Below are 72,089 nucleotides of genomic sequence, written 5' to 3' on the forward strand. Positions count from 1 at the left end.
TTTCTAGTGCGAGGCTCCACCAGATGAACTACAGGACTAATTCAAGGAATGTTGTAAATAATAGTTACAATGACATCGACTGTCAAGCTCCAAAAAGGAATACAAACAAATAAATCATAGTATATATTGTTCATGGTCAGTATACTTTATTTCATTTCTAGGGGAATATTGTCTTTTGGTAATTGGCTGGAATGTGTTAGTGTAACACTTTCCTAGAGCTAAAAGACCAGATAAATTGCTGTACATGTGTTGTGTGAAGTTGCATTGTCTTCTTTATGTGATGTTACTGTGTTCCAGTGAACCCCTTTATGTCAAGAACTGGCAGAAGAACCCAAACGCAGGCAACGGCAGTGAAGGGGTTAACAAATGACTTTATTAAATGAACAAAACAAAGGAAAAACCCACGAGGGGGTATCAAACAGGAACTAAACTAAGAAACAAACAGAAAACAAAGACTTCCCACGAGGGGGCAAAACAAAAGCAAGAACAGTAAACAAACAAAACTAAAGAACACTAAAACAACTTAACAAAACAGGATCACGGACAGGACAAGGCAAGGCTGAGACGCTGAGAAACACCAAACATGGTACACGCACAGAACGCAATACACGAGCACAAGACAAAGAAACAAGAGGGTATATATAGGGAAGACAAACGAGGGATAATTACACGGGGCAGGTGTGGGACATTAAACACTCAGGGAAAGATCACAAGGAAACGAGAGGAGCGGGGCCAATGACGAGACACGAGAAAACACATGAGAGGAATAAACAAACAACTCATGGTCTTCTCACATACAACCTAAGGACTCTGCCCCGATCCCACCACACGACTAGAATTTCATAAACAAGACGGTGGGACCGTGACAGAGCCCCCCCCTTAATGAACACCCCCAGGTGTTCACCAAGGGGTTGACAAACAAGACATGACAGACTGGGACAAGGACAGGAACCAAATGCACACAGACAACATGACCAAAGGCAAAACAGACAAAACAATTACTGGGTTGGGGTGAGACAACAAAAACAACAAACATGGGAGGGGGGTGGGGCCAAACAAGGGCCCATAGGGGGCAGTCCAAAAGGGAGGTGGGGAGAAATCCCAGTCCCCGGCTGCGCTCGAGGGCGCGGAGTCCTGGGGACTTAGGGGGAGTCCTGGGGGGACAGTCTTTGCCCTGGGAGTTTCCCGGGACGGCTTGGCTGCCGGCGGAGACCGGCTGGAAGGCCGGCTGGACAGGGCTTGACGCCGGCTGGAAGGCCGGCTGGACAGGGCTTGAGCCGGCTGGAAGGCCGGCTGGACAGGGCTTGACGCCGGCTGGATCCCGGCTGGAGGCCGGCTGGATCCCGGACTGGACGCCGGCTGGATCACCGGACTGGACGCCGGCTGGATCCCGGACTGGACGCCGGCTGGATCCCGGACTGGACGCCGGCTGGACACCGGACTGGACGCGGCTGGACCACCGGACTGGACGCCGGCTGGACCACCGGACTGGACCGGCTGCACCGGACTGGCACCGGGCTGGACACGCGAGCTGCACCGGACTGGACGCCGGCTGCACCGGACTGACGCCGGCTGCACCGGACTGGAGCCGGCTGCACGGCCGGGTAGGAGTCCACGCTGCCCGCCGTTGCCTCTTCTTCTTCCGCCTAGCCACCCGGCTGGTGGTCGGGTGATGGAAGGAGGTATACGGAACGGCTGGCTCCGGCTGGGACTCCTTGGAGGTGGTTCCCCAGGACTCACGTCTCCCCCGCTTGCCACCTAGGCTTACTGGTGGCGAGGCTGCAGGGGTTGAGGAGAGCGGTGTGGCAATGCCTAAAACCCCGATCTGCAGGGTCTGACCCTCCTGTATGGCGGCCAGCGGAGATGGGTGGTAGTGTCGTGTTGAGACCCTGGACTCCGGTCGGTTCATGACGTACCGCCACACGACATCGAAGTCCAGCGGTCTCAACGACCGCATCTCCGCCCGCGACAGGGGATCCCTGAGACCGGCGTTAAAAAGCACCGCCACCTCCTCCTCCCCGAAGACATCCTCCTCTGCGGCATCCAGGAACCTATACAGATAGTCCTCGATGTCATCGTTCCCCTGACGAATGCCGCAGAGGAGGCGAGCCTGGTGGGACCGTCTCGTGCCCATGCTGCCTACTGGGTTCGTAGTGGCTCGTGTATTCTGTCAAGAACTGGCAGAAGAACCCAAGCACAGGCAACGGCAGTGAAGGGGTTAACAAATGACTTTATTAAATGAACAAAACAAAGGAAAAACCCACGAGGGGGTATCAAACAGGAACTAAACTAAGAAACAAACAGAAAACAAAGACTTCCCACGAGGGGGCAAAACAAAAGCAAGAACAGTAAACAAAGAAAACTAAAGAACACTAAAACAACTTACTTAACAAAACAGGAGACACGAGAAAACACATGAGAGGAATAAACAAACAACTCATGGTCTTCTCACATACAACCTAAGGACTCTGCCCCGATCCCACCACACGACTAGAATTTCATAAACAAGACGGTGGGACCGTGACACTTTATGTCATGGGTGAAATACTGAATAATAAGTGCACCAAAAACACAGGAGAATATCAGTAACAGTTTACACAGCACTGTAAATAATTAAACAGAAGTAATCCATGATTTATAAAACATGACAAGAGTCGGTAACACTTTTACGGTGCCCTTGTTACACATGTTACATGTATTTACTACAGTATTTACTATAAATGATGCATAATTACATGTAACTACACCTAAACCAAACCCTAATCCTATTAGTTAAGTTTTATCACTCCTTAAAGTCACCATGCAATCATACAGGAAAATTGTGTTTTACACAGTGTTGCAGTGATTATTATAAATTATTTATCCGTACACGTCACGATATGGAAAAGAAGTCAATCGCAACTTCCGTTTCATGGTGACTTTAAATGTATTATTACACTGTAACACGGGTACTGTAAAATAAAGTGTAACCCAAGAGTCTCATTGACAAGCACGATGTGCTTAACATTACTTCAACGCTATTACAGGACAGGAGCAAAGGTTTCTCAGGCGGCCAAAAGAATGCACACTGATATATTAAGCCGGGAGTGGAGAAGAATGCACATTGATATATTTAGCCGGGAGTGGAGTGTTTAATTATTTCTGAAGCGAGTGCTGTAAGCATTCTTTGTTGTAGTGAGTGTCTTGGCATCCCCACAATGAAGCATGCAGGAGACGGTGAATTCCTGCTGATGTATGAACACATACTGAGAGAAACACAGCTCATCAGGACAATGGAAAAAGACAAGGCCCAGTTTTTTATTAAGTGAATACCTGCAAGTTGTGTAAAGGTTAAAAGAAATTATATAAATTGTGTGGTAGAGGTTGAATTAACAAAATTGAGGGCATGAGCGATTGTGACCCCAGCTTTGGTGATTCAGATGCACCATTCAGATTTTTCTACCTCTTTTAAATGAAGTTAAAGCTATAAAACAATTGTGGATATAGTTAGCTTAATCTTGGAAAAGTTTGAAATATTTTAGTTTATAATGAAATATCTAGCAGAGTTTGGTTTTCTGGCCAATCTGAGAAGAGTTGACATTATTGAGCTCTTTTCTGAAACTCCAGAGGAGTCAGGTTGAAGATTAATAGATTCTTTTTCTCTGGAGAAACATCAGAGAGGCAGGAGACCTAACCAAAAGTCTCCATTTGTGGTCCATTTATTCTCATTGGTGCACTGTAAAAAATGTCCCCGTAAATTTACAGTAAAGTACTGGCAGCAGTGGTTCCAGCCATTTACTGTAATTTTACAGGTTTGTAACCGTTTTTTCATTTTACAGTTGTGCTGTAATTCCACAGTAAAGTACTGGCAGCTATTTACCGCAATTTTACAGTTTAAGTACAGTTTTCTGTTTTACGGCTGTACTGTAATTTCACAGTAAAGAACTGGCAGCAGTGTTTCCAGCCATTTACTGAAATTTTACAGGTTTGCAGCTGTTTTTCATTTTACAGTTCTGCTGTAATTCCACAGTAAAGTACTGGCAGTGATTTACCGCAATTGTACAGCTTTCTGTTTTATGGCTGTACTGTAATTTCACAGTAATGGCTATGTTATTTTATATTTACTCTACTGCCCAGATAGCAAATAAATACCTTACTTCTCACAGAAATGGGCCATAGTGCCACCACAACTATCTAACTCACCCACAACTGGCCCAATATATAATAATATATTGAATAATTGGAAAAAAACAGAAACCAAGCAAATGCAAGTATTGTGTTTAATTGATGCTGACAATAAAATCTACTCAAATGCAGCAAAAATAAATATAATGTCAAAAGAGGTGCCAAAAAACAATCACACTAACATTTAGACAACAGAAAAAAGCAACAAAAACAAAGTCACACAATGCAACAGAAACATAAAAATACAATGGAAACTACGCAACAAATAATGTCAAACAATAAACTAAAAGCAACACATACTGTAAATAGTAACACAATACAAAAAACACAGCAACAATAAACTAAGCACTAAATTCATATATTAAGGATTATATTAAAACAATGTAAAAGATTCAGTGCATAAAACATTTAATAACAGAAACCAATAAATTAACTGAATGAATAAACAAGAGAAATTAAAGACAAAAAGTATGTTTACAGATGTGCAAATATGTATTAGACAAATAAGTTACAAACAACACTGTAAAAGATGAAAACAGTTACATGAAACCCAAGTTTAGTAACTTTTTTGACCTCCAGCTCAGTCATCTGTGCACATGAAGGACTTCTTACTGCCTCTAGAATAAAAGCATACAAATACAGAGTTAAAAATATGGTTAAATAAAATGCATAATAATTAGAGACATTTCACACTACAATACACCATCAGGCCTAAGAGTTTTACATTTAATACATGAAAAAAATGTTTGTAGATTTAAGAGTTCCAGGGTAAGCGCTTACCAATCACAACAAAATTGGGAATGCTATTTTCCCATTTACACCTCTCCAGTTCACAGTTTTGGCCTGGGGGTTTTATTGCCAGCTTCATTCACCAGACTGTGTCTGAAACATATCACAAAAGTACAATGACCTGTTAGAAAAATGTTAAAGAATGAACAAATATACAGTCTTACTTTGTTTTCCATTTTGGTGGCCTCAGGGAGTCTGTCTTTGACTGGAGATGAGTGCTGTTTCACAAGATGTGCTGCTGTCGTGTTCTTTTTTTTTTTTCATTTTACTCTGTCAAAGACATAATTTCAAAAATCAAAACACATACGCATAGCTTTTAAATGAAATGTATTAAAGAAACATCACTCTTTACCCAGATTGCAAGCACAACATCTACTTATTTAGTGCCAACAAAGCTGACAATGTTTTCTACAAACAAAACTCAAACATGGATAAACTTTCTTATAAAACAAAGGTAAAATAAAGGCAAACTCTGAAAATCGACTGAGTATTTCACAAAAGCGTCCGTCTAACGTTAGGTACTCTTAAACGAAGGCTTTTTGTTACATTTGTCTTTAACACACAATAACACATCTTTATAAATACCCGGCAGTCAAGAGACAAAGGTCAGTTCTGATGGACACAGAACATCCTCTGTCTCTTTGCGGGATGAGAATGAATATATTTCAGACATCTTATTGACTCATAACGGCGCTTTTCGCGTCTTACTTCACCTGAACATTGGCGTTAAGTGAGGTTTGAATAAAAAAAATTCTAGCACTTTTAGCATAAAAATGATTGCATATGAACAAAAAAGCCAATCGAGTAGGCAGCAAAACCTGTTAGTTTAGATTTAAATAAAAGTTTCAACTTACCGAACTGTATTGCAGCTCATTGATCAAAACAAAGGACGCTTCCGTTCCGCGGTAGAATTTGAATTACGGACTTCCGGTTATTCTAGTGAGAGGAAGCATTCTGTGAAATTAAGTCCTTTTCATAGGGCGCATTTAACGCTGTATTCGCAAATCGACTACAACTTCCAAGCTGCATGGCAAACTACATAATCGTATCTGCAAAGACATCAGGCTTGCTCGATTTCATGAAGCGCTGCGAATACCGGATCATTGTTTAAAAAGCTGGCGAAGCAGTCAGCTCTCATGCTAAAACTATACCATTCAGTGACAAAAAACACCCATACAAATCATATTTAAAAAAATCTACAATCGTTTTTAATGATATAATTTTTTATATAATATAATATCATATAAATATTTGCCTTCTTAAAATTAGTTGCTGTATTCCTCATTTTATATAAATTGGTTTTGATGTGTCTGCTAAGGGTTTTCGTGATAGTAATAATATCATATTATAAGATATTATTATTGGCAGTTTTTGTTGCTTTTAACTTTGTGGCTAACCAAAACCGACCCAAATCTTAACCGAGCCAGGATGTAGCCAAATTATTGCTTGGTTTTTTGTTTCTTCTGGCTGACCAGACTCATGCCAAAAACGAGCCTAATTCTGTTTCACACAAAACTGTGAAAAAAAACAATGCCAGAATTAAGACAGAAGGGCCAAATTTAAATCAAATTTGGCCTAGAATTTGTTGCTATCTGGGAAGAGACGAGCTGTGACGTGATCTTGATTACAGCACTGTTTTGAAAAAGTGGGATGCGTTAAAAATCCCCACCCCCACATGCTGCTTTTTTTCAGGCGCCAATGGGTGTACAGTTAAATGCTGCAAATTTACAGAAAGGGATTAATCCATGGGCCTTGGTCTATTAATCTACAGGATTAAACGGTCTATTGAAATAACAGTATTTTACTGTTGGAAATTGGCCGCTTTTTAACAGCAATTTTTTTACAGTGTGTCTATTCAAGATCTAATTTTTTATTTTTTTTGTCCTGAGAGAATCTACAGGTACAGCCAGTGGTTAAACGCACCTAATCTCATGAGGTGTACAAAAATAAAAAATAATACTATATTGTATAGTCTCTTTCCTGAAGCTTCTCCATGTCTCTGTTTGCCTTGAGGTTTAAAAGATTACAATCTGCAGTTGACACGTCATTTGAAAAACTTATCTTGAGGCACTACATTATTGACCTGAGAGGGATTGGCTGAATTACTAGAGGATTGGGTTAGTGCATGTAGCCTCTGAGGACGTTGACTGGGGAAAATTCTTTGATCTTCACATCTCCTATTAATGGTGCAGAAACGCACCATCTTCGAGCCAAGGCACAATTCTCTATCTCTTTGTGTGTCTGTCTCTGTGGCGTCTTCTGAGCTTTGAGTCTTCTACAGTGAAATCTCGAGGAATGGACAGCTTGACAAAAAGTAAAAGCACAGGAACCAAGTGTCAGTCCTTCATTGGGCCAACATCTGTAAAATGTCTAGAGACCCATGACTTGTAAGGAGAGAGTGATAAACGAGGCTGGGAAACAGTATATCTTCCGTGTAGTGACTGAGAACTTAATGTGTACGTACACGCTTTGACCACTTTTATTTCTGGCAGGTCGGTGATGGTACAGGTTGCAATTGGTGTTCAAGTGGCTAATTCTACGAATCAGAAAGGCCTGTTAAGTCAAGAGAGGATAGTAAGAAAAGCTAAAATTAGCAAATTTTTGAAGATAATTGCTGGCACCTGCTTGTTTTAAACTTAACGCAACAATGTTAGGCTGTTGTAGTTGCCAGGTCATTGCTATGCAGTTACAAGGGTGTTCTGGGTAGATTTTAGGGCGTTTCTGTGTGGTTGCTAGGGTGTCATGGTTGGTTTCTTATGACGTTGCTATGTGGTTGCTAGGATGTTCTGGGTGGCTGCTCTCGGGCACAAGCATAGACTGTAAAAAGGTGGACAATGCGTTACCATTTGCTTCCGATGTAGAAAAATGAAGCCAAAAGATATGGATAGCCGCTGACATATTGCGCCGCTGACGTTATTTGCAGCCATTGTCTGCACAGTAGTAACACCGTGTCTACACCGGATGTGGCGGGATGCGACAAAAGACAATAGAATGCATTAGAACCCATTATAATTAAAAATTTTGTCCACACTGAATGCAGCGCGGCGTGACAATCCCATTAGAACAAGCCATGTGTCGTGTCAGTGTAGACACTGTGTAAGCGTGAGGTGGAGCTGAGGTCTCAAGGTCCCACCCATATTCCCCAATGTCTCAATTGCAAAATGAACAAATTGTGTTGCCACACCCCCTTTTTATAACATCTTATAACTAACTAAAACCAAAATTTATAAGAACACTTGAACATACATCAGTGTTATAAGAGCTAACTAAAATGCCAGCCACCAGGGGGAGATGGAATTGGCTTCACGTTTTCGTTTCATGCTTGGGCCTTCCGCTTTATTTAATATTTTGTTTTAGGATTCTTCCTTCTTGTCAGAGGCAAATAAAAAACCCTAACCACAAGTCTGAGTATAAAACACCAGCAACAACAAAATCTGAGAGAACGCCTCCTTCAAAAGACGCTTGATTAGAAAATTGGCAATTCATTTGCTAATTAAACCCTTGTTGTAACTTTGACTCTTTTTATTCAATATATCAAAGATTCGGCAATAGGCATTCTTGATTGAACGTCCTGAAGTTGTCAATAATCAGTGAGAATAATCAGCTGCTGAAAGCAATTTTAGTTTCAAGGCCTCCACTGTAATTAGCTTCAATCCATCACTAAAGCTGGTGTATACTTTTCGATGGTGGGCCGTAATTATGAGCTGTCTTAGTGTCTAGCCTCATCACACGTTCTAATCATAGCCGAGTTTCTGAAACCCCCACCTGCCCTCATACAAGACTCTGTGACCATATTCTCATTCTACACTGAACATGAATTTATCATTAAAACCCTCTCATATTTAATGGCACTCCAAAACTTTTATAATGAATAAGATTCTGATTCTAATTATGGTGATTAAACATAGCAAAACTGTCAACAACAACGTTGTTTTGGTGAATATCTCCACATAGCCCACAATGCAGTTCACATAATTTATCTGTACTAGTGTGTTTTTATACTACCCAAAACGGCAGTTGCTTTTCATCTCCACTCTCTGTCAAACAATGACCTTTTCTTGCATTAGCCTTATTTTCAAGTAATGTCACACCATTTAAAAGCCAACATATGATCAACGTACACTAGATTGCCCCTTCAAACACTGCTGGACCCCTATTAATACTCCTACACAGAACATTCATTTCCTTTGACGTGAATATCAAAGCCATGACTGTATTTCATGTCTTTTTATACAACAGTAGAGCACCGTCCACAACGCCTGAGTTTTTATTCACTCAATATGTACATTAGTATGGTAAGTAGTATTGCGGCGCTGTGCCATCTATAAAACTATAAAATAAAACAAATTTCCTTAATACACAGATCTAAATAAAACTTTGTAAATTACTATATTAAATTGCATTGTACTGTATACTACAGTATTTTGTAGTATTAACTGGATAAATTGTAGCAAATACTGTAGTATAGAGCTCCGGAGGTTGACGTCACGCAATCTGAACTCCACCATTTTGGCAGGCATTCAGGAGAGCGCTAGCACGGCTGTAGCATTGGTATTTATAGTGGTCAAACAATAATTTAAAACTAGGCTGTATAGACTTTACTAATCGTACTATTTTAGCATGGTGGACAGCTGCTGTGCGCCAGGTTGCCAGAACAGGCAGGGGAAAGCAAAGGGCAACATTTTATCATATTCCTAAGGATCCTGCATCCCCGATAAAACGATTAAATGGTTAACAGCAATAAAACGTGCTAACCTACACGTCACCTCTATCTCTCTGTCATTATGCTGCCACATCCTAAACAAGACACACATGAGAGCAGCACTCACCTACTCCAGCTGTGCAATCGCAGTGGGCTCCTAACACAACCCCATCGTGTCTGACCACCACCCATGGCTTCAATGGAGGGTCATTTAGTTTTTTGGGAATGCTTAACCTGCAAGATCAGTGATATAGCTATACTGGCTACCTACAAACAAGGACAGCTAGGGTCGATTACGTTAGCTAACAACACAGTTCACTTACCCTCCCAATGACGACAAAGCAGGTTAAAGCCGGCAGACTCCAAAGTTGAATATCCATTACAAAATTCACGTCAATTTTTACTACTCGGGCTTTTAAAGAGACTACGGAGTAGGACAATGAAAAGTTGATGAGGTAGTTGTAGATATTAGGATCCTGCAGGTCAGGAAATGTATCCGTTTCTTTATTGATACACGTTAAAAGCACCCTATTATAGGCATATGTTGTGTTTAATCTATTAAGTTTTGCTATGCACATGTCTATTTCTTTGTCACTTAATGTCATGCGCCGACCGATCTGCGCACCTGCGCAACATCTCATGAAAGCGAACATAACTAGCGTCTTGCTAATATCGTGGTCAAAACACTTACATACCGGCATTGAAACTCCTCTGTCAAACTTGACAGATGTATGTATGGACTTCATATGCGAGAAAGACTGCTCAAACGGATATGAGGAGTTAAACACAGCGCATCCATACTGATCGACACATCGCAGTTTGCTTCCATCTGCTCACCGGATACTTTGCTACATGGTGCGTTTTTAAAACTTTTTACATGTGATTACATAGAGAGGCAATGACTGTATCATACGCCACAAAGAGCCGTAACTTTCAATAAAAGCATGACGCTCGCTCTTCTAAACTCCTTGCGCTCTGGGAAGCTTGAATCTGGGCTGTGGGCGCAAGAGAGGTTACCATAGAAACGTTGATTAGTGTTGTGACGCTTGCGCATAGAACTGCATGCGTGTATTGGCCAGGACAACCTGAAATATTCATATATATTATGATTTTTTTAACGATCAAATGTTGGTGAAGGGTAAGACCCCTGGTGAGCCACATGATTTTTGAAAAGAGCCACAGGTTCCCGACCACTGTCCTAGTCTTAGAAGAGAAACTAAAAAAGGCAGATGTAAGTGTTCAAATAAACATTAATGCGTATACATTACTACCATTTTAAAAATAGAGTGGCATCGGGGGTATTTTTAAGCGTTAGCATCGCGATGCTACCATAGCACCGGTACAACGGTGCAACCCCTGAACATACTGATAAAACTATTGATTAAACCCCTATCAAAAACGCAAGGCTTCGTGTTAAAAAGTGTCTTGAAGAACAAATTTTTACATCTTGGGTTGTAAATTTGCATAAAAAAAGAAATGGGTATTTGTGGTCACGTTGTTTTTAGCAAATTATTAAGATAAAATATCAAATTAATTAAAAAAGATAAAATAAAAAATATTGAAAATGTTTATGCGAATTCTTTATGTATAATAGTAAACTATGACAGTAAATAAATAAGTTAATAGTCTTTGTATGTGTACTACACAGTCAAAACAGATGATTCCCAATTGTTTCTACCAATGACTGAGCCAGTGTTGTTTTGAAAAGAAAACAGTGAAATGCAATTGTAACCTTCAGTTGATGACCATTAGCCCATATTATAAAGCACTCCACTGAAATAAGTATAGAAAATAAAATGTTAGTAGTGTTGGAGGCCATGGCAAAAAAATCTTTAAAGTTAAAATGACAGAAAGTTGTGAATATAAATGACGTTGTTAAAACTGATCACCCCTTTCATCATGAGTTGTAATTCTTTTCCACAAATGGGTTGTGCTTTATTTTTTTGACAGACACAAAAATGAACTGTCACATATCAAATCAAACACCTATTTCAGTGAACATACTAGAGCATTAGACAGAGAAACATAGACACAATTTCAAATAAAGCGCAGATAATTTTGTGTATTCTTGATGTACACAACAGTACAGAAGACATACATTGGCTGCAGTTTAATTTGATGTACCATGCATGATCATTTTTGTCATGGGCTTCATTAAAAGTCTTCAGCTAATTCTTATTTACATGGTCCCTCATAGTTGGCATAGGCATTCATTTCATGTTTTTTCTTTATAAAATCATAAATCATATTTATTATTTATTTATATTTCCATTTGTTTATTTACTGTAGTTCTGCCTTCATACGTTCTCAAAGAAATAAATAGATTAGTTTCTATAAATAAATACTGAGCTTTTTGAACCATTTGTATATCTTTACGTTGAAATGATGTAATTATGACATTCAGGAAACTTCTTGCATAAACGCTTCAAGTCTCTGTGGCAAGGTCCAATTTTCAATCAGCTCAAATTTGCAGCAATTCTTCAGTCCCGCAGTATAGCACATTCACACTGCAAATCCAAAGAGAACACACGCATTCACACATACACTCCCAGCCTTGCTTGAGGGCTTTGGAGACTTAAATGATGGAATCACACAAATAAATCTCTACTTTTACATTCATTTGAACCAGCACTGAAAGCTCCATTTTCTGTAATAAGTTCTTCTGTCTTTGTGAATCCTTCATTTCACACTTGGCTGAATGATGGCACTAACCTCCTCTGAATGGATACCTGCCATCTCCTCTACTCGTGAAGTGAATGATATCCTCAGCAGTGCAATATCTTTATGAAAGCTTTTCTGAACTCCACATTGAATGTAGTATATATGATGGGGTTGACTGCACTGTTCACATATCCCAGCCAAGTGAAGGCATTGTACATCTCCAGCGGCACCACGCAGCTTGTGCAGTGAGTCTTCAAAATGTGAGTAGTAAAAAACGGCAGCCAGCAAATAATGAAAACACCTGCGATTGAAAAACAAAGGTTAGGTATTCTGAGGTAAAAGCATCAGTCTGAAACTTTTTTGATGTATTTCGTAGGGAACGGTTTCTAAATGCATCATCACCTCACCTAGAACAATAGCCAACATCTGAGTGGCCTTCTTTTCCTTATGCTGGGACATCTTCCTCTTGCTCATAGTTTTGGGTGTCACCATGGTTCTCGTTTTGCCGTTGGGCAGTGCCTCGGTTTCAACTGGTTTGGCTTCTTTAGGGGACTCCTTGGCATGCCCATTTTTCTCATCTCCATATGGCTGACATTCATCGTGGGAGGGCGAGGCATGGCTGGGGCTTGGGTTGGCAAGCAGATCAATGACCAAAGTGGACTGCAGCTTCGTTTTCTCTGGAGGACTGGTGCTTTTCACAGTGTCCACCCCCACATCACCGCCCTTCTGCAATACCTAAGTAGACACAATTACTTATACTGTACGGTCACACCTCATAAATTTAGGTCAAAGAATATAAGCATGCATGTAAAAAATTGCCATTTCAAAATAAATTGCACATGCAATTTGTAAAAATATTTGAAAGGTAATTCGTAATCTGACTGGTTCTGACAGTAGTTGGTGACCTTATGACCTCTCATTAGTTATTTATATATGAAGTAGTTGCTAAATAAATGCTTTGTTAACACAGGCAGGCTGACAACACAGATGCATGACTCAGTCACACTAATCCAGCTATATCCCAACAGTTGTGATATATGACTCACAGTAATCCAACTGTAATCTGCCTGTCCAACAATGATATAAACAACACAGAAAATCAGACAAATTGTAGGTAAAAATAAATGAAAAATTATACAAAAGCAAGCATCTCCATGAAAGGGTTATACTGTACTGATGAGTGACCTAAAAATAAATACTATGAAAATGCAACAAAGTCTGCATACAGTTATTTCAGTGACAATTTATTGAGATTTAAAGCAACACTATGTAGTTTTTCGACCTGTAGTTAGAACAACTCTTAACGGGACAAATTCTACTGCCGCTGCTACCTGAGCAGCCTCCTAGCTGCTCAAACCACACTCGCGGAAGAGTGCGACCTGCTTCACGGCATACATCACATATTTTACTCGTAGCCTGGGCAGAGCCAGCAAAGAAACCAAAGAGGGTTTTGTCGGAGGAAGTAAAAGAAGAAAGAGTGATTGGAGACGAGCCTGAACACGAATCAATATCTGATGGACTTACACTTGGTGGCGCAAGCTGCAAGAGGCAATGGGTTGCAAAACAGATGGAGACCTAGCTTTCCTGCTACTGGATTTTAAAATATTTTTTCTTACTTTTGAGCTTATTAGTTATTAGGCTGTGCTCAGGTTGTTTATTGGCGCACTAACGTTACTGGTTCACAATTCATAACCATAAGGTAGACGAGAGAGAATATTATGTTGCCGGTCTCAATAGCTAACGTAGCATGATCGTGCCTCGTCACGAATTTAGTGTAATGCTTGTAAACGATGACTGCCAAACCACAATAAAGGTTTTATGGTCAAAAGATGCAGATTCCTTAGTTCATGCATGTAGACTAATGTTATCGGTATCTATCGTTACCATGCTAGGCATGAGTTGAGTGTAAATTAGTGATTGCACCAATTACACAAAGCACAACGCCTGGTTGCGAGTGTGTTTCCGAAAATATAACTACAGAAAAGTATTATTTTCGTTGGTTACTAAACACATTCACGTCCATGCGTTGTGTTTTGGGTGACTGCAAATGTGCTATGTAGCTAACGTTAGCACACTAGCTGCTATGTAGCTAGCACGCTATGCGCTAATGGCTAACAACCAGCTACTACATCAGAATCTAGTTTGGAGCTATATGTATAGCCCAGTAGTATACCCCATGGGGGCCAAAAGAGCCCTTTAGTACATGCACAATTTATAAAGTGACATGATGTAACAGTGGTTTCTGCTTAGTCAACAAAGTCAACAAATTCATCTGAATTGCGCTGGCCACGGGAAAGCTCATACAGCGACAGTATTTACGACACTGATAACAGACAATTGTGCTTATCAACCACATGGGGGAACCATAAGCAAAAGTTCTCTAGTGTTGCTTTAAGCAACGATGAGTCTTTAATTTTTTTTGGCAAGCCTAATAAATTGATGTAGGATCCACTTTTTATAGATTATAAATAAAAAAAGATTAAAAAACTTAGCCAATGTCAAACACAGCATAAAAGTATAGAAAACCACATATCCAGTAGCAACGACTAAGTGATTAACTGTATGGCTGAATTTAATCATCATCAAAACTCAATGAAATGTGAAAGACCGGCAATATTGTTAAGAGTAACATTAACATTAACACTCATTATGTGTGTTTGTTAATGTGCTTAAACCATTCTACTGTCAAATTAATAACAGATAAACAATATTAAATAAATGTGATGACATTCAACGAACAATGATTTTACTGTTTAATGAACCTGAAAGGATTCGCAAATATCTGTACATTTCTTGTGTATGCATGTGTTTTAGATTCTGTCTATGTGTTATGTCAATTTAGATCCAAAGGTACTTTTATTATATGGCTGCTAGATCCAGACTTCTGAATACCGAAGAATTCCAATGAGACTAATTTGTCAAGGCTTCGTAAACAGATATGGTGGTACTTAGATTTTAGCTATAGCACTGTGATAGATTATGTGTAATGGTGCTAATGTTGTGGCGCTTTATGCTTTCAGCAACAAGAACACTTAATACTCTTTCAAAATAACTTTCATGTCTGGATAAAAGAGACTTACTGCTTTCTTGTTTTTGGCAGGCAACCCCCCATTGGTCTTTATGATAACTGTGCACAGTTTCACATCTTCAGGATGAGTGCATTTTTCCTGCGGCAAAGAATAAGAATTTGATTCAGCGTGTGGTTAACGTCAACTCCGAAGGCAGCGTGGGGCCATGAAAATCATTTGCAGTTATATTTGGTGGCTCTTGATTGACACACAATGCAAATAATTCTGCCGAAGCGCGGCACTTTAGCGAAATGGCCTGTGCTTTCCAGTACTAAAAGAGGGAACGAGAAAGAGATTGCTTCAGTAATTTGTAAGTACCACAAAAAGACCTTGGATGGCTGAACTCATTGATCCAAAGTGGTCATTAAAACAGCTGGTGCAAGAAATCAACGATATAGGTATGCAAAGGTCATGGCTAAGAATAATTAGTTCTTTTGTTTTCTGTTCTGTCACATGGATTGTACGGGGAATTATGTTTCAAAAAGATCACAGCTTCTAATTGTACTCACTTTTGTAGCCAGCGGTTTAGACATTGATGGCTGTGTGTTGAGTTATTTTGAGGGGACAGCAAATTTACACTGTTATACAAGCTGTACACTCACTACTTTACATTGTAGCAAAGTGTCATTTCATCAGTGTTGTCACATGAAAAGTAATAAAATATTTACAAAAATGTGAGGGGTGTACTCACTTCTGTGAGATACTGTATACGTTCTAGGTTCAGAGATTCCGTACTTTTTCCAAAGGTGTGTAACAGGCATTTTTTAAAATATAGAAATTTATCATAAATTTATCAAACAGATAACAGATTTATCATAAATCAAACAACAGAAAAATAAGACTAGTATTCTAGTTAAGTTAAATGCTTATTTGGGGGGCCCTAAATAAAGGGGCGTTACAACGAAAAGGTTTGCCACTGCTTTAAAGAACCATTAACTGAATGGTTCTTTGTCGAACCTTTTAAGCACCTTTATTTTTAAGAGTGTACCATTCATTTCCATAATGTGCATGCCTATAAAGGCAACTACTTTATACTGTATATTATTGTAGCTTAAATTCTATTGTAATTAAATTCAACATAATAATTTAAACAACTGTGTAATGTTGAGGAAGCTATATTACTTTGAAACTGTAGTGTCATGCAAAACAAAAGCAAACACCATAGTTTAACTTGTATAAATGACAATTCTGTCACCCTCAGATTGACCCAAACCTGTATAAATTTCTTTGAATACTTCCAAATATCTTCCTTTGTGTTTAGCAGAACAGAGTAACCATACAGATCTCATCACCCTATTGACTCCCATAGTATTTATTTTCCCTACTATGATCTGTTTGGTTACTGACATTCTTACAAATATCTTCCTTTGTGTTTAGCAGAACAAAGAAATGTATACAGGTTTGGAACAATCTGAGGACAGAATTGATGACAGAATTTTAATTTTGGGGTGAAAAATCCCTTTAACTGATTCAGGAACATGGTGACAAACAGACAGCATTTAAAAAATAAAATATTATGTAATATACCCCTACAAAAAAACAAGATACAAAATGTCAATTGAAACTCACAAATCACATTTTTTTTACTTTAAATGCACCATCAGAACAAACTAACTCATATGTAGAGAGAGAGAATTTGGTTGTAAAACGATGCATGCAAAATACAACTACAGGCCCTGTAGCCAGGTGGTGTTCTTGTGGTTCGTATGACCCACCCCTCACTGTCAAAGGTCCAGAAGTTAAAGTCCCAGTGAAATTAAAAATGACAATTCCTATTTTTTCATGAAATATTGTAGTGTTTATTGTAAATAGTTTATCAATGTGGATCATTTTCTTTTTTAAATTTGTGTGCCCTCATAATCTTTAGTTAAAATCTGAAAATGCACTTCCTTCCTGTAATGACTATCCATCACAAATGACATACGTATAGACGGCTTGGGCGGAGCATCCCCTTCAACTGTCAGTCTGCTGACTGTCATCCTCAACTGGCGGACCGCGGGCCGGATCCGGACCTTTGCTTCGTTCCATCCGGACCGCGAGACATAGACTAATAAACCATTTAAAACATTTGACTATTTCAGTTGTTTAAATTGAGCCACGCGTCTACACAACAGAGAATCACATCACACGCGCTCTTCCGAACATTTATGTAATTGATCTTTTGCCGCTATATCCTCTAATATCTTTATCTAGCCTAGCGCCAAATGCGCTTCATTTTAACCATTTCCGCTCCGCGCACGCTGCTTCTCGCCCACTAAAGAGAGCAGCAGACACGTGCTTATTTTAACAACACTAGTGCAGACACGCAGAGCTGGTAAATTGACACACAACAGTAAACAAAATGCAGCAATAATAAAGTATTTGTATCTGTCAGCCTGTTTACTGTTTGCTATATGTCTCCAACCTTTCAATCGGATTTGTGATATTTCATGACAATAACGTTTCTATCTACATTTAGCATTAGCATTATTGATCAGCATGTAAACATTTGTGATGCAGTGAAAACCCAGGCTAAAGTCTCATAATCAAATTAATTATTAGATAACAAGCGTCAAAGATTTCAATCTTTGAAATGGCATTATTCAATCAATATTGAAGATATTGTTGTTATATTTTCACAGAATATTCTGATGATTTTATGTAGAAAACAGTAAAAAGACTTTTGCTGGTTTTCACAAGTAGGGTTACATTTGATAAGGAACAACATTCTAATTGGGAAATTGTTTAACTATAGAAGTAGTTCTGGTATGAATGGCATGGAAAGGCTAATTTAGTAAGTAAATTAGTTTTCTGTTTATGATGAGAGCATTTTCATTCATTACATTTTATTCATTACAATTGTATTTTGTCAGTAGTTTTTTATTTACAAATTTTAATTATCAGACTTCTATTAAGAGGGCATTCCCCTATAAAGTCACAGAGCCTACAATGCATACATACATACAGTAGCCTACATACATACTGTGTGGATATAGAAATATATTTTATATACAGTATATATCCAACTGGGCTAAATTGATTAAATATTTATTTATTTTTTTAAAATATGGTCCGGACCTGCGTTTGGAGGAAAATATGAAGACTGGACCTCTTGGAACTTTAATTGAATACCTCTGGCATACAAGTATTTGAACCTCAAAATGAAATAATAAATGTGGGGGGAAACGACCAAAAAGGTCCACCCCTTCCAAAAGGCTGGCTATGGTCCTAAACTATTTATCAAAAGTAGCTTGTAACTGTGAAAGCTACATTGTTTTAAAACAGCCAAACTACAGTCAGGCTGTAAAGCAAATTATACTTTATTAATGTCACTACTTTTAGTTACCACCCACCGCTTCAAATGAGCAATACAGATTGTTATATAGGACAGAGTTCAGAAAAGGTTTTGGGGCCACTGTTAGTTATCCTGTCCTATACAGGTCTTGGCATTCCCCTAGTATTTCTATAATTAACATCAACAGCTGTACCCCATATTTTACGGCAATTAGGCAATTCTGTATGTAAACACTCTGACACCAGCAGGGAATGCTGGGTATTTTCCCTGAGGGTAGCTTCCCCTGTGGTGCGTATCACCTTGAGAGGGGGATGAGCGTTAGCGTCCGTCTTCTGGCAGCTACGTTTAGTGTTGACCCGTTTACGACGCTTCCGGAGGAAAACGTAGATCTGTACATACACGAGGAGCGTGATGATGAAGGGCACGTAGAAAGACATGATGGAGGAGTACACGACGAAGGCAGGGTTGGCGATCTCGCACACGGTGCCGTCGCGCGTAGCTGAGGGTTGATAAAGATGGACGCACAATCAATTATGTTTTGCAAATGTAATTAGTTCAGTGGAGCACCGGCAAATATATCTGTGCCACATTTCCCACAACAATTGCAAATTAGCTCTAGATTACAATTAGATTATAAACATACTGTAAAATTTATAAGGTTATGACAACAGTGTGAATCTGTAGGCATAGCACATGGGTTCTTCATCAAAATATAATCTCTGAAATTGTATTCATGTCCACATTCAGGTGAAAAACAGGCACAGATTTAAGTTTAAACTTTTAATTTTTTCCCAAGCGGCTTAATCTGCATTTACACCGGCAGCGGCATGATCTCATTCATTTCAATAGGAACTTGGCACATTGTACATTTTATTACCTGTGTTATTTAACCCAAACAGCAGGGGGCAGGAAATAGCGAAAGAAAGCACCCACACCACGGAGATCATTACAGTGACTCTTCTCTTGGAACTGTAGCGGGTGTTGTACAACATCGGCATGGCAACAGCTGTGTACCTGAGAGCAGCCCAGAGGGAAGGAGATGAAGAGTGGGATGGGGTTGGGGGGTGCCATTCAGACAGACAAAAAGAAAGAGAAACACTTCACCAGATGTCTTTGGAATTATCTTTCCAAAGCTTTAGGGATTTTCTTATTATAATGCTGTGCTTATATCAGTGCAAATGACCGAAAAAATGTAAAGCAAATGCATTAAAGACCCCATAAAATTGTCTTGACAAGCACTGTTTTCCTTCCTATTATGACATTTTCTAGAAGTAGGGATTGGATGTATGGGAGTATTTGTTTTTTTAATAGCTGATAGACTTTTTTTGGACAAAAACCTCATATATCCTTATAATTTGTAGTTTTTATAAAACATTACTATTGGTAACCCTTTACATCTGCTGGAGGTTAATATTTAACTAATAAAAAGTATTTGAAAGAGATTGTGACTAAACCTTGCATCTCAACTGGATCCTTAAACTTCTAGTAAAACCTCATAACTCCATACATAAATGTTTAAATTATTTGAAGAGCGAAGAAGAATTTCTTAGTCTTAACACATGGAATCACAATACTCTCATTTTGATTTCATAGGGTCTTTAAAGCATCTCTCATTTTTCCATCAATATTTTTTACAAGTGAATGTATAATACATCCCTCTCATCCCCCTATACTCATCCACTCCATGATATCTGATTGATCTATAGCAGGGGTCTTCAACTACTTCCCTTTGAGGGATAGATTCCAAAAGTATAAATAGGATTCAGGCCAGTTTTTTTACCATATCATCATTTCTTCTGTTATTTTGTATTTCTGTTATTTATTGCATTTTATTCCTTTTATACTGTTTTTGTTGCTGTTACTTATAGGTCATATATTAAAACATGCACACAAATGTTGCATCCAGTATTTGTGCCTTTTCATGATATATTAAGGGATATCTTCTATTTATTTGTATTTTATATTCCTTAATGTGTTAGTTTACCCAAAAATAAAATTGCTGTTAATTTACTCACCCCCAGTCCCCCAGTACTTCCAAGATGTGGGTGGCATTGTTTTTTCAAGAAGATATTTATGAAGATATTTGGTTGAATTAATGAAAGTCAAATTAATAAAAGCCAAAAACACTAATACGTTCAGCACAAAAGTAAACCCTGCCCCTTGTGACATTATATTGGTGTCTTAAAAAGCAAATCAATTGATCTGTGCAAGAAACTGAATGCTATTATCATAGATATGGCTATTATAGCATCTTCAGGTAAATTCTAATCGCATTCATTTGCCCCACGCACTTAGAAGTCAGATCCTTTGAAGTGTAAGTTCTGGAGGGAGATAAACAGCCGTTTTTCGTAAATATACATTATACATAATGAATGCAGTAATAAAAACAACATAGTTTTTTCCTTATCTGAGACAACCGTTCACGTGGTGTACCCTTCCTACAGTTACTTTCAATGGCACAAGTCGCGTTTTGGTACGCGACCAACAGTATCGCGTGCGCAAACCGACTTCAAAAGCCCAAAGCCTGTGTCTGTGGATTGCCGATTATAATGTTGTAAATAACATTACTTTTCTTAGACAGACTGATCAAACTGCTTTATAAGACGTCAATCGTTATGAGCTGTGGGAATTACTTTCGTACTGAATGTAGCAGCGTAGTTTTGGACTTTCAAAGATGTGGTGTCTCAGGACGTGCATTTCTTAAAGCATACCATTCTTAAAGTCTTTCCACTTATTTGAAATGTGAAGGTGGGCCAGGTAAAGACGATTGACTTGCCCTGATGTATAGTATACCTGTCATTTGTCACGACGAGCGTGGAAGAACCCAAATGCAGGCAACGGCAGGTAAGGGGTTAACAGTGGCATTTTATTAATAACAAACAAATAACAAAACAAAAACCCACGCGGGGGAAAAATGGCATAGACAATGGGAATAAATGATCAGTGTTGGGTAAGTTACTCTGAAAAAGTAATTAATTACTAGTTACTAATTACATATTCAATAGTGTAATTAGATTACTGTACAAATTACTCTCCAAAAATTATTTAGTTACTTATTACTAATTACTTTCTATATCCTATATCAACCTTGATGAGTTAAGTGATTCAAGGATAGGCATGAAACGGCTCTTTTAATTCATTCAAATAAATAATATTAAACTACATAAAGTACTCTTATTAACTGACTAAAGTATTACAAATGTGAGAATTATACATTAAAGCACGGATTTTAAAGTTAGACTTTGAATTTTGATGTCAATTCCACTACTGCGCACACACATATTACACAAAGCATTTAGTTTAATTACATCAAAAGTAACTAATTAAATTACAGAAAAAATAAGAGTAATCCCTTACTTTACTTTTTCAAGGGGAAAGTAATTTAATTACAGTAACTAATTAGTAACTAGTTACACCCAACACTGTAAATGATAACAGGAAAACACAGGAACCAAGAACTATTAACTAGACTATAAAACACTTGACTTAAACTAACATAAACAAGACCAACAATGACTCACGGTGGGAACAAGGAACATCGATTAGGACAGGTTTGAAATAAAACACAACATCACCGGTACAAGGAACGTACGTAATCCACGAGCAACAAGACAATGAAACATGAGGACTACTTAAAGGGTAGACAAACGAAGGATAATTAACGAGGGCAGGTGGGAAACATTAGACACGGCAGGAAAGCAATACATGAGACAAGAGGGGCGGGGCCAATAACAAGACACGAGAAAACACATGAGATATCAGAAGATAAACATCCCATGGTCTTCTCACACAAAACCTAAGGCTTTGCCATGGCTCTGCTACAGGACCAAGAAAAACATGACTACATGAAGCAGAGCCATGACACATTTAAGTGAATCATTACTCTATTTTTCATGAACTAATAGGAACTCACCTGTCAATACTAATAGCGCACAGATTGAGAATGCTGGCTGTGCACATCATGACATCCAAAGTGACAAATACGTCACAATGGATTTTACTGAAGCGCCACTCTCCCACAACCTGCAACACAGACACAAAGAATTTTGAAACATTTTTAAATATACTGTACATCTGGGTAGCTAAAATGATCTGAAATTGTTCTCTTATCATCTAAAATATTAAATTTCAAATCTGTGTATTTGTAAAAATATCATAACTATCTATAAAGCAATAAAGGTGTGTGTATTTCACCAGCCTGCTGGCTTATTCTGTAATTTTTTGCTGAACTGAGTACTATATTGCTCCAGTGCTGATTAAATTGGAATCCATATCAAGCAATATTTTGTCGGCAAAAGACAACATGCTTTTATATTGTCATGTTTTATGAAGGAAATATCCAGTGGTTTATACGCCTCATTTGAAGTCCCTATGGCGATTTGTCTGAAAAGATTTGTAACATCCCACAGAGCAACACTGCCGAGAAGGTATTAATGCACACAAATCTATGCAGCATTAAATATGCACCATTTCTTTGAAATATTCAAGCTTGCAGTTTTACAACGCAAAATATTACACAATCACAATCACGCAGCAGGCCTAACTGTACATGAGAGATGATTTTGATTTGAATGAATGTAGCTATTAGGGTGTAATGTGATTTCAACACCGGAAATCATTGGACTTAACAGCAAATGATTTTGCATCTTTCTTTGTAGAAAAAACTACAACCATCAGCAGTCAGTTCACTGCACCACCACCTCCTGAACATGCACAAACTCCCGAAGCCTGCTCACTCCCCTCTTTCTCTATCCTGTCTGAAGCTGACGTTTCCAAGGTCTTGATTCTAATCACCCGACTACCTTCCTGCTAGATCCCGTTCCCACCCATCTCCTTCAGGCCATCTCCCATTGGTTGTCCCTGCTCTGACCCACATTATCAACTCTTCTCTCACCACTGGTACATTTCCCACAGCTTTTACGGAGGCCCGTATAACCACGCTACTGAAGAAACACACTCTTGATCCTGCACTGCTAGGAAACTACATACCAGTATCTCTCCTCCCCTTCATTGAAAAAACCCTTGAGCGTGTAGTTGCTGACCAGCTATCCTCATTTCTCACACAGAACAATCTCTTGGACAGCAACCAGTCTGGTTTCATGAGCGGTCATTCCACCGAGACTGCACTGCTCTCAGCAAGGGCAGCCTCTAAATCATCTGCATTCATCCTCCTGGATCTATCTGCCACTTTCGACACTGTCAACCACCACATCCTCCTGTCGACCCTCAAGGCTATGGGTGTCTCTGGAACGGCGCTACGATGGTTCGAGTCTTACCTCTTGGATAGGTCATTCAGAGTATCCTGGAGAGGTGAGGTCCCTGAGTCCCAGCATCTCAGTACAGCTCAGTTCTTGGACCGTTGCTCTTCTCCATATACACAACGTCCCTGGGTTCTGTCATTTGGAAACATGGCTTTTCCTATCACTGCTATGCGAATGACACACAGCTCCACCTGTCATTTCAGCCTAAGGATCCGACATCTCAGCATGCCTGAATGACATTTCACTCTGGATAAAGGACCATCACCTGCAGCTGAACCTTGCAAAAACTGAACCGCTCATGATCCCGGCCAACCCGAAGACTCAGCACGACCTTTCAATCCAACTAGGTTCATCAACCATTACTCCTTCCAGAACGGGGAGTGGTAATTTATGATCAGCTGAACTTCACAGATCATGTTGCCAGCACCACCCGGTCCTGTAGATTCATCCTCTACAATATTAGTAGAATTAGACCTTTCCTGTCTGAGCATGCTACGCAAGTTCTTGTCCAGGCTCTTGTCCTGTCCAGACTGGACTATTGCAATGCTCTACTGGCTGGTCTTCCAACTTGTACAACCAGACCTCTTCAGATGATCCAGAATGCAGCAGCAAGAGTGGTGGTCTTCAACGAGCCGAAGAGAAGGCACGTCACTCCTCTCTTCGTTAGGTTGCAATGGCTCCCTATAGTTGCTCGTATCCAATTCAAATCTCTGCTCTTGGCCTACAAAACCACCACTCCTTCGGCACCCCCATATCTTCACTCGCTAATTCAGACTTATGTACCCGCCGGATACCTGCGCTCTGCAATCGAACAACGTCTTGTTGTGCCGTCCCACAAAGGAAAAAAAATAACTCTCACGCACTTTCTCTGGATGTGTTCCACGACTCTGGAACGATCTCCCTCTTGCCACAAGATCAGCGGATTCTGTAAGAATCTTAAGAGTCTTTAAGAATTGGCTAAAAACACATCTCTTCCATCAACACCTGACCCATTAGTACAGTCTTCTACTTCTTTTCTACTTTCCTATCCCCCCCAAAAAATGAAAAAATCTTATCTTCGTATACTGTGGTAGGCTAACTGAGACCAGTTTTATTGCACCTATGCATTGTTTTTCTTTCTGTTGCACAAATTGCTTCTATTGTTTTCCCCTACTTTGTAAGTTGCTTTGGATAAAGCGTCTGCTAAATGACAGCATGTGCTGCATTCTCTCCCTGTAATTAAACTACATTATATTTGGTTGTTTAGTCTGATGTCACGCACCACCATATATGGAAGTGTCATGGAACAGGTGGAAGAACCCAATTGCAGGCAGCGTTCAGGGGTAACAAAAAGAATATTTATTTACAAGAAACACAAAACAAAGACCCACGATGGGGTATAACAACACAACAGGATAATAACAGGACGTAGACTAACTAACACTAAACTGAGATAAACAACACTAGACATAAACTAAACTGAACACTTACTAGACCGACAAGAGCTTCAACAACAGGAACACGTAAACAGGAATCACACTCAGGGTACGAGACACGATGATGCACAGTAACACTCTCAAACATGCACAATGACTGAGCACAGGACAAAGGACACACGGGCATTTTAAAGGGAGATACAAACGAGGGATGATAACACAGGGAGGGTGATGGGCAGGTGACAAGGATCAAACACTAAGGAGAAGCTAACGATGAACGAGAGGGCAGGAACAGAAACACAACACCGGAGAGAGAGAGGATGTGGAAGGCCGAAAGTGCCAAAATGTCTCTCTCCACACAAAACCTAAGGCTTTGCCATGACTCTGCCACAAGACCAAGAATAGACATGACATGATGAGGCAGAATCATGACATGGAAGGTCATATTATGTTTCCGGGTCCAAACGCTCAATTACATGCTATAGGCAAACAACAAAAAAATGATAATATACGCTCATGGCGAGCTGTAAAATTATCGGAAAACCACGATCCTAACCTTTATCTTCATAAAGAAACCACACATGGCCAGTCAGTGATTCATTTTTCATAATTGATTCAAATATTGATAACGGAGATTCCATAAGCCTGGAGAATGTAGTGTATACTGTGAGTTAATAAATGCTCCGCTTAAATATGCGATGTGAGTAAACAGTGCTCAATAACAGCTGTTTAAGCTGTAGCCCAGCTTGAAATGAATAGATACTTGGACCAGGAAAAGGTATTCCGCACGTCACCACTGTCATGGCTCTGCTTCCTTAGTCATGTTTTTCTTGGTCCTGTAGCAGAGCCATGGCAAAGCCTTTGGTTATGTGTGGAGAGAAGCATATTATTGTCCTTTTGACAATAATATGCGTTCTCTCCAGTGTCTCGTCATTGGCCCCGCTCCTCTCGTTTCCTTGTTATCCTTCCCTGAGTGTTTGATTAACCACACCTGCCCCATGTCGTTATCCCTCGTTTGTCTTACCTATATATACCCTCTTGTTTCTTTGTGCTGTGCTCGTGTATTACCTATGTATGTGCATGTATGGTGCTGACGTTGTGTTTTTGCCTTGTCCTCTTGTGGTTCTCCTTCCTGGTTTATGATTTGACTGTGGATTCCCTTGCCTTGTTTTGTGACGTTGTGTCGTAAGTCTGTTTTGTTATTTTCTAGTTTTGCCCCATCGTGGGAAGTTTATGTTAGTGTTCTTGTTTTGTTACAATGTCCGCCTTTTCCCCCTCGTGGGTTTTTTGTTTCCGTTTTTGTCAAATAAAGTGTTTTGTTAACCCCTTCACTGCCTGCCTGCATTTGGGTTCTTCCACCACCACGATCCTGACAACCACTTAACAACCGAATAGAATGGATATAAACTCATTACATTTCACAATTACATAAATGAATAGTACGAATTTTAAATTCATTTTTATTTATCACTAACAGAGTTTGAAATGCATTATGTTGATTGTTAAGCTTTAGTTTAAAAATATATCTCTTAATTTATGCTTAAATGAATATCACCTTTCCACTTAAGTGCATTCAACATGCACTTAGTGGAGCTCTTGAGCTCTTGGTATGAATACATAAAGAGGTACTTAATTTGCAAGGTGAAATGTATTTGAAGAATAGTATGCTAAGTATAGAATGAGACACTGCAGCTCATATGTTTAGATGGCATGGTAGAATCTGTAAGTTGCCTAGAAACAGTTTATAGATTGGCGGGTATTTCGTTAGAATCCCCCTTATTATTCTTGCAGTTATAACTGCTTTACAATGCATTTGTAAATTACTTATTAATCATTAATGAAAACAATGTATAAAAATGCTTCATAAAGGGTACCTTAATGTAAAGTGTTACCGTTTACTTCTACAAAATAAGAGAGATGATAAAATGTGTTTTCTTAATTTCTTTTTTTTGGCCTGAAGAAGCTTCTTTACAGATTGCTATACAGTATTTCACTAAATGACTAAGTAAGGCCATGTCAAAGACTGACATCAGTAAAATTATTAATCGAAACGTTGATCCTAATCTCACAGACATGGTCACAAATAGTTGAAATTATTCTGTTTAAAATAAAAATTTGTAATAAAACGTAAATATTTTAACTTGGAAAAAAGAAGTAACAGAGCAAGATTTAAGACAGATTAAGTGATTATTTTGTCTTGTGGAATAATATGTAAACATACATGTAGGTCTACATTCAGTATAAAATTTGCACATATATCACATAAAATATATTAGCAATTAGTATTTTATATTTACATAAATATATATTGTTTTTATTATCTAAATTGAAAAACTGATTCTGACATGGTTAATGTGTATTTTTTATTTGTATAGTGATCTTGATTTGGTCTGGTTTGAATACAGGTTATGAATATATTTACATGCCAATATGCAGTCCTTGTTTAGAGGGACGTAGAGTAATATGTAGAGTAGAGTAATCACTTGTTGCAGGTGCTGTAATTGGGGCACGTTCCTTAATAAAATGAAATACAGAAATGTCTACAGCCCAGTATCAGTAGCTTCTGTTGTATTCTCACACAAAGGTACAGTCATCCAGTCTTTCAAGTATGTCCATAAAAAGTAAGGCCTATATAAATTAAGGCGGTCATTCTAAAAACTGAGTCTTTGTTATATTAAATAGAAGATTGCATTCGTACCCATGTGGCACCATATTAGCCAGATGCAGTTGCTACCAGGGGAACTGTGAAGGTACTGTAGGAAGACTGAGCCAATAGGAAATGCAAGATTTTCCAAAACAGCTCTAATAATAAGCATGATATTCAGCCTGGCGAGAGTCCTCTGAGTCTATGTAGACATAAAGAATAATTATCTCCCTCTTATCATTGAAACACATCAAATATGTCAAATATGATCTACCTGTCACTCGCATCAACAGCAGATTCTAGGATCTCCTGAAATCGCCGGAACTGTCAATTGACCTTCCGAAAACATCACTTTATTCTATTCCTCTCATCATACAGTATAGCTCAAAAGAGCATTCATTCATGAAAATTTCTTAAATTGTCTGTGTTATTTTAACACCAGATTTCGCAAAAGATTATGCAAATCAAGTAAAGGTGTGAGCAGGGCCAAAAAATGTGCTATAACCAATTTGCACGGTGCAGTTCTCCAATTTGCTGGAAAGTTCTGCAGGACAGTTGTGAAAGACTCAGCAGACTGCTGGCGTCTGGTATCTGGCTTCTATCTTTTGGGACTGTACAGCATCACTGTGATTTTGTCATGAAATGGTGCGGCAGACAAGAACACAGGAACAGAGGACCCATTTGCAGACAGGGGTAAGGGGTTAACAAGGACTTTAATCAACAATACAAAACACGAAACAAAACCCCACGATGGGGTAACAAAACAAAACAGCTAGGGTAGGAACGGGAAAATAAACAGGAACATCGACTCACTACCCTAAACTGGACTAGACTAACTAGACAGGATACAACATTGGACATAATTACAAATACCTAAAGACGTACGTGGCAAACACAAGACAAGGTGGGTGACAAAGACAACAGCACACAGCAAACACTCCAAATACTGACAATGATCCAGCACAAGACAGAAGACACAGGGGCATTAAATAGGGGGACAAATCAAGAGGGAACAGCTGTGGGGGATGAAATCACTACAAGCAATAACGAGGTAACGAGAGGGCGGGAACAGAGACAAGACCGGAGAGAGCATATGGAAGGCCAACTGGGCCAGAATGACTCTCTCCACATAAAACAAGAGGTTCTGTCATGATTCTGCCACTAGATCAATAAAAGCAAGACAAGATGGGGCAGAACCATGACAGAAGCCCCTCCTTAAGGAGCGGCAACCTGACGCTCCTCAAGGCACAAACAAGACAAGACAGACTGTGACATTAACAAAAACAGGGCAACATGGTAAAACAATAACCATAAAAATTGGGGGGGTAACAATAGTCCAAGGAGGGGAGCACAAGAGTCCGAGGGGGGGAACACAAGAGTCCAAGGGGGGAGAGCACAAGACTCCAAGGGGGTAGTCCAAACAAGGGCAAAACACCAAAGTCCACACAAGCACAGTGCTGGGTTGCCGGCTGTCGTGCCCGTCGGACTCGGGGATGAGTCTGTCATACCCAAGAACACAGCTGCGAGACATGCCCGAAGACAGCGCAGACTGTGAGAGGAAATTTGCTATTTTAGAAATATCTGCGGCTCACTGCCGAGACGCCCAGGGGAAGTCCGCTACTGAGAGGGAGAAGTCCGCTGCTTCGTGTCATAAATCCAGCAGTCTGGAAGGAGAATTCTCGGAGAGTAGAATCGCTTGACATGTACCGTCATGCAGGTTCCGAAGAACAAAAGATCAGTGAATGGCCGCTGCCACCTCCCTTTTATACCCGTATGTACGGGGCGGGGACTGGCGTGCGTGTGCCATTCGCCAAGCCCATTGGCGTTTTAAATTCCTCTCAGAGATGATAGGTTCTCAAGATCAAACCCCAGTCTGTCTCTCAACACAACGTCGAGAGACCGACTGAAGGGGAAATAGTCTTTTATTCACCTTAACACAAAATGCAAAAAATGTAGGCATTATAAAATCAACTTGTACTTTATGAAACACATTAAACTTCTATTTTAATGAATTATATTATGCAGAAATAGACAATATGTAAACACTGCTAAATGTTTTGTCACAAACTCAACTGACAGGCAGTAATGGGCTATATGCATGTGTGACTTCCGTGTTTCAGAGGAAGAACCCTAGGCAGTTTCCGATTGGGGAGACTTAAAGCAGAGAGAAATGGAAAAATTAGAAATTGTTAAATTTAGCAGATGCTGTACATTGTGGCACACAGCAGAGGTATATAGAAGTGGCGTTCTACCGTATTTGAATGTTATAACGAAATGTTAACTTATGGAAGTATCATTTCAAATGCAGTAGAACAGCATTTCTATATACCACTGCACAATGCTTATGCGCGAGGCACTGCAGATGTGAGAGACACGCGCGAACGTTGAAACTCGTCCGTCTAGCGTGTGTTTACATAGAAAAACGTTGTAGCACTGCGTGATGGAAAATCACATTGTCTATGAATGGTCGGGCCAGTCACTGTAGCTCACAGCATGCACATACGTTGTGCAGTTATTAGCATGTTCTGTGCAGTAATGAAAACAGGTTGCACTACAATAAAATGTGACTCACACAAATGCTCCCAAATATATTTTGAGGTCGCACAGGTTAATTTAGGGAGCATACGCAAATAAAATGGTCGCAATTTCGAGCCCAGCACTCCATCATGCCAATTGCGTAAGGAAATCTTGAGATCTCGTCACACCCCTATTAATTATACATTTAAAAAGTTTAAGAAGCAGCCCCTGAAAATCCATATTGCTTAACCAATAAGCTGAATGGCCCTGGCTTAATCTGATTTGTGGGTAGTTTGTGAATAAGACATTTGCAGCATGCAGAACTAGTCCAAATGTTGTGAATTTATCATTTTGTTGACAAATACTATTTGATTTTGGAAAGTATACTTTTTCCTTTTTATTGCATTGAACATTCTTATATCTGTTATATCTTACTATGAATATTGTGTTTAGGTAGATACACTGCTTACCTTTAGAATCCCTCTAGAGTAATATGTGTGATGAATGTCCCTTTCAGAGTGAAAGAAATGATGTAGACTTACATTTGGGAGAAATCGTTATTTGGCGTTATCTCACTACAACAGCATGGAACGCTTATAAACCCCCCTTGTATGTATGAAAACTCACTACCAACTTCCAATAGGCACTTTGTGTAATATTCTCATTCTACTTTGAATTTTTACTAAATCACATCCCGTCAGCTGGAACTGTCGACATAACTCGGCATTAATTTGCTCGATGTTCTGTCACTCTTGTCACTAAATCTTCCCACCTACTCAACACAAATCCCATTAACTTGGCTGTAGTTTTATAAACCACTCCAGACATAATTCATCAGCTTTCGCTTTTCTTTGCTCCCCATAATTACAGGCACACATCACTGTGAGAGCTTGTCTGCCAGAGCACATCTTTGTGAGGTCATTCATTATTTACAAATAAAACAGGGACAGGGACTTCTTTTCCATGGATGGCGGAATACGGTGTATCTGACACTGTCAGAAAACTGAAGAGTGATGTAATACCTCTATTTTATGCAACAACCAGATGTTCACTATGTTGTGCATAAAGTCAGACTGACTTGAAGAGTGTTTGCATTGGCTATAAATAGCACTGACTAAACAGCACATCAATATTCTGGTGTAAACACACAACTATACAAATAAAGCAAAAATGTAGATTTGGATGCTGTCTTTTTTCTAACTGTACAACCGAAAGAAAGATTACATTTTAAAACCATGGCATTTTGACGTACATATATAATAATACTGAATGAAATAACATATTCATGTGCCTTATGTGTTTAGAAATACTGCATTGATACAGTATAATAAACATGGCGTTACCCAGAGCTGGGTATATTACTTATGAATTGTAATCAGTTACTGATTACAGATTACATGACAAAATTTGTAGTTAGTAACTTAATCTCTTAGATTACACATTTTTGGTGACGTACTCTGACTACTTTTGGATTACATTTAGATTACTTTTGACTTAAATCTTATTTGATGTTACATATATTGAAGCAGGATAATTTTGTACTATTTTGACAGATACAACAAAGAAACATATTCCATTCTTTATCGCCAACAAAAGCCTCTTTTTAAAGTACAGTACGGACAAAATACTAACACTCATATAACTTGTTAGTGTTTACTGATAGTAATAGTTTTCCCATTAGTTTCCTTAAAAATGAAAGGGTGTCTATTAGGGATGTGACAAGACCTCGTGCCACAAGATCTCGCAAGATTAAAATGTGACAAGATTTCTTGTCAAGGTCTTGTGATATAAGCATGATTGAATTTGATGGTGAAATTAGTATTAAAGAAGCCCTGTCACTTTGAAATCATATTATAATTAATAAAAATAGACGTAAAATTATATTCATTTAAGCTTAATTTTCAAAATGCACCTATTTGTATTTATTTTTATTTTCAGTTCAATAAAAGACAATTTTTTCATATATTTCATCATTGAGGATTACTTAAAAATAGTGTTAAAATCTTGTCTTGTTCTCATGAACCCAATCTTGTGTCTCATCTCATCTCGTGGGATAAGTGTCTCGTCACACCCCTAGTGTCTATACATCATCCATCAAATGCCGCTCCATTTTGCATCTGTACGATCCCAAACCCCTCCTCTCTCTGCCGGAAAGCACTAGAAGAATCACAAACAAATATAAGTGGTAGTTATGTTTATTATAAAATATTTAGAAAAAAAATTGAAATAAAAATGTAGGGAAAATCACTGAACTGCAAATAATTTACTGCCATTCTGTGAATAATATGTAATCCATAAAAAAGTAACTGTAGTCTGATTACGATTATTTTTAAATCTAGTTTACTCTAATTACAAGTAATTGATTTTTGGAATCTGATTACGTAATCCAGATTACATGTAATCCGTTACTACCCAGCTCTGGTGTTACCATGGTACCATTACCATGGTTAAAAAACGATCAAAGCACCATGGTACTCTTATTATTACAAAGTAGTATCTACATATCAAGCTCTTTCTATAAAAGGCTAAATTATCAGCAGCATTGTACTTCAAGAGACAATGGCATTGCTCAACCCAACTATTATACTGTACAAAAGCTATTTGACAGTTAACTTGTTTCTGTTGGGCAATTAATCCAGGTAGTAAATGGCTGTTTAATTAAATTGGCACACTTATGACAACGGAGTCTGTTACAATAAAAAGAGACAGCCACAGTCTTTTCTGTGTGTGATGATATAAATATAAATATAGCCTTTTCATATGTAAATCAGCCACCATTCACTGTCCAAGAATGATGTAGAATAGTAGCATAATTCAAAATTTTGTTCCAGTGATACGAGTGACACATACGTCAAAAATCTCTAGAATACATTCTATAAATCTTTTAGTCATTCACTGTCAGCAATATTGTCACAGAGGTTGAAATAATATTGTCTGACCCTCCAAAGAGCAGCCAAAGGGCAGTTTCACAGCCTGATGCGGAGTTTGGGCATTTGTACTGTAACGGTACATTCACACGGGGAGTCAACGCTTGACGGAGGGCGTGTCTGAAGCGTGGCCGACGCAATCATCATTGTGACAACAGCCAATCACACTGTTCTCCGGTCTTGACTAGCGCCTGCATTGTGTTATTTGCATAAGTCGATATGATTGGCTGACACCTGAGTTAGCGCTTGAAAAGTTGAGAAATTTTCAACTTCTGCCGCAAGCAACGGCACTGACACGATGCTGACGGACCCACAATTCATTTTGGCAACACATGACGCCACCCATTCAAAGCAAATGAGAAACTTGCTGACGCCCCATGCAGTCTTGTATAAAGTACTTGAAAGCAATACTTGAGTAAAAGTACAAGTATCTTACCAAAAAATGACTTTGGTAGAAGTTAAAGTCACCCTTAAAAATATTACTTGAGTAAAAGTCTTAAAGTACCTGACATTTAGTATACTTAAGTATCAAAAGTAATTGTCTGATATAAAATGTACTTAAGTATTAAAAGTAAAAGTAAAGGTATTTAAAAAAAAGTGAACGGTTAGAATTTTGAGGTAATTAAATCAAAGCAAATCTCAAGTTCAACAAAATGCACGGTGCTTTTGAAGATGTGAGTAATCCTGAAGGCTCCTCTGTAACCTGCCATTAATTAGCCTAATGTGGTCTAAAAAAAATCCCTCCACCGGTGTAACGCTAATTTACCTAGGAAATATTCGGCCGCCACTTAGGCTAAACCAGAAACGGTTATTAACCATTTCAGTATTATGTGTTGAATTAATTCGGAGGGAAAATCATTGGTGTTGTTAAATATCTGCACATTGGCTAATCAGAAAAGTTAACTAGCACACGTTAGCCTGGCCATCATGTTAGCCAGATATCTGAACAAGCTTATGATAACTAATTCATGTTAAATAACGTGAATTGAATGAAAATTAATTTAAACTACCTCGATGTGCTTCTTCAGGTTGGACGGGGAGTTTTTTAATGCCAATATTTCAGTGACTCTCGATAGGCATACCGGGTTTCCATCCAAAGTTGCGAATTTAGCTTATGCGCAAAATTGGAAAATCGCATAAAACATTTGCCGTTTCCATCCAACTAGTCAACCTAATAAACTGGCACTAAATATCAGTAAGAGAAGCCACTGAATATAATAGTTTTGATATACTTGCGCAAGCAGACGATTGGGAAACTCAATAAATGCGGTGCTTTTGTGGATGCCTGCTGTTCGGGAAACACAGTCGTGACAGTTCTAAGAGGCAATTACAAAAATACTTGACGACTTTGCTCAGGCGTTTAAGAATGACCATCACAACATTTCTGATGCTGTGTCACAAGATCATTACTCTGGTTAGTCAGGTTACGCGGTCTCATAGTGCAATTACGTGACTTTTTGGAGGAATTTATTCAGCAAATGCGTTTCCATCTCCCATTATTCGCATTAACCCTTTTTCGCAAAAATGAAAAACCACCTCAAGCGAGCGTAAAAACCTTTTTGCGAATTAATTAATTTTTAATTAGAAATTTGGCGTTTCCATCACTCGTTTCTGATGCGAAACTTCAAAATGCGAATAAAACCAGAGTAATGGAAACCCACACTTAATCCGGTAGGAAGAATTTTTCACTCCAATGTACGAAAATATTTCTTGCAAATACGGCCACGGGTGTGTAACGTTATCTTCGTCACCACCACGGAGTTCACCAAGTTCGTCACTGTAGTCGAGATGCTCGTCATCTGCTACCGGAGTGGTAACGTTAGCAGCAGAGCCTGCAGCAGGTGCTTCCATGATGGCATCAATAATGTGACATGCCCGGACAAGCAGGACTTCTTCGTCGTGCTTGGCGGTTGACATGACAACAAACAGGCATTACGTCACCAACTCAAATTTCTTCTGAAAATTCTTTAATTTGTAGTAACGAGTAACGAAGATGGTTAGGAGAAATGTATCGGAGTAAAAGTACACATTTTATTTAGGAAATGTAGTGGAGTAAAAGTGAAAGTTGTCAGAAATATAAATAACGAAGTAAAGTACAGATATGTGAGAATTCTACTTAAGTACAGTAACGAAGTATTTGTACTTCGTTACATTACAACACTGGCCCCATGTGAATGTACCGTAATAGACATGGCTAAGGTATGATGCCAACCGGGTGCAATCAGTTTTTGACCTGCTGCACATAGAAAGTCAATTTGATTTATTTTTGTTTGTCATTTAATGTGCTGAGAATTTGGGAATCTTTTTGTTATGTAATTGATGCTTAACTCCTTTAAATTTAGTTATTTTATATTAAAAACTTTTTTAAATCATGTTTTCAGCAGGGTAGAATGTCTGATCAGATCGTTTCATAGTCGTTTATTTTTTAAAGACTGTCCATTAACTTCAACGCTGTCTGACCTGCAAAACAACATAAATGACCAACATTCTCAGCATTATGATCAAGATTGCTGGTTGATATTGCCATCAGAGCAGTTTAACAGAGAATGTCAACAGGATTGTATCCTGCCGAGGTAATAATGCACGCTCTAATGCACGAAATTCAAAACAGTTGGCTTCAGCTTTTAATGTACAATACATTAAATGTACTATAAATGTCAAGTGGTGAAAATCGAATATAAGGAAACGACATAGATGTTATGCTGCAAGAAAACAACAAAATGACATAGGAGTCGATTTGAATTTGTTGTAAGCCACTGATTGCATGCAGTGACCTACAGCATAAACGGAAGCTAATACACAATTATTACCTGTAAAGATTACAAACTATGAACAAATGAGGTGTTCTTTATCTGCTTTATAAATAGTACAAATAATCTTTCCTGTGCATTACCAGAGCATTGCCTTTAACAGTTAGGGAGGTGGGGGAAAACAGTAAAATGAATCACTGTAACCCTCTGTGCATCACTTCAGCTCATTTAGCCTCCTAGTTCCAGTGGAACCTTTTTGGAGCTACAAAATTATACTCTGTGGTGCAATATGTTTCAAGGACAAAGCACAGATCAATTGCCAGTCAGCAACCACACATCCAGCACAAAGCCATGCGGTGCTGTGTCCATTGTAAACCAAAAGGCTTGCGGCGCCAGCTTACAGGAGTCCCTGAGGTGCTGTTACAGCTTGTCAAGGCCATTATCCAATTAAATTAATTCAACAGCACATATTTAAACAATAAGGCACCTGAATAATGCCTCATGTCCTCGAAGTGTTTAAAAGTCAACCTTGTGACTCATTTTTGTGACATGCAGTCTGGAGTTATTTTCAACTTCCTGCATATGCAGCTCCATATGACACAATTAAGGTTTCTTACCTCAAGATATACTACCCAGGGCATGACTAATGTGGCCACGAGAAGATCCGCCACCGCCAGGCTGACAATGAGGTAATTAGTGGTGGTCTGCAGCGCTTTCTCCCGGGACACTGCCATACAGACCAGCACATTGCCAAAAACGATGACAAAGATGAGGAGAGTCAGGAGCATGGCATAGTAGTTATACTGATGCTTGGCCTCACAGCTCGTGCTGTTGAGGGTCCCGGTCCCATTGTCATAATAAGTGTCATTGTAGGGATACTCCGTGAGGAAATCCATGAGCCAGGGAAGATGCCTGAAACTGAGAGACATAATTTAGCATCAGTGAAGCTGATAACATTGGATAAAACAAAACCAAGAGGCAGTACGTCAACCCTGAGGAATATTTACTGCTCACAAGTTGCTCAGAAATGTTTTATTAAAAATGTGGACTAGTTCTGTGCTGCTAGCATCACCAAACGAAATTGCAAAAATAATGATTGTTTTCAATTCAATTGTATTTTTATAGCGCTTTTAGAAATTGCCTTGCATCAAAGCAGCTGTACAAGAAAAACAAAACTAAGAAAAACAACATAAGTTGAAAATGTGTATATAAACGGAGAATTTTTTTTAGGAGAAACCAGACTCAACCAGGAGAGCCAGTTCTACGCTGGTATGTTAACACATCACTGCTGCATCTTCACCAGGGATGGATTACTGACCGGGCCAATGGGGCCAGTGCCCAGGGGCCCTTGACTACCATGAGCCCGAGGGGGCCCTGAGCTTTAAGATTGCGCCATCCAGTTTGGTACAGAGCACCCAACAAAAACAAATGTTTATCTTTGTTTAATATATGGGTCCCATAGCCTATAGAAGGCCTCTGTGGATACCCTGTAAAAAATGAAATGATAAACAAATCAAGGCAACACATGTTTTGTTACTTTAACTTATTAAATTAAATTTAACTTATTGAAAATTAACTTAATAATTAAATTACAGCACATTTAAATAGCATTTTCGGAATCTTTTGCTTGATGATGTCACAGGGGCATTTTATGGTGAAAAATATTTTTTTATTTATGTGATGCATTAAATATGTGTATGTTTGACAGTAAATTAAAGAAATGTGTTTCATACGCCTTAATTTGGTCCATTCTTGATTTTTCGCTGTGTAGCTAATATTAGACATTTATAAACCTTGTACAGATTATTTTTAGCGTAGCGCAGGCACTTGATGCAGAGAGAGTACGGTTTTAATATTCATTATCATCTTAACTTTCACTTTCTATAACTGTGAATGCGCAGCTAAGGGAAAGAACGGAAAAATTGTGGGAGGGGGCCCTTGGAGGTAACTGGCCCCGGGGCCTTTGAAGTCATAATCCGTCCCTGATCTTCACAGGCTACATTTATTATAAGATAACTAAACTATGGATTATATGATTTTATTAAAAGAAGTTTTAAAAGAAGATTTCACAAAACTTTCTCTTGTCTGCTACTGGTCAGAGAATTTTGCCCGAAAATGTCAGTATGAGTCAATGTTGCTGTGTTGGACTGGTCAGAATACTCAAAAAACGCACTTGTCACACAAAGCATCCGAAATCACCTACATGTATACTGTATAGGCGAAAATATAAATAGTAAACAATATGTCTGAAACATGCAGCCGAAATATATCTGGATGGCCTACTGCTTCCAGCGAGAGTTCTCAGTATGCTGGACACTATGATATCCCATTATGCCGTGGGAGCTGAGTAGCCACAAAATTCAAAGTTATTAAATCAAAAACCAAAAGTGGAAATCATTATCTTTATCTAATTCAGGACATAGACTACTGTTGCAGTATGCAATTTCAGACAGATAGCTCATTGTTAGCGCTGCATATTTGACTGAGACAGGACAAAGTGTTTTAAAGTTACAAAAAAATACACATTTTCACAATTTAAGTGTCAAGTCTGTTTCAGCGGTTTCAAAAGTTCGAGAAACAAGGGAAAATTGGAAGCAAATTGCTGACATACAAAGAAGTAATCAAACTAAAATCTCAACGCAGCTTTCAGTATTTGAGTGCCGTCTGAGATCTTTAATTTCAGAAAAGTGAGTCACAGAATTTAGATTTCACAGAATTTAATTGCTGTCAGATTTATTTGTGAGTTTTCATTTTCACTGGCAGGGAAGAGCTAGAACTTAGTCACACAAATATTTGTATTTTGTAAATATATGTGTAAAGATTAAAAAATTTTCAGTAATGAAAGTGGCTGGAAGCTGAAGAAAAAAATGTAATGTGAATGGGGATAGCATACTGACACGCGCTTTTCCACCATCGCGCCAAATCGTTCTAAGCACAGTCTGAAACGGTTACAGTTATGTTTCCACGTGAGGCTGGTTTGACACGACACGATTACAAACTGTTCTCGGCTCGGAATTTTCAGCACGGTTACGTGCTAATGAATGCACGCAGAGCCGTTATAGCTCAGTCTCTTGTGTTACCGAGGCAGCGGTACACAAATTAACAAACGCCATGATGGCTTCATTCAGCCTATGGTGTTAGAATCCCACCCATCTTCATTTGTTCGGTATAATATTTGAGACATTCACATTTAAGAAATACATCTTCCATTCTTCTTCGAAACCTCATAAGGTTGGACGTCTGCTGAAACAGGATTGATTTTCTCTGTGAATAGTGGCATTATGGCTGTCTTGTATTGATTTGGAATTTACACAGCGAGATCAATTCCTGCTCTGAAATCAATATCTCAAAGTGACGGGACATACTGCAGCAATGAAATGTTTCGAGCTGTCAGGGCTTAATAATAATTACCCTATAAAAGCAATTTGGCATATGAATGTTTCTATAAATATTCCACATTCCATTGATTTTATATTTTTGCGTGCTATCTTTTACATGATTCCTGTTTTTGTTTCATAACTGTTTTATTGTTAACATTTTTGTTGTTTTCTATAGTTGTTTCTATAGTTATCATCTTACCCTATATCGTGTGACAACATGTCCCACATTTCGTCAATGGACAGTTTGTTCCAAACCCTATGGAGGACTAAACCTGCAAATATTATAAATAAATAAATGTATAAATAAATAAATATATAAACGAATGAATGTAATAATATGAAAATAAATAAAGGAATGAATGGTTTGATAAAACAAAATAATTCTTTTAGCTATTATTGATCTTAGTTTTAACTTTTTTTTCATTTTTTAAATTGATTTATTATTTTTAGATTATTTTATTTATCATTTCCTTTTATTTTTTACATTTGTTTATTTATACGTTTATTTATTTTTATATTTATTTATTATCGCATGTATTTATTCCCACTTTTATTTATTTATTCTTGAATTTATTCTTACTTTTCTGTGTCTTGTATGATAATTAGATGGGTTGGTCTTGCCTACTATTGGTTCAGCGTAGAGTGAAGCGTTTGATTGATTACTCTTGACTTGTTTTGGACTAACGTCACGTCACTCACTGATCCTTTGCTTCGTGTATAACGTTAAGTAACTATGGCCGCGCACAATTAGCTAGAGAGTTACAGCATTTAGCCAATGAAGTCGATAACCATGCATCAAATGACTATGTGTCATTCAGATTAGATGCACTTATTGATGATTTAACAAAATAATAATAATAATAAATAATAATAAAAATGGACACAAAAAATAATAAATCAATTTAAAAAATGAAAAGAAAAGTTAAAGCTAAGATCAATAATAGCTAAAACGAATTATTTTGTTTTATCAAACCATTCATTCCTTTATTTATTTTCATATTATTACATTTATTCGTTTATATACTTATTTATTTATACATTTATTTATTTATAATTTTTGCAGGTTTAGTCCTCCATACCAAACTGCATCGTATGTTACTGTAAAAAAATGTATTCTCAAAAATAAACCTAGAAATATTCACTAGAACAAAATGTACAGCATATCTTAAACACCATTCCATCCCCTGCATTTTACAGTAGGTCTTTCTGACACATGGACATGAGTTTATTTGTAGAATTTCAGTTTGATCTGTCTCAGTCAAGTGCTTTGCACACATACAGTATATGACCTTTCATCTCCTCACACTTATCCGCTCTTTTTATACAGGTTTTTCTAACACTCACCCTGTTAAGCATTTCTATGTTTGATTTTTAAATAAGACTCTTAATATCCTCATAATTTGATCTCTTGTTAAACTCACTCAATCAATAACAAAATGCTTTGCTGTGATGACAAGTTAGCACACTGGTAAACCATATGAACTATAACACGCTCACAAGTGATAACAGACAAAGTGTAATGTGCCGTTCATGTGATGTTCAATCATCACGGCACAGATACAGAAAGGGAAAGAGAACGAGTGAAAAGCAAAACAAATGGCCTTTTACGAAAACAATCTCCCCGATCCAGTTATAGCAGCAATCTATATTCGTTGTCTTGCACCCAACATCACCTCTGTAGCTTAATGTGTGTGTGGGACTGAAGACAAGGCCCAGTGAACCCAGTGAAAGCCTCTGATTGATGCAAAAAGCGACACAAATGATGTCTGTGTCAAACGCAGCAGAAAGCCTCCTCCACCAACGAGTAGTATCTGACTGCAATATCGGAGGCTGCACTCTCAATACCGCATTTCTGGGGACGCTTTTCAAGGACCCTGCGACAACGGAAGTAAGCGACGAGTCGAGTGCATCGAGTGCATTTCCAGAATGGATGACAATCAGAGTGTGTCAAATTTGAATAAATTTTTATTAGTTCAACATTAAAAACATTTAACATTTTATTGGAAAGTTAATGTAGCCGAAGTGAGTTGCTAAATAGCCTTGAATGCAATATATAGCCACAATATAAGCTTCTAATGCTGTAAAACGAGTTGTAAGTAACGTAATATTCGTTTAGCGAAACCGTAGCACGACTGGCAAGAATTATGTTGATTTTGTGACTATGGGATGATTATTAATTCTAGACCTAGCCACCACAATAAACTGTAACGTTAGCACTCTTCGTTGTGAAACCTTGTTAATTACTCATTGTTTTTCCATTTTAAGTAATTTAAATTAATCTTAATGTTTTAATTGTCTCATGCTCACAGTTAACTTGTCAATCCCATGATGCATTTCTCTTCATTTTGACACTGTTTCTATAATATTGATTGTTAAATTTGACATTATAATAATTGACTGTTAAAATACCATGCGCTAGATTTTGTGTGTGTTTGTGTGTGTGTTCAACTGTTCATTTGTGATTTTAAATAAACACAATCTTAAACCTGCGCCCAGAGTCATCATTGTGTCTTCACTCTGTGCTTGAAATGTGGTTGATCTAGTGACTGAAAAGGCTATACCATGATTTCTTGTTTTTTTTACTTATTATATTATGCTAGTTAGTCACAATAATTACTCAACATTCAGCTGTTAGCAATAAGGTTTAATTGCAATTAAATATTGATATATCAAATATGATATATTTGGGTGTAATGAACCTTTTAAAAACTAAGTAATTAAAATTGGGTGGATATACTGTCTTAGTTGCACTTTTTCGGTCCTCAAAAACTAGGGTCCTTGGTATTACGGCTCTCTCCTAACTCCGATTCGGTAGGTGGCGCTGTAAAAACCAATTAGGGTCCTAGAAGTGCGGCCCCAGAAGTGCGGTCCTGAGAGTGCAGCCTCCGATATTGCAGTCGGATAATATTGCCACCAACCCGTTCTCACTCCCGACTCGTCACATATTTACGCTCGGTCAGCGCCCCACGGCGTCATTTTTGAACGCACAGGATACCCCTTTTCAGCCATATAAAACACAGCAGACGAATAAAAGTACATTCACAGGTACTTATTGCACAAACTGACCAAAAGCATTACAAAATATAACAAACAACTCGTTTCGAAGACCTTTTTGCACCAAAGCCGTACGATAACTTTACATGAAGATGCCGTGCGTGTCCGTGAATGCATGAGGTCGGCACCCATTTAAAGATAAACTGGAACAGCTAGATGAAGTCGGTTGCGGGAGCCAATACCGTTTCACGTTCAAAGCCAACGAAATGACGCGATCGGTCACGAGATACGGGAGAGCCAATGGCATCGAAGCTGACGTGACTTCCTCTGGCGGCAAATTTTGAACGTCGTTCTTCTGAGGTTTACGGCGGACGGTGAATGCTTTCGCGTCTGTTCCTCATACAAATCGATCGTTTCGCGTTGGTACCCTTGGAATATCTGTATTTTTGAACGACATTGTGAGTGCTTGTATTATGTGTTTTATATTACAATAAATAAACTGTTACATTACTTGCTCAAACTGTCTGAATAGTGTCATTTAAACACAATTATCCTGGCCATTAAACTTAAATTAAACCCCGAAACATCATTATTGCAAATTATATCTAATATACATTTTCATAATGACGGTGAAATGCGCGTTTATAAGTGACGCCGAAGGGGCTGACCGAGCGTAAATATGTGATGAGTCAGGAGTGAGAATGTGTTGCCTCCACATTGCCATGACCAACTAAAATCAATGAATCACTTTGAACCTTTGCACAAGGAGTACTCATCAGGATTATATGGATTGGTTATTTTAAAGGTGTATCTATTAGGCAGGATGTTTGTTATTAGAAGGAAATAAAAACAGTTGTGTCACACTGAATATTTCTCAGGATGGTTAATTCAATGCACATATAAAGATAGTTATTGCCCAGGTATTATGGGATTATGAAGAATTACAACAGGCTATTTAATGGCTTTCAGTAACTTCTAAACATAAAGCAATTATGAAGCACAAAACAATTCAGCAAAGCTATAAGGTAAGAAAACATGACGCAGAGAGCAGACAGCAGGTAGAATACAGTAAGTAATAAGCCGTTCTAACATAATGTGTAAATTCATGATGTTGCAGAATAATAAAAGTAAAAAAGTTATAATTAAATATTTAAGGATGTGTATTCACATCACATGATAAAACCATGAATATTGCAGAGAGAACACAAGAATTGTGTCTCCTTAACTCTTTAATCTATCTCAGATGGACGCTGTCCGCTTTTTTGTCTATTATAACAATATAAGAGATTATTCAGCATTTATTGAATTAATTAATCATAAAAGAATGTAATTGTTTACCTTATTATAAACGGTTTTCTTCAAAACTAATCAAAATAATGAAAAGAAATGAACACATTCCATTGTAAATGAATATATAAATTAATAAAATGACCAGATCTTATGGTCTGTTTACATTACACTATATGAAGAGTTCATTTGCAAAAACAGATAACGCTGTTTTATTTTTTTTATTGTGCATTCCAATTAATATCATTCAAACTGCAGTTGTATTGTTTTGATAACTCACAAAAAACAGATAACTAGCACAAATAAAAACATAATAAAAAACATGAATTCTTTTGAAAAAAAAATTCTTTATAAAGCCTACTGTATATAGTTAATGTAAACATATAGGTATAATGCTAAGGCACCAGTGCCCTTGACCTACAGTGTGATTGACAGAAAAGTGTGTGTCAGTGCTCCAGGCCAAAAGTGTGTTCTGTTATCAGGGTTCGAATGCTGCCTCTCTTTACTTTGCCTCATGGGAAATCTAGGGCAGGCCAGAGGTGGATTAAGCGTTTGAATTAAAACTATTGCTGTGATGGAACAAGGTGATTCGCGAGGTTACAATTAGCCTCAAACATCTTGGGCCGATCAATAACATGTGACACTTTGATTTGACTTAACGAAGGTGGGTTTCCTCTCGCACAGGGGATCTCTTATATTTCAGTGTTCTCTGATTGGCTGTCCAGTATATCTTGTCTTGATGGATACAGTATTTAACAGGTTTAAATTAGAAACAGAGCGATGTGGGCAGTATGATTGAGATCTCAAAACAGGTTTTACTGACCCCAGATAAACCACCAGCTAGTAAGATATCAGAAAAGCGCAGTGGACCTTGATGCAGTAATAGGACAGTATTGACACTGAGGAGAAAGAAGCAATTGCATTGTCATTTTCCTCATATCCGCCCACCCCTACAGTAAATGTGATAAGCACTTATACGTGACACGAACGTATGATGGGGAGAAAGATTGTATTGCAATTTCGGCAGGCAAAGCATCATTCAGCTACATCTTACAGCAATCAATATGTGTAGTCATATTTACATTATATACTCATATTTATATATCAGTTTAATTAGCAACAAACACATACTTAGGTTGATTTACCAGAAAGGTGTAAAAAAACATTGCATTGCAGAACTTTTTGTTCTGTTTTAATTATGTTATCATTAACAACCAGAAATTAAATATAAACTCTAACCAGCTCATAACAGTCCAGCCTTTTTCCACGCCCTCTTTTAAAGATTTACGTGCTACATGTACTGAATACCAACGCTGGCTCAGCCAATAGCATAAAGTGGGACTGTTTGTCCTGTCAATACAAAAATGAGTGTTCCAACCAATCTTGAAATGGTAATATAAATCATTTATATTATATTTATTTATATACAAGAATACTAAAATGATCATATACTGTATCACTTTCCTGCTCATTTAAAGGAATAGTTCCCCTTCAAAAATAAAAAATCTGTCATCGTTTGCGCACCCTGTTGTCATTTTCAACCTATGATTTTCTTTTTTCTGCAAAAAACAAGAAGATATTTTGAAAAATGTTAGCAACCATAAACCGTTGGTCCCCATTGACTTCTATTGTATGGACACAAAACCATTGCAAATCAATGGGGACCAACGGTTTTCTGTTACCTACCTTTTTCAAAATATCTTCTTTTGTGTTCTGCAGAAGAAAGAAAGTCCTACAGCTTAGAAATGACAAGATGCTATGTAAATAGAGACAGAATTTTCATTTTGAAGGTGAACTATTCCTTAAGTCACAACAAAACAAGTGACAGAGAGAGCCCCCACATGCACCATACACAAATTCTTTTGTCCCTGTATTAAATAGCATGAAAAAGTTATCACTCTTTTTTTTCAACAAAAACCAAGCTCAAAGCCACTTTGTTAATTGTTATACTTGCATTTTAAAGGGCACATCTGTATAACAATGCAGTGCCCTTTGCTTAAACTGGGTCCTAAAGCAAGATACAAGTATATGAAAATGTTAGCGTATAAAAACTCAAGAGCTGTTTTCATATTACTCTCAGAGCAGAAGGTCAACAGAAGAAGATTAATAGGTTAACCTGGTTCGGTCTAAAGAATGTTGTTATGCATTTGTACCTAATCTCCTTTTGCATTATGGGGGGAATTCACATTTATTATTTGAGGTATTCAATTTTCAGCATGTGGGTGGATTAATGATCATGGTGAATATCATTAAAGATACAATGTGCTGAAACAAAATGTTAACAATGCATACTTGTAAACAGAATTTATACTCTTGCTTGGTGCTTGTCTCAAGAGGAGCATAAAATAAATAATGTTGTAATGTTATAATCATCTGAAGTAAATGTAAGTGTCGCTACGTATTTTTAATGAGTGTTTGCTGTTATGATGTACCGTATACAGTAACAAACTCATCTCATCTGTGATCTCATAGCAGACAATCTGCATCCACACAAGAAAACCTCAGTACCCCCTCCTGTGTGTGGGTTACAGGGTGTGCACATGGAGTTGCTTTCAGTCTTTTTCCCTTGATCCCTCTCCAAGCAGTAGGTTTTGAATATGCCAGTGCCGCAGGCCACCCGAGCTCCAGCTTTGCCCCACTGACGCCCCTGCACTGCACTGTCTGATCTCATTAGTGCTCTCTGGGATACGGGAGAGGGGGATGAAATAGGGAGAGGATAGGTGAGAAGGGAAAAGATGAAATAAGAGGTGGAGAGAGCTGTTTTTCCTGGAACGCTGTATCTGGGAATAGCTTTATGCTTAGCTGCACAATTGTATACGCTATTGCCCTGAGATATTCTCCCGCATGAGAGCGGTCTGATCATTACAAATGTATCGCTGTCAATTTTCCATCATTCCCGGTGGATGATTTACATGATACAATTTTATGAGGCCAGATTAATTACTTTTAAAAAGCTATAAATCACGCAGAGGGACAGGGCTGCTGGTTTAATATCAACATTGGGTCGGGTAACATCAGTAGCATCAAAAGAAGTAACTATGCTGTTATTTTTACAAAAAGCTAATATTTAATTAACCAATAAAATATTGAACTAAATATGTGGATATATTTTTAAAAGGATTGTAAAATAGTAAGTGTAAGTGTCCCTGTCTGGTTCAGAAGATGTGCCTTGAATGGAGTGCCAATAAGCTTGTGACTTTTGGGAGTATACAGTATGTTCCAGCCAAGCAGTTGTCATTGAGACGAATGGGAATGCTAAAGGATAGCGTCTGATAGGTCTTGGTTTATCCAAGGGGCAACTCACCCTGCAAAGATTTATGCAATATTTAAGCACAGTAGGTGCTTTAAACTTTTCTCAGCGTTAAAATAACCAGACTCAAGGAAAGCTTAAACTCATCTTAAATTGCAAACCGGATGTACAATAGAATGACACATAATGAATTACATTCATAAAACGATGTTAAAAACAACTCTATTTAACTTATCTCCGCAGACGAACTGTAATTTTCTGTCAGACTGCTGAACAGGTTGTTACTCAGTTGAGATGAGAAAGTAGAGGCTGTCAGCAAGTGATATGTGTGCAAGCAACTGCAAGATAATCACACATCATTGCTGTGTAGTAGGTTATGAAATGTATCACCTTGTCTAACACACAACCTTTTACCTCAACAAGGAGTCACTGCAGCGAGGTCACTGAACAGATTAACCTTGACTCTGGACATTTCATGTGCCTTCAATTATATCAGGGTTGACATTATCTCTGTAATATCGTTGTACCTGAAGTCGGTTTCAGAGAGTTTTTAAAAAGAAATACACTTATGTTTAACTACATAACTTCAAAATGTACAGTTATAAATGTATCAGAATCTTATAACTATTGTACATAGCAAACTGTCAGGAATGGTGAGTGCAAGGCAGAGGACCCAGACGCAGACAGCAGGTGAGGGGTTAACAAAAAATGTATTTAATATAAACACAAAACAAAAACCCAAGAGGAGGTAAAGCAACAGAACAATATAAACATGAAGGGTAAACAGGAACATAGACTAATTACACTAAACTAGACAAGACTAAATACAACACTAGACATTAACTACAAATACAAACCGGGGGTGTGCCAAGGAACAAACAAAGCAAAATGATCCAGTACAAGACAGAAGACACAGGGGCATTAAATAGGGAACCAAATCAAGAGGGGAACAGGTGTAGGGCATGAAATCATTAACAATCAATAACGAGGAGACGAGGGGGCGGGAACAAAGACGAGACCGAGACAGCCGCATGGTACGTTATAACAACAATATCATGACTCTCTCACACTAAACACATGGGTCAGTCATGATCCTGCCACTAGACTAGAAAATCAAGACAAAAGGAGGCAGAATCATGACAGCAAACTACCAAGTTCTGTGCTCTATGATCAAATGAAAATGCATGCTCTGGCTACCTTTTTTAAATCTTGGTCTAAGAAAGTGTAATTATGTGGGTTGTCCATTAAGGTAATAAATAATACAAATATTCAGAAAATATTTAAAAAATATATTTAACATTTTTTTAATTTGCCAAGAAGAGCAGAGAAGCTATAGTTAAAGACCAAGACCAAGATACGAATGGGTGCTATCAGTTTTCCTGATCTTTGAATAAAATGTTAGAAATGTCATGAAAATGTTTCTAAAAAGCACTAACAGTACAATTTTCCTGTACATCCTATTTGGATTCAATTACCAGTCTGTTCAATATTTAAGGGGTCCTGACTGACAGTACCCTCTATTGAAATGACAGCACTTTTTTTCTAATTTTGCCGTATCAAGATCCATGGAAAGGGTAATTCTGCTAATTCCAAGCTTAAAATAGGTGGGGGTTGCTGTACCTTCTTTTAGCTGATACAGTTTTGGAAACAAATGTGGTATTGACTCCAATTCAAAATCTAAATGATGAAGGCTAGCTTCTTTTGAGCTCTCACACATACAGTATATTTGAAAGCATACCGGAGATCTGCAGATGTTACACCATCAGTATAACCAATTAGAAATTGGCTAGGGGGGATTCAGATGATCAAGCATGACCACCAGCTTCCTGAGGTGACAGAAGTCAAGACTGTATGTAAAAATATAAGGGAATTGGTTATTACAATTTGATTTGCAGGTTAATTTATGTTTAAAGCAGAGGTAACATGCTATTTCATACATTCTGACTTCTTTACACTGTTAAACGTGCTGGCTTCTCAAGCTTGACATTGTCAACTTGTCAGAAAAACGAGTTGAACGTATGAGGTAGTATTTCTGTGCTCGATTCACTCCGCCAAAGTTCGTACAGGTTTCGGAAAGTTTTTTTAGAACATGGATTCCTGTTTCGTAACAAGGGTCCTTAGTCCCTCATTGGACAAATCTCCCAGAAAAGCATGCCCACGCGTCATCCAGCGAGTGAAAGAGCACGTGTGAGAGAAAGAGCACGCCCACGCATCAACCAACCAGAATGAGAAAGAGCACGCCCATCAATGCCGCCTCACTCGGCTGACGGAAGTTTAGATGTATTTGTTTGCTCACTGTATTTCGGGGATGAATGTTATATAAACGGTGTATAAAAATCTGGATTTGGAGATCGTTTGAAACTGATAGATGGCACGGTCCCAGCGCTTAAAGATGCCAGACATGAACCGCACGCGGTAAGTCAAACTAAGTCCTATGTTTGTGTTTTGTTGGCAATCGGCGTGTCCGTGCATGAAATGAATACGGAAAATTCCTTCATATTAAAACAGTATATTGTGCCGTATTTTTACAGATTTTTTGGAGTGTATAGGTACTCAAGATTAATATGAGTTTTGCAGAAACTGCGTGTGTTACCTCATCTTTAAAGAAAGAACTTGTGTATCTGAATCAGCAGGTTTTCATTTAATTTAATGAGTAACGTTCAAGCTTTTCATGCCTGACCAGATGAGCACGAAATAAAACACTACTTCAGGTCTTCTATGTTTTTTAGTATTGACCTATGTTTAATGCATTTCTTCAATATTTGTTTGCAGTGTTATCAGCTAAAAACAAGAAAATAAATTACAGCCTTATCTCTGCCTGATACTATGAAACACAAGAGAAATGAAAAAGTGAAAATAGCTCTCTAAACCTACTGATATTCATATCAGGAAAAATTGCCTGCACTTCTCGGTCACAAATATACCTATAAGCATTTAAACAAGACATGGAAGTACTTCTGGGTTCATACTGGATGGTTGGGCTACATTAAAGAATTCATCACATGACAATTTAACCACAGCCAGTTTGTTTCAATACAAGTATGCAGCACGTAATTCACAGACATAATGACTCTCCTCTCCTGTGATCCCGAGGTGAATTGTTTTCTGAAATGTTCATGAAATTGCTGTGCTTTACCAGATTCACCTTAGCAACTGAGGTGCTAAGGTTAATATAAATCGCATCTTCATTGAACAAGCAAGTAAGTACTGTATATAAGTATAAGTAAAATATATACATATACAGCCACGGGAAAAGACTGCTCTTTTGCCTTTAATCAGCATTTCTGCATGTATTGTGGCTGTGTCTGTTGAATTTCAATAGAAACAAACCTTAATAAATGTATTGTAAAATACATGTAAAATCATTAGTATTGTGTTGTTCAAGCATGAATAATAACTTGTTTTATTTCTAGTATTCAAGATCTTCAAACATTGCATCTTCTTTGTAATTTTGACCACTTTGACTTGTTTCAATTATCTGCAAATAAAAAACCAAGATATTCACCTGGGAGAAATGTTGTCAAGTTCACAGCATTAAACAAATATGATCATTTCATTTAAATAGTAAATAGTCGATTAAAACCTGTAAATAGTAGATTCAGAAAAAAATGAAAATATTCCAGTAGTCTTATTTTTTGTGGCTGTATTATATATATATATATTGACTAAATTCATGTTATGATCAATAAAGATACTTGTAAAAGGCTATAAAATGCAACGGAAAATCATTGCCTTGACATGCTAAATGCAAATTAGCTTAAATTTTGAGATTTGCCCTATAATGACTACCCTGGCATTTCAATTATAGAGAAAAACCCATTTAGCCACAGGTTATCAAAGGGTTAATGGAACACAGGAGGTGCTTGGCTACATAATCTAAATTAAATAACCACATAGAGCAACACCGGATGTGTCAGCTAACATCGGTGCAGTTACTGCCGTATGTCAAACCCACATTTTCCAGCATTCCAGTTCTGTCTGTTCCAGCACTCACTCATTCAGAAGTAACCATTAGGGAAACTCGGAGAGAAGCAGCAGAGAAGCGCTATAACAAGCCTCAGATGAGCTCATTAGGACTGTGTGCCAATGCTGTATAACAACCCGGTCTTGAGCAGCTACTGCCTGTTTCCCATATAGGAGGGTGTCTCTTCAAACCTCGAGGGTCAAGCCAGACCTCTACTGCCACTGAAACAAATGATGATGTGGGTATGATGCAGCTCTGATGATTTTCTGGTCGATGTTTTAGATTTAGAGATTCTTTCATAGCTGGGGTTTCAAAATGACACTGAATCTGTCTGTCTATCACCTGCACGCCTGCCCGCACGTCTTTCTATATGAAAAAGACTGAAGAATAAATGACATTTGTGCACAATGTGTGAAACGAACAAGACAGGACTTATTTACATTGTGTGCTTTAAAAAAAACATGGAGACAAGTAAATGAATGGGTCTTATGGTAATGAGCTGCACACCATTAACATGAAACAGATGTGACGCACTGTTTTGGATTGGAGACATTAATTTTTTTCTGTTTGTTAGTTTGTTAGTTAAAGGTCATGGTCAAATGTGATCAGCGCTTTCTTATTAGCAGACCATGCGATTTATATTTGTTTGGGCTCAGATTCATGCACTGTACTCTCAATTAGGCATCTTTTCTTCTAGATGATAAAACAATACATCAATCTCATACTTCACCCAAACATGAAAATTCTGTCATCATTTACTCACATTCGAGTTGTTCCAAATCTGTCTTTGTTCTGATGAACAGAGAGAAAGATATTCTTCGGCAAAAGTGAGGGGTGCGCTGTGGAGTGAGCCGTTGGTTGCAAATCAAAACCTCATCGCTATATATTGATGCTGGTAAATTTCATACACTGGACTTTTAACAAGCGAATCGTGATTTAAAGAGATTCAATGCAAGATGCAAAAATATTTAAAAGCCACTGATAAGTTAAACACAGGTTATAATAAATGCCATAAATTATTCTATAAAATCGACCAATGTAAGTTTATATTTAACAAAGTATTTATATAACAACAGTCTCTATAGAATGAAAACCCTATCTGCAGAATGTACAGTACCACTATCCCAATCAAACATACTTGAATCAGTTGATCAAGTTCCATGGAGTTACTTGAAAATAACATGCAGGTGTTGACATAGCCGCGGGAAGTGGGGGCACTGAAGCACCCCCTGGCGTCGAGTGAAAGAAAAACTGAAACAGTGTCAAAAATAAATAAATAAAGGCAGGTCCGCCCACCAATATGTGTTTGGAATAGAGAAAGTGTAAGGAAGACGCCATTTCAAACAGCAACTCCAGTGGCGTAAGGTGTAAAGTCTGTATAGTGTGGCACAGGAGACTGGGCTTCTAATCCACCTCACGCTGAAAACGCTTTTTAACTTTTTCTATCACATTACAGATCATAAAGGCATTTGTTTTCGATCAAATTGATTTAAGATTTTAAATTAATTTTTATTCATAAAGTTTAGGTTTAGGGTAAGGATAGGGGTAGGTGTAGGGCTTTAATATCTCAATAAGTTGCCATCATTTTAAAGGGGACGTATGGCGCGAATACGTGTTTTTCTGTGTCTTTGGTGTGTTATAAGTTGCCCATGCATGTATTAGACATGCAAAATTGCAAAAATTTAAGTGTCGGAACAAAATATGCATTCTATCTAAAAGCGAATGCTCATCCAGACCTGCCTCGTGTAACCACACCACCACAAATCTACGTCAGTTCGTGGTATGATTTGACTAAGACCGCCCAAATGTATACGCAAGTAAGGTGGGTGTACTTATAAATCTCATTGTATCGTCGCTGCCGCAGCCATGTTGTGGAGACACTGTGTGTTTCATTGCGAAAAGTTGTTTGCCCTTCCAAAAGATGAGATAACTAAAAACGAATGGTTACATTTTATTTACAATACTGTTCCAGAAAAGTACAATCCGAATATTCAAGTGTGTGCAGCGCATTTCACAGATGATTGCTTCATGAACCTGGGAGAGATCAAGGCCGGCTGTGCACGAAAGCTTTGGTTAAAAAGTGGGGCAATTCCAACCATTACAACTTCGCAAGGACAGTCTGGCGCTTCAGATTCGCAGCCTGTAAGTATATTTTCATTGTAAAAGACTTTGTTACAGACTAACGCGAGTTGAGTTTGTCATGTGTTTGTGATCTGCAAATGCAGACACGCACGCAACGTGAAGAAAGACAACATCAGTCCTAATAATCAGTAATTATTTTCCAACTAGAGGCAACAAATGTCATGTTTATAATGGGGTTTGTTGTCTTTGTTGAGTCGCGACGAGACATGGCGTAACACTGGTTGATCACTAACGGCAAATCTTTATAACGTCGTACATAAAAGGTAAATCAGTTGCTATAGTTTTTAACTATTTAACATAATTTATTTTTTAAAAACCTTAACAATCCTTTACATCCTTCTCAAGTCGCGCTGGCAAAGTTGATACTGAGGTGCCAATAGTAACGTTATCTGCCACTATTTATAAGTAACAATAGCATCTAACTACTATTTCTACTTAATCCAAAGAAAATGCAGCTATTTTCGGTTAGTGTAAAAGCATTGCTGCCTTGAGCGGGCTATTTATACTCAGTGAAAATAGACACTCCGTAAATGAAAATGTTTTTATCAAAAATAAATATAATACATTTTATTAATGTGTCTATTCACTAATATCCATTGAAAACATTAATAGCGTTACTGTTTCTGTTTTAATAATGTTACTGTTACAATGACAACACAAGTGTCTCATGACGTCACAGCGTTAGTGAAGGTCAAGTGTCACAAGAGGTCTTGTCCAAATGCTGCAAAAACGAATTTTTTTAACTGAACATTAATGTCCTCCTTCAGGACTTCATCAGTGTCAACCCAGAAAGAAATGCCACTTTCGGAGTCCCATCCCAGCTCCAGCTCAGGCAATTCCATCCCCAACCAAGAGCAAAGATGTCACGTGTCATGCTAAATTTACAATACTTAATTATTGTAAATTATTACTACCCTATTTAATGCCAAACTTGACACATGATAGCAGTTTGAAGTTATAGCTGCACTCAGTTACATTATGCCATAACTATTTTCCCTGCTTATAACTTTCTCTGTTGTCTGATATCAATCACAAAATAAGACAAAATTAGACCTAAACAGTTTCAACAAATGAAATTTCCTAAATCACAACTAATAAGATCTACCTATTTTTCATAAACAATTACTTAGTAACTTTTAATCAAAGTCACTGAGTGCAGCTGTGACGCATCAGAGGAGACCTGGCCCTCCCCTCCTCGGGTTTCTCCCGAGATTTTTTTTTCTCCATTGATTTATCATTGGAATTTGAATTCCTCGCGAAAAGGCTGTGTTGGCTTGCTCACCAAGAGACTGTTTTTATTAGATATTATTTACTAGAATGATCTTGCTTGTTCTAAACACCATGCACTGTGCTGTGTTTTACCTTTTCTGTTTTTCGTATTTTCTTCTGTAAAGCTGCTTTGGAACAATACACATTGTGAAAAGCGCTATATAAATAATGAATTGAACCCCCATCAAGCCTCCGACAACTCTTTCAAACTTTATTAAAGATGTGTCCCCTGGTAAGTAATTACTCCGTGAATGAATACGCATCTACGTTTTAAGAGATTTGAGCCCATGTTCATGTTCAGCTTTATATGTGCGATGACGTCTAACATCTCCGCCAAAGGAAGTAGTCGCTTTTAGCAACTTGTTAGCAACCGCTGTTTTTAAGACACAAAAAGGCTTTAAAAAATCACAAGCGGGTTATAATTGGTGTGTTTTAAAACGTGAAAATATTTCGAGGTTCTGTTTACCACAGACCTTATTTTGGGCGATTTACCAAAAACCCATTAAAAAAAACCATAGGCCCGGTTTCACAGACAAGGCTTAAGGCTAGTCCCAGACTAAAATGAATGTGTAACCTGTTTTAGCTGAATATAACTTGCCCAGAAATATCTTAAAATATATCAGTGCCATTGTTTTGTCTCAAGATGCACACCAGTAATGTATTCTTCTAAGGCATTTTTATCAAAGCGACATAATTATCTTAATTCAACTAAAGCATAGTCTTGGCTTAAGCTAAGCGGTGTCTGTGAAACCGGGCCATAGACTTTGGAGCGATGGAACAGGAGGTCCTAAAATGCTAACTCGCTTCCGGGTTTTGCATCCAGAAATACCTCATCTCTGAGCCTCCCTATTTGAGATTAGGGCTGAACGATTTAGAAAAATAATCTAATTGCAATTTCTTTTACCAATATTGCGATTGCAATTTAATATGCGATTATTTTTAAGCACCTTATCTCCTGTATTATTAAATAAAGAAAATCAATAAATCATGGTAACCAATGCAATATTAGACAGATTAACCATAAACTATAGGCCAGGTTTAAAATGATATTAGTTGATGCCTGAATTGATTGACATATTGTTATAGAATGACCTCAATCATACTACTATATTGAATGATTTGGTACATTTCTAGCCATTTAAACATGTAATAATTATCATGACATAAAGCACTGACAAATAAACTTGGTGTAACATGAAAGTAATTAAGTGCATAGTCACTGTAATAAACATATGATAAACATGTTGTTTACACTTAAACACTGTCTGTTAACTTACTATACAATCTTTAAATAAATAAGTAAAAATATAAACGATTAATATATGTATCTTATATCTTGTCTTTTATTATCGTGGAAGTGCTGCATGACATACTCTTTCCCCTTGAGGTAGCAATGATGTTAGCACACACAATACCCGACACTGCGCAGCATCATCTACACAAAACAGCCAAAATAGTCCCACACAACTGACGTGCTGTTGCTCTTTTACACTAAAGTTTCCACAGAGCCACGTTCTGTCGATCCTGAGGCCATTGTACAACAGGTCAATATTTAACAATATTTAACAATATAATATATAACAAACACAATATTTTAAATGCAGACGCGCGGGAAGCGCGCTGACAGGCTCAGTCGCGGCGCGCATGTGTTGCAACGCGCTCTTCAGCCGCGGCTATGGTTCAAATGCAGACGTGCGGCAAGCACGCTGAAATAGAGAGCGACACAGTCGCAACGAGAATGAGGTGCAACGCGCTCTCTTCACTCGCAGGCAGTCAGTCACTACGAGAGAGCAAAATTCCGTCCCGACTACTTTTGGAGAAAGCCGCGCGGCGCACATTTTCCATGCATTTGTAATGACTTTTAGATGGTACTGGTCAGCTCCGAGCAGGGTCGCATCAAACTGTACATCCCCATAATTAATCGCAGTCTTTGTGGTTAGAAAATCGCGTTTAATCACATCGTGATTTAATCGCAAATGCAATTAATCGTTCAGCCCTATTTGAGATTGTGGCTAATAGGTCTAGGCAGAATGTGTACGGGTTGATTTTTATGTGCTGTCGCCGTGCAGCATGCAGTTGTATTTAATCGCTTGACTTTTTTTGCCCATGGTTTATTATAGGTTGATGTTTGTGAACATAACATAACATAACTTTTTTAAATTTGTGTAGTGTTAAAAATTGAACCAGGAAGTGCATCTGGACCAGTGTTGTTTACATCATTCAAAATGTTCTATGGTAGCTATTAAGTCCCTGTTGGGTTTTTAAATGCATCTGTGATTTGAAATACATCAACATTTTAAAGAACTGTACCGTTTTTTTGTAATCAAAATCTTTGAAATTTGAGATATTAAGATCTACTGTTCAACCCTAGACCTTAGTTTTGTGTAGAATTGTATATCTCAGATTTGGGTTTAAAATGGTTGTACAATGTCTGAACTGCTCTCCAGCTAGTCCCGCACCTGCTGAAGCATGCACATTTTAGAGACAGTATTTATTTAAGTGCCCATGGTTATGATCCATAACATTAGTCATGGTCTAAAGCCTCCCCTGTCTCTGCCCTCTAAGTAAAACAGAATCACTGGTAGTGGGCATTGGGCAAGGTAAATAGAACCAAAAATGTCATACACATTATGTCTGGGTCAAATTATTTTGTCTCCCGAGCAAGATGTTAAACTCTGGTGTATACAGTGGCAAATATGACTGTAATCTTTCATAACACTGTGCGTGTTTTTTCACTTTTATTGTTGTTCATATCTAATCTTTAGTGTACTGTTTAGTCATAAGAATGCTAATTACCAGCTTTCAGATAGGCCTATTCAGCATTACTTTGTATTCTACCAGCTGTTAACAAAAACATTAAGCCCATAATATTATGTACTATAATGTGCCTTTTTCGAATAGATTGTTTTCAGCATCACCAAATTATTTGTTAAATGACATGATTGCATTTGCTGCTTATAGAATCACAGAGAAATCCATTGAGTATTTTGTTCACAAAACCAAACATTAAATGTTGCTGTCAGTGCCCACCATCTGGCATAGAGGTATAAATTGTCCGCCTCTCCGATGTTGTCATTTCTTTCATTCTTGCTGAAACTGCTCTCATTGGAATTTTAATCAATGAGTAAATGTCACAACAGTAACATGGTCTATTAACTGTGCTTGTCTTGTTTTTATTGGTTTGTTAAGATGTTCTTTGTGAGCGCTGTTGTGAAATACTGCCCTCTGTTCTGTCTGTTCTGTTAAATAGCAAAAGGGCAGCCTGAGCTGTCTGCCTCTTCCTCCATTAAATGTCAAGAAAATGCTCAAGGCCACACCTCTTCACGCAAGAAGCCCCAGGAGGAAGATTTCTGCCACAGACAGATGCTACAGTACTTTCATCCCACATACATCAATATACTTTTGATTCAGAATTTCTTGCTTTCTCTATTAGATGGTCAATATTACAGAGTGTGAGACAGTTTTGTTAAAACCTTAGCTTCGAACATTTGAAAGACCATTCATCCTTCCTAAATTAGATTTAGCAACGATTTGGTACTCAGTGAGCTTCCTTTGCCAAATGTCTAAGATTAAGCTTGACTGATTTATAAAAGTAGGGCTGCAAGGTGTAAGGTTTGCATGCGAAGATATAATATGACGGACCAAAAGTTTTTCATTTTCGTTGTATAAAATTGCTATAGACTCAAAATAAATTCAACACAATTAATGCATTGTGCGATTATATAGTGTGTTATTTTCTCGTCAATGCAACCCACAGTATAATGTCTGGATTCACACGAGCTCTTTTACCTCCCGTTTCTCTTAGTCGTAGTCCTTTAGTCGTAGCCTACTGTGTTTACTTATTTATCCAAGTCATTCTGCTTGTCAACACAGATACAGACCACAAGCTGTCGTCTACTTAAATGAAAAAATAATAAGTAAAACGCAATTTGTATGCGTCAAACTCAAAAGTTATGCCGCCCTTAACTTCCGACGCGCGCTCAAAAGAAAAACCGATGCAAACATGAAAATCATCTCAGAGATATTACACTTACATTTTGCAAGGAACGAAATTCATAAAACACTTTGTTTTTGGTAAAGCATGCACCTCACCTTCAAGCCATAGGATAGAATGCGCGCTGTTCAAGGTTCTTCTTTCCGTTTATATCCACAACTTCTCAATGTTTGCCATCCGTTCTTCCATAAAATATGAAACTGCCCATACTCGTTTTTGCCAGAGTGTACAAAACTGTACAGTCTAGCCTCGATTCCAAAGCAAAGCAAATCACTTTATACAACCACGGATAAATGTACTTTGATGACGCAACCGTGATTGCTTCTCGTGTAGCCTGCTGCTACCTCACTAAGTTAAATTTTTAAGTCTACATGAAACTTTAAAAGCCACTTTTGAGTAGTTGTTTTCGGTGCGTACTGTGAGTACGAAAGCGCGAATGATGGAGAGCGCGCCGCTTGTCTCAGCTCACTCTGATTTCAGCATCAACTGTGCACGCATAGCCCAGGTAGAAGGCGGAGTTGAATGGATTTCAACAGAAGTGGGTTGTCAAAATGCTCAGTAGATCAATGATTGATCTACACTTTTGGGCATAATAGCAACCAGTAGACGTTTTAGAGTTTTGGAATAAAAAACATGTGCACTTAAGCCATATTTATAATGTAAGAATGTGATTGCATTACAATTGGCCACAGTAAGTAACTAATCAGGAGAAAATTGAAAAACAAAGCATTTTAAAATAATAGAGAGATCAAACAGAGACTGTTCAAAATCAAGACAAAAATATTTCAATATTTTCTATACCGCCATGAATTGCACCTATGGCATCTTTGTGAAACTGAGGTAAACTGACTTCATACACTTATTAAATTTACCCCAAGAGTTACCAATAATGGATCAATATAAAGTGAATATAGAAGAAAATATATTATTTTTTGTACAATCCTTCCTTGACCCACATTATTACTGTAAATCAAAAATTCAAAAAAGGCATGCACATCCCACAAACCAGGTGTAGGACAAAAGAAAAATCCAACATATAACGAAACTGTCTGGTTAAGACCTGATGGTAGAAACGTTGCACTTGTATCAATACATTTTTGGAGCAGTTATATACAGTATCAGTGTGCAAACATTTTGTTTTCCACATTATTGCAGTCTGCAGAACACCTCTATATGGGATGTGTGAACACCATCCATGCCTGTTTCAAACCCCCAAGACAAGACACATAAATGGACAAAAATTGTGGTCATTGGATAGTGAAGATGAAAACCGCCCGAAGTCACGTGTTGCTGATTGTCTATATCTTATCTAGAGAGCACGATTTGCATTCATTGAACGTGTATTGTATAGGCTGAGTCCTGAATGCCTTTTGTATTCATCCACAGCATGTCCAGAATGTAATCAGGGCTCATGCAGTTGTCCCATCCATCATGCAAAAGCAAGAACACTGTGTGGGTATTGTGTATCCAAACCAGTTTCTCCCGGCACATTCTATGGATCACTGAAGTTGTATTTTTACATCCTTAATATATTCTTGCTGTGTTTGATAACCTTTTGTTATCAGAAAAGTTTTCACCATTGTCATTCAATATCATGTGTTGTTGTATTGGCTCTCCCAAGGCTCCTTTCCCATCTACTTAAGTTCTTGTCACTGTCACCTTTGGATTGCTCGACGGAGGCACCATTCTCTGTAAAGCAGCTTTGGAACAAAATGTATTGTGGAAAGAACAAGTATATTGAATTAAATTAATTACAATCCTTTGTTATATTTTAAGTAGTCTACTTAAGGCGATTATACTAAGACTCAGAAGTCAAATATACCAAATATACCAGAAGTACAAAAGATTTGAATTATTATTCCAGTTGGGAACAGACCACAATAAAGCATTCTCAGAACAATATCCGCATTAGAAAAAACACACTTCTTGGGAGCCTCCGTTAAAGTTTTCTACCGTAGTAAAAGTTTGCAGCTGTAATGCTGACATCGACTTGGGACGACAACCTTTCACCAATTCCACTTTTGCTAACAATCTAAAAACCCCCGAGTGCAATTTTGAGGGATAAAAAAAGCTTAAAAAATTAACCTTGCACAGCATCAAATTGAAACATGAATGAGACTTGTGTCAGTTGCTAAAACTGTTCAAGGTTGTTCTGCAGCACAGGCACATGGTTATTTTGGATAAACAGAGTCAATGTCATTAACTGTGTCACTCTAATTTAGAGGCTGTTAATGCTTCTCATGGGAAAACATGTACCGCATCTTCACATCTGGGCTTGCTCCCTGATTTTGTCCTAAAGAGGTTCAAATAGTTGAGATATACACTGTAAAAATTAAAGGTACTTTGAGGAACCATTTGGGGTTCTTCACATTGCCACGCCGGCGGAACCCTCAGGGGAAACTCAAGGCACCGCTTAATGAAGGGCGGTTCTCTGAAGAACCCTCAAGGCTTCTTGGGGATCCCTTTTATTAAAATGGTCTGGAACCATCTTGGGTGCTTCAAGGCACCATTTCACAGTTTATATTTGCTATTCACAATATTTTAATAAGCAGAAATACTTAATCAAATACAACAGTTTATTGATAAACAACAACAATGTAAATTGAATAAATATTTACAGAATGGTCAATATTGAACATTACCATTCTAAATTCACGAAGTCACTTGTATAATTAATATTATGTTGGTGATATTGTTATAAATGAAAAGTCTTTATCTTAACAAAACTAACCAAATAATTTGCCTTAATTTTAAATATACTGTACATACAGAAATATTTCAGGTACTTTGTACAAATGTACAATTGTAAAAAAGTCCAGCAAAAAAGTAGTCTCTCATAGCAAGGCCTACACCCATGGTAAAGTTGTAATTTTCCAAATAGCAAATCCTTGCGAGCTAGAGAAAACAATGCTGTTCTCTCCAAATGGGTTTCCTGCAATTACCAGTTGGTGTGAGGATCCATGTAGTCAAAGTAAAAATTATTTCTATAGTAAATTTCACAACTTTGCATTGCTAGTAGATATGTATTTATGGCAAAAAGAGAACAGGAGCTGCACCTGTTGGCCTTAGGTGTCCCAGGCAGTGCAAGGATGAGCATCAGGGTAGGCTGGGTCTGTTGGCCTTGGGTTTCCCTGGGAATAAGACATGGAGACCAAAAAGAGGGATTTAGATAAAGTCTCATAAAACATTAAATTTAATCATTTAGCACATCACAAATTGGTTTACAAATGTAACAATAAACAAAATATTACAATGCCTGGAAGTCACTGTTTTGGTCTATGGTTAAGGAGTACAATAGGCTATTTATAGCAACAACTGTAATAATCCACTTTATTCAGCGCTGCCTACACCGTGTAAATAAATGGTTTAAACAGCCAAAAGCGGCCATACAATTAGACGTGTCAGAGTATACATTTATATAAATAGTATATAGTTAGTATATTTAAGTTATTTATATATTTTGACTTTACTTACATCCAATGGGACAGTCGAGAGGTTGTTGCGATCCGTTATTTTGAATTCCCGCCTCTCGCGTGAGCGGAACAACACCGGTGAACACTCGTGCCACTGATGTTTGATCGCAGACGGATCGGAGACATCAAAGCACAGTGAGAGCTATTTGTGAACTGACTGCTCTGTATGCTTTAGAGATGTTATTCTAAGTCCATATGCTCTTTGTCATGAGGTGATCGATCTGCGCAGAGCTGGAAAAAGTTAAACACACATACTAACGAAAGCGCCACATGGCACATGCCTTGACGCTGCGACATTGGGCCAACAGCGCCACAGTACTGTGGAGGGCGAGACTGCACAATAAACACACAGAGCGGCTGCAGTTTGTTTGGATGGAAAGCACAAGAATGTTTACATTTTCAAAAGATTTCAGTGACTTAGGATCTACTTATAGAATAAAAATGTTTATTTATAATATATGGCCTAATGGTTAGAGAGTCGGCCTCGTGACCAGAAGGTTGCCGGTTCGATTCCCAGGGCCGGCGGGTAACAACTGAGGTGCCCTTGAGCAAGGCACCTTACCCCTACTTGCTCCCCGGGTGCTCCAGTGATAGCTGCCCACTGCTCCGAGGGTACGTGTGTTCACCACTTGCTGTACGTGTGTTCACTACTCTCTGGATGGGTTAAATGCAGAGGTCACATTTCGTTGCCTTGTACTTGTACATGTGTAATGACAGAAGTTGAAGTTGAATCTAAAATCTAATTAATTATATAATACAAATAGTAAGAAATATAAAATAATCAAAAAGCTTGCTGAAATTTTTCAAAATAACATTTAGCCTTTTCTAATCATGTGCATGATTTTAAAATGTGTGTTCACTTAGCAGGGGCCAAAAAACAAACTTTGGACTATTCTTATTCTCATAAACATCAAAATGATCAGACACTAAAAATCCCTATTTCATGTAGAATTTTTTTGGGTTCCTCTAGATACTGTCTTGTACAAGAGAGATTCTCCAGGAACCACTTACAAGTTTACAGATCATACAAGAACCATTTTTTAGAATTTGAGTTCCTTCAATAACCCGCAAAGCACTTTGAGGTCCCAGTGTAGTGAACAGGTGACTCCCGAACTTCACAGCTGAATATGGGGTGAACCCCAAAGACTATAGATGGTTCCACCATAACCCTTTTATTGAGAAAAAGAGCTTTGGAGCACTTAAAATACAGTTTAAGGTTCTTTGAGTACACAACATGATATATGAGGCACTTTTTCTTTTTACTGTGTACTTTTGAACTTTTTGGTTCAAAACGGCTTTCAAATGTTTTTCAGCCAATTCAGGACCACGGACAGCACCCTTGCAAAGTCAATTACTACAACAGTTAACTTTTAAGCAGTCACTTCTTTCTTTTTTAAGCAGACACTTCTAATGAAAATTTTCTAATGAACAAATTTTCCTTAATAACAGTTTATTTGTGTTTGTAGTTGTTACACATGAACAGTTTAAACATCTAGAATATAGATCTTGAACATCAAGAATCTTGTTTCGGTGGTTTCAGGGGCATCCACTCCACAATCCATTTGAGATCTGTTCGAGACATGTCAGTAGCACGTCTCCTTGACCTCAACCAATCCAAAAGATAAACTGTAATAAATGATGAGACGCTAATATCAAACATGTCATGTCAAAAGCTCAGATGAAACAGACCAAGATTTTTATATTTGTGAAGATACACATGAGATACATTGTGAAGCTTTACATAAATACTAAACTTGAGTCGGTAATTCCCAAAGAGCAGGCAGCAGCGAGCAAAGTTTGTAGGTGTGTTTCCGGCCATTTTCATTCGCGAGTTTAGATGTATTTACAGGAGGAAATTTACTAAATATCTTCATGGAACATGATTTTAATTTAATGTTCTAATGATTTTTGGCATCAAAGAAAAAACAATAAATTTGACCCATACAATGTATTGTTGCTACAAATATTGCTACAAATATACCCTTGCTACTGATGACTGGTTTTTTGGTCCAGGGTCACATTTTCTTTAGAAAAATAACATTAGGTGAACATACGTAAATGCTTTAAAAACATAAACAAAACTCAATCTATAATTTTGGTTTTGTTTTCCCTAAATTTCTTGTAATTCTTTAAACATACTCTTGGGTTAAGTGTCTGTAATTGTTTTGTAACGGGTTAAGTGTCTGTAGTGTGTTTTTTAATTATTTAATAATTTATGCTTGCTGCGAAGGAAAGAGCCCTTGAAGTGGGAAATCTGGAGGGAGTCATTCAACGGTGTCTTATAACGTGGCCGTTTGGAAGGCATGTAGCAAAGGGAGCAATTAAATACCATGTTATTTTCTCTTTATCTCTAATGACCTTTCGTCTGGCTTCACCTTCACGGAGTGTGAAACCCTATTTGGAATTCAACCAATATGTTGGGGGTCAATGCTCCTTCAAACTGTACACGTGTGCAGACTTCTGACATTGCTGTTAGCAAGATGGAAAGATCAATTCTACACAGAAGACACACTCAAAATAATGTAGAACATCAGTTAAACTGATACTCATTTTATTTTTAATATATATACAGTAGGACTATACCATTATTTCCCTTATTCCATAGATGAGGAGAACCATAACTAGCACTAATGCAAATATGTACGAGTAGGGCTATGAAATAGACAGGCTTTAGTTACCGTGACAAATGATACAAGAGTGACACATACCCCAACAAAACTTCAACATCAAGCAAAATCACTGGCTTTACAGCATTCCAACACAGCACCACCATAACTTCCTGTTATGTTCAAACATCTCCTCATTTCCCCCTGGTTCCATAAAAACATTCAATATGGACTGGAATTACCTTGTACCATTCTTAATCTTCAAAAATTCATTTCAAAGGTGTCAGGCTGAAGTAATTCCCATTATAAAACTTCTGTCTACATGATGTATTGCATTCTATTTATCTTGATTCTTTGTTTTTCCAATTTGAAAGCAGTCAACAACGGTAACTTGTAGTTAATCTTCGACTCCACTATTGAAAATGACTTTTATTGAATTCTGGGAATACCACAGAAAAAAAGATAATCATGTTTCTCCATCCTTACAGACATGAAACAGCAATGGAAACAGAAACCTTCTCAAGCAATAAAGCATGGTTGTTCTCAGCATGATGTAAATTCATTTGGACTCTTAGTGCTAATACGCTATGAATGTTTCATACGATGCTGTGTGTGGGTAGCTATGATGCCGGCTGTCAGAACGGGTCACTCTTTCAATAAAAACAGACAGTGCATGCAATAATGTTTGACAATAAAAATATGAAACCCCAAAAATATTAACTTAAATTTAAAGCACAGTTGCATAACTGTACTTTATATTTAAAGTCTATAAAATTGACTATAATGCATAAAAAGCCTGTGTTGACTAGACAAAACTGTGTTTACCTTTGAGATTTCCCTTGCAGTTCTATCTGCCTCTAGTTTCTCTCTGGGCTATTTGTCAATGTGAAGTGTCCTGGATATAAAAAACATAGTGTGTTGATATGAAATGTTTTGTGTTTAGAAGTAATCTTCTGGGATTATTTAAAAAAAAAGAAGGAAACAACACAAACAAAAACAGAGCATCGTCAAGCAGGTCATTTAATTCTTAGGTGAAACACATTTTTATTTTTATAAAAAAGTCTTAGAATGTAAAATTTTTTTTACTATTCCAGTTTTAAATTGATAGAGAATCCTAATGAAGCCACTTGTTGGTTAGTTTTTCTGAAAACTTTAAACATTGTGGTTCTGTGGTGTTACCAAAACGTTGCTCTGTTTGTTTGTGTATTCCAGTCAAGGAGCTACTTACCCCCAGCATGTCTGTTAGCGGCCTGCAAAACAAAATTTGTTTACAAATTTACAGTCATTAGGGTCACTTAAAGCCACAATATGGAATATTTGGACCGCTAGATGGCGCACTTTCGAAACAACAAAAGGCGAAGCTAAATGAAGTTATGTAGGAGAGTGGAATTACGGGACATGTCGTTTTCACCATCCAGACTCGTATGGAGATCGCCCATCATGTTCACGGACGAGGTAATGAATGCATTTTATTTTATGTCATCGTAATGAATTAGCTTGCAAGAAACGTGGAATGTAATGCTACGTTAGCCCGCGACTGATATTGGACTTTGTCCATTGATTTGGTAGCGTAATGCTACACAGTTTTACTTTTTTAAAACAGTCATACAGTCGTCGTTTAAAAAGTAAATTTGAACGAACCCACAGCATTTACAAGTAACGTTATTGGCTAAATATTTTTGTGCGACATATACTGTATTTCATAGGGTAACTGCATTCATAACTATTCAAATAATCTGTGAATGAAAAATGTGCTTACCTGTCTATTAAAATACATGCGAGAGCGGAGTCTCTGTCGAGTCCAAGTTGGTCGCAAAGCTCTCTCCATTTAGAAAACGCCACGGCGATATTAATTCTTGTTTTATTTCTTCGTTTGTCCATAAGCCTGCTTGCCTCGTTTGGCCTATGTTTACACTTTTTTTTAGTAATCGTGATCCATAATAACAGAACAAAAGATACTGCATCCCATATGTTGTTTAACCACTTTGCGTGTTGCCGTAGTTTCTACAACCGGAAACTGAGAGTAGTGCGGAGCACAGGATATTAATTCACTGATATGCGACAAATACAAGGGAGAGACAAGGGACGGGTCATTATTTTAAATAGGAATTTCTCTGGATTTGCACATTCTTGGGAACATTTGGGATAAGTACACAACTGCATGAAATATATCACACTGTGCAAGTGATTTTTGGATATTTCATAACAAAATTCTTCCATATTGTGGCTTTAACGGAAATTTTCCTCATAATTTTTTATTACAAAACAAAAATTTACATAAAAATGTTTTTGAAGCAAATAATAATCAGAAAATGCAGCCAATAAGAGCCCTGAATCGATAGGAACTCATTTAATGCCGCTTAAAAAGCATCCCAGGGTAAGACTCCAAGAAGCCGGTTGTCAAAATGGAAATAGAACATTTTGCAAATTCAAAGCAAACTGTGCATGACTACATTGAATGTTTTAAAATATAAAAGTTTTAAACTGTGCATGACTATATTAAATATTTTAAAATATAACAGTTTTAATTTACTGTGTTATGTATTTTCTATTATAATTTTTATAGTTTCATATGATTATTTTACTTATTTTATTTACTATTATTTTTACACGCTGTCTACACCAGACGCGAGCTGGTGTAGGCATCTGTCGCATTGCATGGAGCCACATCCAGTGTGAACAAAAATTATAATTATAATTATAATGGGGTCTTTTGTCACATCGCATAGCGCCACTTGTGTGTGATGGTGTAAAACATGGAGAAAAATCTGAAGAGTTCAGATGCAAAACCCTCTAAATACCAGATTTTTAGTAAATTAAGTAACGAATACAATTATTATCCCACTTGATACAATCAAACAAAAGTTCACTTTTTTGAAGGGGTAGGCTACTTCACCCAAAAATTAACATTTTGGGCCCTATTATACACCTGGCGCAACGCGGTGCAAGGCGCAGCGCAAGTGTTTTTGCTGGTTTCCGCCCGACGAAGTTCTCATTTTCCCGTCCTGCGCCGCGTTGTTTAAATAGCAAATGCATTTGCGCTCATTTGTGCGCCCATGGGCGTGTTGGTCTAAAAGAGAGGTGTGCTCACTCAGGCGCATTGTTGGCGCGTTGCTATTTTGAGGAACTGAAAACAGACTGTGCCATAGACCAACTCAAACCTGGGCTAAAGTCTTTAGTCAATGGCGCAATGTTTTTCTTGTTTAAAAAAAGAGCGCATTAGTAGAAAATGCGCCTCTGGTCGGGTCCACATACAACGCGCTTTCACTTGACTTATTACACAGAGGGAAGCGCATCAGCACACAATTAGGCCAAATATAAAAAATAAATGGATTACAATGTAAAAGAATATTATTGTGTACATAAAGATAAAAATCCGGCTTGTCATGTAGATGATCGGGTCGCGCGCTTTAACCTCACGCACGAGCAGATGCGTTTCCTCTCTAGAGAAGCGTCCAGGCTTTGCTCTTGCAAATTCCGCCGTGTAAGTAGCAAATCCGCCATTGAGCGCAACTGGCTCTTAAAGGGAATGAGAGATAAGACTCTGATTGGAAAACAGACTGTTTTCCGTCGTTAAATTAGCAAAAGTGGATTCGTACACGCCCTGAGTGCACCTGCGACGTGCGCTTTAAACCATGCGCTTAGATCGTGAAAATAGGGCCCAAAGTCATCATTTACCCACCCATAGATTGTTCCAAATCTGTATAAATGTTTTTGTTTTGCTGAACAAACAGGAAGACACTTGGAAGAATGTCAGATCTCACCCACCTTTTACTGCCATAGTAGGGAAAATAAATACTATGGGAGTCAATGGGTGAGATTGATAATCTTCCAGATCTCTTCCTGCATGTTCAGCAGAATAAAGAAATATATACAGGTTTGGAACAATCTGAGGGTGAGTAAATGATCACAGAATTTTCATTTTTGGGTGAGGTATCCCTTTAATGACATTGAGTTACGTTTTTATTTTTGGTGAGAAATTTAAAAAAAACTGAATCAGTGCTAAAGTAACTGCAGCACAGCAGAGGTTGACAAAAATAACATTTCCTGTTTCCGATCCTCTTAGCTTCAACTGATTCTCTTTCCAGCCCATATTTATTCCCCAAAATCAATAGACCTTTATCAACCGTATTTGGAGATACAGTAAAACTCAGATATCACTGTTCAAAGTTCCCAAAAAAGAACATATTTTGACATTGTCTAAAAATGTAATTGTAGCAGAGACTATAAGTAACAACAATTTTTCCCGGTCTACAAAGTCTAATTGTATTGAACCATAGACTGTAAAAATGATGGACGGCATGACACCGCTTCCTTCCATTGTAATGAATTGAGGGTCTGGGAAGAAGGAATCGCAAGTGGAGCCAAGAGGCTGAGCCGCGGTATCAAACTTCTGCCCAAACTCTAGTACGCCCAATCAACCACGCCCCGTGAACTTCTCATTTGACTGCCCTATATCGAAGGGCTTTCTAAAATAAGGTAAATACTGTACAACAACTGATGACGTAATCGTTAGAAATCGAAAATGAATAGATGGTTATATCTTCAATCTCCTCTCCATTTCTGAAAGAAACACCAGCCTTTAGATCCATACCATTTGCAGTGGGGAAAACCTTTCTATTTTTCATTCGATTTTCACTTAGTTTCACTTAGAAATACGTCTCAATGTGGAAGTCGATAGCGATGGGGGACACTCTCCCCCATTTCCCATGTTACGTCCGAGAGATTTTCATAATGTGACAGGGTGATGAATTGTCTATATCTTCTGTAACATATAAGAGCAGTATATTTACTGTTTCCCTCAAAGTCTTTCCACAAGTTGCCCTTCAAAACAGCAAAGGCTACTCTGCTTACAAAGCAGATCAATCATTCAGGACAGCTGCTGCTCAGGGAACGGCTGAGAACACAAAACCTCGCTGAGACTGCTTAATACACTGTAAAACCTTTGAATGTAGGTGACGCTAATGACAGACAAAGACTATCATTTCAAATGAGATAAGACTGTTGATATATGACAAGTTGGAGATAAAAAAGGAACATGATTAACAGAGACATCCTCAGTAAGACCATGAATTACATGAATCGAGATAAGTTTATAGATATTTAGCCATGCCTGTACAGTCCTGTAGAGTGTCTCATGTAGAGGAGAATATGGGCTTCGGGGTCAAATGCACAAACAAGCACTGGCTACAGTGGAACAGTTAGTTGTGTGTTTAGCTTATACACATTAAACAGATAAAAGAGTGTAAAAACATTTTCCGAGGCTTGCAAGGAGAATTCAATAGATAAACCGAGTCAACCACTATGGTTTAAACAAAAGGTTGCTTACAGACCTATGCAATAAAAGAGCAAGAAGATTTTATAGGATTTTGTATGTAAATGAAAAGCGATCTTTCACCACTTTTACATTGGCATTCTGAAATACTGTGGATTAATTTCATAAAACAAAAGCTCTGCTGACTTACTGCTTGCAAAAAATAGATTGATGCACAGTTTATAAAATTGCAGGAAAAAGGTCTTTTGGATTCTAAGCAAAAGCTGTGGCAAGAACAGCTGGATTAGGGAACATTATCAGATGCTCACCGAGCCCTCCATAATGAAAGGCATTATCAGTTGATCACAACATGTTCTGGATGGAGGCGCTGCGCCTACATACTTGTCTCTCGGGGTGTCTTAGCAACTAGGATTGCATCCCAGTCACATGACGTGACAAAAAGACAGTGGGTTATGTTATTCGTCCAGTCAAACTCAACTGCACAGCTCAATACCGGGCTCGTCTTAAACCTTTGAAACAATTTTCGGATGATCCCTTTAGAGATTTTCAGAATGCCGTTAAGCTTCTTACTTGAACATCTAGACTTCAACTTTTGCAATTATAACAGCAACGTTAGTTTAATTCACAGACATTGTTCTTCGTGGTGGCTAAAAATTCGGAAGAAAATACCAATTTTCATACACTCTTTAATGTTTAAATGGCTCAGAATGTGACGCTTCATATGCAACACTTCACTCAATGCTGAGCATGGCTTATGTAAAAACTAAAACTCACTCATTTTTCAGTTTACTTGGGCAAAGTATCACAATAAAGTCAGACAAAATGAGAAGTTATGACCCCCACACAGCGTGTTTTACCCATCAGGATTCACCAGAAAACAGCAGGCACAGGCAAGAAAATGTGAACACAGCATCACTGCTCAGGCCAAAGGTCATATAACAAGCAGATGGTAGACTCCCCACTCCCATAAAAGGTATTGAACTACTTTAATCATTGTCATCAAATTGATGAGTCAATATACAAAGACAGGCACCATACAGTGAAGGGAGAACTTATCTTTTTAAAGTCAAGGTGATACTGCCAAATATCAAACTGATTGTATTCTGAGGATGGTTGAATCAGCAGCCATTGCTGTGGAAACAACGAAGCTGAACACAGTGTTTTTATAATTTCACTTTACATTTACTATATACAATGCCAAACAGCTGCTGTTTTTCTTAAATAAAATGTTAGCTATAATCTTTAACAAGTAAAAGGAGTCATTTTATTCCAAAAAGGACCAAATGTCCTTGCAACCACTTCCTGCAGATGTACAGAATGGCTGCATTGTAAGTTGCACTGTACACCCACTTACATGCGAAACATTTTCTTTTAACAAAACTTAACCCTTGTGCATCAATTAAAAAAACTCACACTTGAGCTGAAAATGGACAAAAATATAATACAGGTATATCCATATTTTTTCACACTAAAGTCATTTAAAAAAAATTCACTAGAATCAGTTCGTGTCATAACTACCAAACGTTCATTCATTTTTAGAATTTTAACCCTTTAAATACCAGTTTGTTTACATGGTGACCCTGTTGTTTTTATGAAGAAAAAAATTATTCTAGTTATTTTCCATATATTAAATGTAAAGCTGATTTTTTAATTTTTTATTATTACAGTCTTGGATATGTTATGTAAGGGATAATGTACAAGCAGCCGGTTGTTATCGCAGAAATAAACCCCGACAGTGTAAATCACACTAAAGGGGCTTATTTCGCGATAACAGCCAGCTTCTTGTACATTATCCAGGTAATTACACGGCTACTTGAAACATGAAGAAAAAAAACTGGACACGAAATGTGGATTTGAAATATTTTATCAGAATTTTCACTGAATGCAGACCTTCCACGGGGAAAAGTGTCAGGGATTGTGGACAGAACCCAGACGAGGACAGCAGTTACGGGGTTAACAGAAAATATTTATTAAAATGTAAAACAAAAACCCATGATGGGGGAACAAACATGATAACAAAAGACTTTTCAAAAAGGCAAACAAAAACTTCCCACTAGGGGGCAAAACAAGAACTAAAGTAAAAACCAACCAACCAACCAACCAACAAACAAACAAACCAACAAACCAACAAACAAACAAACAAACAAACAAACAAACAAACAAACAAACAAACAGGCCAGGCCAGGCCAGGCCAGGATCACCTGGTCAGGGACTAACACGAACATGGTACAAAGAACGAACCGACAAGGGACAAAGAGAAACTGGGGCTACAAATAGGGAACA

At 37.9% G+C, this 72,089-nt stretch overlaps 1 protein-coding gene across 3 annotated transcripts; it reads right to left on the reverse strand.

Annotated features, from left to right (window-relative positions):
- Positions 1-11,578: 11,578 nt before the first annotated feature.
- drd2b (dopamine receptor D2b) lies at positions 11,579-58,910 on the reverse strand. Of its 3 annotated transcripts, none has more exons than XR_008961918.1 (9): positions 58,551-58,910; positions 36,790-37,090; positions 22,572-22,681; positions 19,536-19,672; positions 18,958-19,157; positions 15,397-15,483; positions 12,724-13,051; positions 12,368-12,617; positions 11,579-12,162 (listed from the first exon to the last, which is right to left on the reverse strand). XR_008961918.1 is itself a non-coding variant. In XM_057323856.1 (9 exons), the coding sequence occupies exons 3-9, from the start codon at positions 37,066-37,068 to the stop codon at positions 12,421-12,423; spliced, it is 1,338 nt and encodes a 445-aa protein (XP_057179839.1). In that variant the 5' UTR covers positions 37,069-37,090; positions 48,822-48,930; positions 58,551-58,910; the 3' UTR covers positions 11,579-12,420. The 3 variants fall into 3 exon arrangements, 2 of the variants coding, with proteins under 2 accessions (XP_057179839.1, XP_057179829.1); XM_057323856.1 differs by adding an exon at positions 48,822-48,930 and having other exon boundaries at positions 11,579-12,617; XM_057323846.1 differs by having other exon boundaries at positions 11,579-12,617.
- Between the last annotated feature and the right edge of the window lie 13,179 nt (positions 58,911-72,089).

This window comes from Triplophysa rosa, linkage group LG2, assembly GCF_024868665.1.
Source record: "Triplophysa rosa linkage group LG2, Trosa_1v2, whole genome shotgun sequence".
Taxonomy (NCBI): domain Eukaryota; kingdom Metazoa; phylum Chordata; class Actinopteri; order Cypriniformes; family Nemacheilidae; genus Triplophysa; species Triplophysa rosa.

Coding starts and splice junctions, on each gene's coding strand:
- drd2b (XM_057323846.1), bottom strand. CDS start 37,068: ATGGATTTCCTCACGGAGTATCCCTACAATGACACTTATTATGACAAT. Junction 15,484..18,957: donor ACGCTCATCCCCCTCTCAAG/GTGATACGCACC, acceptor TCTTTGCCGCAG/GAAAAATGCACTCATCCTGA. Junction 13,052..15,396: donor CTGCCAAAAACAAGAAAGCA/GTAAGTCTCTTT, acceptor GTGTCTACTTAG/GTATTGCAGAAGGGCGGTGA.